The sequence below is a fragment of the Aegilops tauschii genome, chromosome 2 (genome assembly GCF_002575655.3).
Source record: "Aegilops tauschii subsp. strangulata cultivar AL8/78 chromosome 2, Aet v6.0, whole genome shotgun sequence".
NCBI classification, from domain to species: Eukaryota; Viridiplantae; Streptophyta; class Magnoliopsida; order Poales; family Poaceae; genus Aegilops; species Aegilops tauschii.
In genome coordinates this window covers 32,021,097-32,093,185 of record NC_053036.3, presented here as the reverse complement: position 1 = coordinate 32,093,185, position 72,089 = coordinate 32,021,097, and positions in this window count along the sequence as shown.

Genomic DNA, 72,089 nt, shown 5'->3' with positions numbered 1-72,089 from the left:
CAAAGCAGCACACAATAATTGGGTAGTTGCAAGTCCAAGGGTGAGTTGCAAGTGACATCGAGTAACCACCTAAAGTTGCAAGTCGATGATCCACTTGCAAGTGACATGAGGGCCCCACAGTTGCTTGTATTCCATCGACGTCGACAACCCTTCCCCCAACCCCTAGTTGCGGTTGCATTATATGTCCCGCAATTGCGCTAGGGTGTGCTGAGTTGCAAATTGCTCCGGGTTGGAGCGGTTGCAACTACAACAAAATGACCTAACAAAAAATTGGAACCGATTTCATCGGCGCCGACAACCATCCCCCGTCCTCCGGTTGTGGTCACATTATATGTTCCGTAGTTTCGGTTGGAGAAGTCGCAACTACAACAAAAAGACCTAACAAAAATAAAAAAACAGACCAATCGTGAGTCGATGGTCTACTTGCAAGTGGCATGCGGGCACCCACAAAATTATGGCTCCATTGTGGACTTGCAACTAGGGAAATTAGAAAAGTGAAAAAATAGACGAGTTGCGAGTCGAGGGTCTATTTGCAAGTGGCATGCGGGCTCCCACAATTGCGAGTCGATGGTTGACTTGCAACTAGGGCAATTGCAAACAACAACAAAAAAAGCCGAGTTGCAAGTTGATGGTCGAGTTGCAAGTGGCATCGAGTAAACAACCCTAGTTGCGAGTCGATGGTCTACTTGCAAGTGGCATGAGGGCACCTATAGTTGTGAGTCAATGTTGGACTTGCAACTAGGGCAATTACAAAACTACAAAAAAAACAGACCAGTTGCGAGTCGATGGTGGACTTGCAACTAGGGCAATTACAAAACTACAAAAAACAAACCAGTTGCGTCGAGGGTCTATTTGCAAGTGGCGTGCTGGCCCCCCCAGTTGCGAGTCGATGGTGGACTTGCAACTTGGGCAATTGCAAAAACTACATGCAAAAAATAGACAAGTTGCGAGTCGAGGGTCTATCTGCAGGTGGCATCGAGTAAAACAACCCTAGTTGCGAGTCGATGGTCTACTTGCAACTGGCATGCGGGCACCCACAGTTGCGATTCGATGGTGGACTTGCAAGTAGGACAATTACAAAAGAAAAAAACGGACCAGTTTCGAGTCGAGGGTCTATTTGCAAGTAGACCATTTGCTAGTAGACGGTCCAGTTGCAAGTGGCATCGAGTAAACACCCCAACAACCAACACAAAAACAATAACAACAACAACAAAAACAACAACAAATAACGACACAAAAGACCAGTTGTGAGTCGATGGTCTACTTGCAAGTGGCATGCGGGCCCTCGCAGTTGCGAGACGATTATGGACATGCTACTTGGGCAATTACGAAGCAGCACACAAAATTGGTTGGTTGCAAGTCCGGGGTTGAGTTGCAAGTGACATCGAGTAACCACCCAAAGTTGCAAGTCGATGACCCACTTGCAAGTGACATGCAGGCCCCACAGTTGCTTCTATTCCATCGACGTTGACAACCCTTCCCCCAACCCCTAGTTGCGGTTGTATTATATGTCTTGCAGTTGTGCTAGGGTGTGCTGAGTTGCAAATTGCTTCGGCTTGGAGTGGTTGCAACTGCAACAAAAAGACCTAACAAAAAAATTGGAACTGATTTCATTGGCGCTGACAACTACCCCCACCCCCTGACCTCCGGTTGCGGTCACATTATATGTTCCACAGTTGTGGTTGGAGCAGTCGCAACTACAACAAAAGACCTAACAAATAGAAGAAGAAAAATAGACCAGTTGCGAGTCGATGGTCTACTTGCAAGTGGCATGCGAGCACCCACAAATTGTGACTCGATGGTGGACTTGCAACTAGGGCAATTAGAAAAGAAAAAAAAGACTAGTTGCGAGTCGAGGGTCTATTTGCAAGTGGCATGCGGGCTCCCATAGTTGTGAGTTGATGGTTGACTTGCAACTAGGGGAATTGCAAACAACAACAACAAAAGCCGAGTTGCAAGTGGCATCGAGTAAACAGCCCTAGTTGCGAGTCGATGGTCTACTTGCAAGTGGTGTGCGGGCAGCCGCAGTTGCGAGTTGATGGTGGACTTGCAACTAGGGCAATTGCAAAAAGTACATACAAAAAACTGACCAGTTACGAGTCGATGGTCTACTTCCAAGTGGCATGCGGGCACCCGCAGTTGCGAGTTGATGGTGGACTTGCAAAAACTACATACAAAAACAGACCAGTTGCAAATCCATGGTCGAGTTGCAAGTGGCATCGAGTAAAACACCCCTACTTGCAAGTCGACGGTTTGCCTGCAAGTGAGAAGAGACCCTCGTAGTTGCGGTTCGATCTTGGACTTGCAACTGGGGCAATTACAGAAAACATGACACAAAAAACAGACCAGTCGCAAGTCGGGGGTCGACTTGCAAGTGGCATGAAGTAAAACACTCCCAATTGCAAGTTGATGGTCGAGTTGCAAAGAGGCATGTGTGCCCCACAGTTGCAAGTCGACGCTGGACTTGCAACTAGGACAATTACGAATAATAACACAACAAAAAACAGACCAAATGCAAGTCCAGGGTTGACTTGCAAGTGGCATTGAGTTAACCCTTGCCCCGACCCCATGGTTTGCGGTCACATCATATGTCATGGGTTGCACTTGGGTATGTTGAGTTGCAATTGCGTTCGGGTTGGGGCAGATGCAACTACAACAAAATACCGAACGGGAAAGAATGAAACATTTTTCATTGGCTCCGATGGTCCTCCCTATGAACACCCTGGTTGCAATCACATTATATGGCTTACGATTGCGCTTGGGTGTGCTGAGTTGCATGTTCGGGTCTGAGCCGTTGCAACTACAAACAAAAAACCTATTCTTTTTAAATGCAACCGAATTCATTGCTGCAGACAAACACTCCCCTCGACACCCGGGTGCGGTCATACTTAGGTGTTGCAAATGCGCTACGGTGTTGCTGAATTGTAGTTGCGCTCATGTGGAGCGGGTGCAACTACAATTACAAAGAAAGAGATAGAAAAACAACAACTTAAGGATAATAAACTTCTGCCAACACATGACATCCTGTAGAGTATAAACTCACATATAAAAAATATTCCACAATCAGTCTGCACTGGCCATTCACTACTGCAGTTCTATAGTAGCCGAGACAAACTTCTACTTGATTACAATGAAAAATCAACTAAAAAAACACTGCAGTTGTGTAGACAAACTTCTACTTGATTAGAATGTCACTTCGAAAATTGGTGTGTCCTAATGCATGGTGAAAATACTGTGTATATAACAACCTCGACAACCACGAGAGCAGGAAACATAGTCCAGTTCTAACAGCAAAAAAAGGATCACATTTTTACTATCAAAAAATCATCAACGCCTGAAGGATAAAGGCAGAGTGAATTGGTGCGGCTGCTGAAGACAAAACGAAAAATCTGTGTTGCAACATCATCCTTTACACATTCATCTACATACAAAGAAAAAACACGCAAAAAAACCTGTGTTGGATACATCACTGAACACATTCCACGCCCATTTCCAACACAGATCCTACTGTTAATCCACGCCCATTTCTCCTATTTGGCTGAACCCCCCAACACAGATCCGATGCAAAAAATCCACATCCATAAATACAGCCACCAACATCCTTGATTCGAAGCCGCCAAAAACATATACAGTTCCTACGGATCTGGCTAGAAAAGAACAGCTCTAAAAGAAAACACTAGAATAGGAATCTCTACAAATAACAAAGAAAAGGATTGGAGGACGGACGGATTCTTACTTCTAAATGCCGTCGCCGCCGAAATCCCACACAGGTAGACGCCATCGTCCATCTCTCGCAGCGGCCTCTCCCGAATCTCAGCCGCCACCAATAAGACACGAAGAGAAATGAATAGATGGACGATAAGACACGGGCTGGGCTTAGTCAGCGAAAAGAAAAAGAAAAACAAACATGCGACAAAAAAAGAAAACAGGCTGCGAGCGAGACAACAGATGGGCGATAAGACACGGCTGGGCTTAGTCAGCAAAAAGAAAAAAAACATGCGACAGAAAAAAGAAACCGGGTCGCGAGCGAGACAACAGATGGGCCGTGTGAAGCTCTCCACCTGGAGGAAGCACCAATCGTGGCGTGGCTCGATCCGATGGTTGAAAAAGTGAATGAGACCAATTAGTTTCTCATTCGAATGAGTTTTAGCAAATCCGATTTTTATATTAAAGAGAACAAATAAACATGTATTAAATTTCTAAGTGCTCACTTATGTGGATAGAAAGCGCTGGGATAATCGCTCGTTCATGGTAATAGTAGTTCTGTCCCCCACGCCGAAGGTAAACAGTAGCCCAGCGCTGCGCAAACTCTCATATGGACGAACATGAGCTTTTCCTTCCTTGCAAGTTGCAGCAAACCACGGCGACCGAGCACGTAGTCTTGAGGCCATCCAGTGGCGGAGCTAGCGAATTCCCAAAGCCTGGGCACGCTATAAACTAAAGTGTACTTTGGTCTATCAAACCACCAACACACTTGTGTCACTAAATAATATGCTCAATTATGTAGTGGAACAAACATAATTGGAGTCGGATAACTCACCTAGTTGTCGTTTGCCGCTGCCATTGGTGGCCCTCGCCGTTGGCTGTTTGCTGCCTCTTGACCATGGCCTTGCGCAGGTTGGGCATTTGCTGGTGCTGCACGCGTGACTAGTGCTCGCTGAAGTGCCGACGATGATGAGGACGAGCCACCATCCGTCGGAGGAGAATTCACACCACAGGGGATGCCGCTTTGACTCCTGCGCTTTCGCTTCAGATCCCGGCCGTTACTTGGTGGAATCGTAGCCTAATTGGAGGCCCGGTCTTGCACCATCTCTTGCGGTCTTGCCGGTCATTGGTGCTTCACCAGTCCACCTCGCCGGCCACCACCTCCAACGGCGCCGGAATTGCTAGGGCACAGTCTTGCGGCGCGGCGTAAAGGCAAACAGCGTGCGAGGCGAGCGATGCAGCCGCAGGCTCGACATCGATCTGAGTCTGACTAACCTAGCGTGGCCCATGTAAAGAAATTAATGAATGAGGCTTAGGCGTCCTCGTTTGGCGTGAGTAAGCCCAAAAGGCAAAAACAACGCCCAAACTAGCCCAATTCACTAAGCTGTTGTATTTTTCCGCGTAGATCGTACGTATTCATCGATTGTGTCTCCGGCTACTCGAAAAATCCGCAGCGCTCGAGCCCGGGCACGTGCCCAGGGTGCCCGGACGGTGAAATCGCCCCTGAGGCCATCCATCAACGCGCGCTAAGAAAACGAACGTGCAAGTGCAGCCCCTGGTGATACTCGTCACACAATGCACTACACACTTGGAGGCGCCGGCCGAAAGAGGAAGCCTGCGCACGCCCGGTCGGCGAGCCAGCCGTGCCACCCCATCCACACGCACCTTGATGTCGGAGTCTACGCGCTCAAGGCATGCATGGCCGGCCTCCGCCGCGGACGGGTATTCGGAGCCCTCGCACGCGGAGGCTACCCTAACCGAACGGTTTCTTACGCTCACCATCGTTTCTGGCTCGTTCGAACAGAGCGTCGCAGAGCTGCGGGCAGGGGCGTGCGGTTTGGGGACGGCACGATAGTCGCCGCGTCGTTTCAGGCACGCAGTCACTCAGAGAATGTCAGAAGGAGCAACACGGCCCTGCTGTGACGATGTGGCAGCCCCGAGCCACGCCATGCTGGACGCTGTGGTCACCGGCGCGATGGCGCAGGAGGCGGAGGCTCGCCGCACGAAAAAAAAGGAGTGGTGGCCACGGGCACCATAGGGCCTCCCGCTCCGGTAACCACTCGTGGCCGCCCACACCACCTACAATTACCATGGGTACACCACTGACGATGGCGCCGCACACACCCGCGGCCACTACGTCGATCTCGTGCCGCCTCACGGAGCCTGCATGTTGTCGTGGCGGGTTGGGTGGTGTCGACTTGCACCATCGTCAGTGCAAAAACGACGCGAAGCAATAGCGGAGACAAACCGTGCCGTCCATGCGAGTGGTGGAGCTCTAGTCGTTGCAGCCGAAGGTAGCTTCCGAAGTTGCGGCACGATTGTTCTTGCGTCGAATCAAGGCAGCCGCTTAAGCGAGCATGTGGTCATGGCTTTCTTCGTTGGAGGCATCCAGACGTTGAAACGGCGAGGAGCCATCGACGGACGCGATCCAGCACGACCGGTAGTTGACGTCCGAGACGACGACGATGACCGATGGGTACGGCCTCCTTCTTGACGGTAATGGCGGGGAGGTGCTGGATGGAAGGGAGTGGCCACGTCGGGTTCGGGCTGCCTCGGCAAAGCCCGATGAAAGCCGCCACCAGCATGTACGTACGTACATCCCAGCGAGGAGGTTGGCGCGCACGACCGTCGCTGCAGGCTGTACCCGGCGTCGCTCCCATGGTGTGTATGGGCGCCTCGCTGAAAGGATATGCGGTCGCAAGCCACTGGCTGGAGATGCCGGTCCCGACCAGGGAACCTTCCTATTTATATAGGAGGCTAGGAACACTAGAAACACCAGTTAAAGAAACGGAAGACGAACCGACTAATCAAAACTTAAGCGGCATCGGGCCTAAACACTACATGCGGCAGCACACGTGGCCATGCGACACGAACCGAATTCCAGAACATGCATCGGTATTGCATGCAGGTATGTAATCATATCAACCATGCAAAGCACGCATGCACATCCAAGCGGAAGGCGCCAAACATAACGTGGTCAAATCAATAGGCTCATCCACCATGCACATGCAGCCCAATGGGAACAACCGATCGAACACGCATGCAGACCAATGGAAAACTCTATCACGAATCTTAGGGAAAACCTGCTAGAGCCACCCGAAGAAGTTCACACAGCCGTATCCCCCAGTAAATAACTTGTCGTCTCTCGACTGGCCTATTTTTCACTGCGGAAAAAAATATATCAAAAACCCTGTGAAAAGAAACCTAGCTAGGTTTAGTATATTTAGAATAGGATTAACGTGGCAGGCACTCATTGGCCTGATTTAGGTTGTGAAAAAAAATTCAAAAACATCTCAAAAATTGCAACGCACACCCATAATTGTACATGCCGATGGAGAGGACGTTGAGAAAATTTGCATCTAAATGCTATGTCCACACACCAGATCCTACCCCGCCACGTCCCAAACAAATAGACGTGTCGCCCAAATATAGGTCCTGAAGTCACTTTCACCCAAGTGGTGAAACATGGTGAAGAATTCTTTCCCGGATATAGGGGTTTGGGTATTGGTTGAAATGCCTAATCTCATGGTCTTCTAAAACTTTTTGTTATATAGAAAAATGTTGCTGGTGCACATGATAAGCAGTCTTGGTGAGATTAGTGGCTGAAGCTGGCTGGCAAATATCTGAATGTATGTGCTCCTTTTGCCAGATTTTACACATTGTGTTATTCATGAGATGTAGTTAGATTGAACTGGTAGCATAGCTGCATAACAGATACTCCCTTACTCCCTCTGTCTCGAAATGTAAGACATTTTTATAGTGTTTAAAAACGTCTTACAATTTGAGACCGATGGAGTATAAAAGAAAAGATGACAGTGTATAAGTTGTATTATTGGAGGACCGAGTGGCCCTATGAAGATGAAGTAATTGTTGTGTTTGCTCCCCAAGAATACAACAGACCTTCAGACCTGTGTAGTGAAAATGACAAGTATGGGCATGGAAAAAAGATGGATCACCCTGAGGTCAGCTTGCCAATGTTGTCATGTTATTCGTGCTTAACCATCTACACTAGTAGAAAAAGGGCCTATTGTCCCGGTTCGTGAGGGCCTTCTGTCCCGGTTTGTGAACCGTGACTAAAAGGTCGTTACTAATACCCTTGGCCTTTAGTTCTGGTTCTTACATGAACCGGGACAGAAGGTCCTCCACGTGGCCGCTGCGGCCAGCCCAGGCAGGGGGGCCTTTGGTCCCGGTTGGCGACACCAACCGGGACCAATAGGCATCCACGCGTCAGCATCTGGCTGGAGCTGAGGTTTTTGTTTTTTTGAAAGGGGCTGATTTAGGGATTTTGGGGGTTAATTTAGGTTGTTATTAGGTAGCTATTAGAGAGAAGTGTCCTCTCTTATATCTCCGTGCTTGGTTTACCAACGCTATGTACTGCTATGCCTAAACATGGCTTAGATTGAAGTGAAGGCAACATGTGGTGCATGTCGAAAGTAATACCAATCCTAACTTGATCAAGTTTGGATTGTACTACTTTCGACATGCACCACATGCATGTTGCCTTCACTTCAATCCAATCCATGTTCATTTCACCCGCTGATATATAATAACTCTTCATGCGCGCATCATGCATCATCATATATAATAACAAGTCCTACTAATCATCATCATACAACTTCTACTCGTTATTAATAACAAGTCATACGATCATCATCCTCATAGTCATCGAACCAACCCTACTTAATTGTTCTTAGCACATGATCATCAGTATTAGGTAGGACCGAAATACCCTCTTTAAGGTAAAATAGCATAAAACAATATAGACCCTGACTCTCCATTATGGAGAATGTAGATCATCCTGTCTCCAATTCTTGCGCTTCGCTTCCTTTTGCTTCCAAGAACCTCCTTGCGACTGTCCATACATTTTTTCCATTCTTTGATTTGCATGTCTCCACTTCTTTTAGAAATCCGGTATGGACAGTTGAGATTCGTAGGATGACCTGGTTGTATGTTCAAAACATCAAGCCTACCATTCTGATACATCAAATGAGGCACAAAATCCTCTGGGATTATCTGTTGAAAAACATAGTAATAACTTCATAGTTAGCAATGATGTACTAGTTTTAGAAGTATGCAAAAGATGCACGGATGTCGTAATAGTAAGAAATCTTACCAGGGTATCTCCATAGTAGTTACCGTAGTTCAGCACGTGCACTAGTGGCACGTATTGACCATAATGTGGAGGAGTTTTACAATAGATATTGTAATTCTCAAGATCAGTACAAAATCCGACCAGATGAGTTTTCTCCTTATAAGTTAACTCAGAGCCATCGGTGTAGTAGGTTCTGTCTACCATGTTCCGCACATTGTTTGAACAATCAAAATAAGCTGTCAATGAAAATAAGCTGTCAACTATTTTAAAATGAACAATATAAATTAGCTAATAACTATGTTTGAGAAACTCACATAGCGGTAGAATTGGAGGCGTATCAACAAGGACCCAAATGTCCATATTGTCTTGCTCGATGTCAGGATCACCAAGATCCATGGTGACAAGCATACCCTCATCAAAACCATACATCTTGCAAAATGCTTCCCAATTTTTGCAACCAAAATGGGTTACGCTCTCAGAATTATACAGATTTACTTCAAAATCTATATCATGATGGGTCCTTAGGTGAATTTTCTTTGTTTCCATACTTTCATGGTCTTCAAAACCCATCCTCTCCAAGACGTAGCGTCTTGCATGGCATGGAATAAGCTAGCCGAATTGTAAAAGATGAAAAGTACACGTTGAAATAGTTGAAGTCGTGCTTAATTACGAAAAAATAACACTTGTCGTCGTTGCGTACCGTTTCAACATCGAAGGTCTCCTCCAGCTTAATATTGAAGCGCCGATCTTCGTCCAGGTGAGGCCTGTCGCACTGACCTCGGTCGTCGTGGCACCAGTCGCACTCCCCCGGGAGACTTTCGTCGTCCGAGTACGACATTTCCTATGTTCATAATTCAAATATTAAACGTCTACAATTAAATATATGTACTAAAAAACCTAAGTTAGATCATCATTATTCATCACGGGTTGACTATCGGTTTGTCGATTCTTTTCTTGAAAACTCTCAGCTCACGTGGTGTATACATTCGACCGTTGGTGATGGTCGCTCCTCCATTTGTCCCCGAGTGCATTACACCAAAATGTCTAGCACACGGGAACAAAGGAGAAGCGACCCCCACGACAACAGTCGGGATTCTTCGTCCTCTCATATATATATGGTGGAACTCTCCCTCACTGATTCCTATCTGACATTTGCGACCGTCGGTGATGGTAGATCCTCCTTTCATTCTCGAGTGCATTACACCAAATTGTCTAGCACACGGGAACGAAGGAGAAGCTACTCCCACGACAACAGTCGGGATTCTTCGTCCTCTCATATATGGTGGAGACTCGACAGACTTACAGTCAACCCGAAATATCGTTTAATTATCTTTCTAAATGAGGATTTGGCTGGTCTCACCTCGATGTTGGAGGGGGCGGTGACGGGGACGACGGCGAGGATGATGGAAGGGCCGGGGGCTCCTAGATTTCTGCGAAAACAAAAACCCTATAAGCTATCAACTAATCATAGTGCTCTCCAATTTTAGCATTCAAAGTAGGAGTAGTTTTCCACTTTGAGCATTCAATAAGCAAAATCAAATCACAAAATAAAGTAGTATTCAAATTAGGATGCATTCAATTATAAGCAAAACTACATCATCTCCATGCGTCCGTACATCGTCGAATATTATCACTAATACACCTCGAATAGTATCATACTGTTGGGAATCGTAGCATAATTTTAAAATTTTCCTACGCTCACCAAGATGCATCTATGGAGTCTACTAGCAACGAGGGGAAAGGAGTGCATCTACATACCCTTGTAGATCGCGAGCGGAAGCGTTCCAATGAACGTGGATGACGGAGTCGTACTCGCCGTGATCCAAATCACCGATGACCGAGTGCCGAACGGACGGCACCTCCGCGTTCAACACACGTACGGTGCAGCGACGTCTCCTCCTTCTTGATCCAGCAAGGGGGAAGGAGAGGTTGATGGAGATCCAGCAGCACGACGGCGTGGTGGTGGATGTAGCGGGTCTCGGCAGGGCTTCGCCGAGCTTCTGCGAGACGGAGAGGTGTAGCCGGGGAGGAGGGAGGCGCCCAAGGCTGTGTCCTACTTGCCTCCCTCCCCCCTTTATATAGGCCCCCTGGGAGGGGGGGGGGCGCCGGCCAGGGATCCCATCTAGGGTGGGGCGGCGGCCAAGGGGGGGTGCCTTGCCCCCCAAGGCAAGTGGGAAGCCCCCCCACCCTAGGGTTTCCAACCCTAGGCGCAGGGGGAAGGCCCATGGGGGGGGGGGCGCCCAGCCCACTAGGGGTGGTTCCCTTCCCACTTCAGCCCACGGGGCCCTCCGGGATAGGTGGCCCCACCCGGTGGACCCCCGGGACCCTTCCGGTGGTCCCGGTACAATACCGGTAACCCTCGAAACTTTCCCGGTGGCCGAAACTTGACTTCCTATATATAATTCTTCACCTCCGGACCATTCCGGAACCTCTCGTGACGTCCGGGATCTCATCCGGGACTCCGAACAACTTTCGGGTTTCCGCATACACATATCTCTACAACCCTAGTGTCACCGAACCTTAAGTGTGTAGACCCTACGGGTTCGGGAGACATGCAGACATGACCGAGACGCCTCTCCGGTCAATAACCAACAGCGGGATCTGGATACCCATGTTAGCTCCCACATGTTCCACGATGATCTCATCGGATGAACCACGGTGTCGAGGATCCAATCAATCCCGTATGCAATTCCCTTTGTTAATCGGTATGTTACTTGCCCGAGATTCGATCGTCGGTATCCCAATACCTTGTTCAATCTCGTTACCGGCAAGTCTCTTTACTCGTACCGCAATGCATGATCCCGTGACTAACGCCTTAGTCACATACAGCTCATTATGATGATGCATTACCGAGTGGGCCCAGAGATACCTCTCCGTCACACGGAGTGACAAATCCCAGTCTCGATCCGTGCCAACCCAACAGACACTTTTGGAGATACCCGTAGTGCACCTTTATAGTCACCCAGTTACGTTGTGACGTTTGGCACACCCAAAGCACTCCTACGGTATCCGGGAGTTGCACGATCTCATGGTCTAAGGAAAAGATACTTGACATTGGAAAAGCTCTAGCAAACAAAACTACACGATCTTTTATGCTATGCTTAGGATTGGGTCCTGTCCATCACATCATTCTCCTAATGATGTGATCCCGTTATCAATGGCATCCAATGTCCATAGTCAGGAAACCTTGACTATCTGTTGATCAACGAGCTAGTCAACTAGAGGCTTACTAGGGACACGTTGTGGTCTATGCATTCACACATGTATTACGATTTCCGGACAATACAATTATAGCATGAATAATAGACAATTACCATGAACAAAGAAATATAATAGTAACCATTTATTATTGCCTCTAGGGCATATTTTCTATATCTTCTGCCGTGGTCGGGCATTGAGCCGTGCTCAATTGCACACCTTGCAATACAGGCAAGAACCCCTTCTTGGACTGATCCATATTGAACTTCTTCAATATCTTGTCAAGGTATGTACTCTGTGAAAGACCAATGAGGCGTCTCGATCTATCTCTATAGATCTTGATGCCTAATATATAAGCAGCTTCTCCAAGGTCCTTCATTGAAAAACACTCATTCAAATAGGCCTTTATACTTTCCAAGAATTCTATATCATTTCCCATCAATAGTATGTCATCCACATATAATATGAGAAATGCTACAGAGCTCCCACTCACTTTCTTGTAAACACAGGCTTCTCCATAAGTCTGTGTAAACCCAAACGCTTTGATCATCTCATCAAAGCGAATGTTCCAACTCCGAGATGCTTGCACCAGCCCATAGATTGAGCGCTGGAGCTTGCATACTTTGTTAGCATTCTTAGGATCGACAAAACCTTCCGGCTGTATCATATACAACTCTTCCTTAAGGAAGCTGTTAAGGAATGTCGTTTTGACGTCCATCTGCCATATCTCATAATCATAGTATGCGGCAATTGCTAACATGATTCGGACGGACTTCAGCTTCGCTACGGGTGAGAAAGTCTCATCGTAGTCAACCCCTTGAACTTGTCGATAACCCTTAGCGACAAGTCGAGCTTTGTAGATGGTCACATTACCATCCGCGTCCGTCTTCTTCTTAAAGATCCATTTATTTTCTATGGCTCGCCGATCATCGGGCAAGTCAGTCAAATTCCATACTTCGTTTTCATACATGGATCCTATCTCGGATTTCATGGCTTCTAGCCATTTGTCGGAATCCGGGCCCGCCATCGCTTCTTCATAGTTCGAAGGTTCACCTTTTCTAACAACATGATTTCCAGGACAGGGTTGCCGTACCACTCTGGCGCGGAACGTGTCCTTGTGGACCTATGAAGTTCAGTAACTTGATCCGAAGCTTCATGATCATCATCATTAACTTCCTCCCCAGTCGGTGTAGGCACCACAGGAACATTTTCCCGCGCTGCGCTACTTTCTGGTTCGGAAGGGGTGACTATCACCTCATCAAGTTCCACTTTCCTCCCACTCAATTCTTTCGAGAGAAACTCCTTCTCCAGAAAGGACCCGTTCTTGGCAACGAAGATCTTGCCTTCGGATCTGAGGTAGAAGGTATACCCAATAGTTTCCTTAGGGTATCCTATGAAGACGCATTTTTCCGACTTGGGTTCGAGCTTTTCAGGTTGAAGTTTCTTGACATAAGCATCGCATCCCCAAACTTTTAGAAACGACAGCTTAGGTTTCTTCCCAAACCATAATTCATACGGTGTCGTCTCAACGGATTTCGACGGAGCCCTATTTAAAGTGAATGCGGCAGTCTCTAAAGCATAGCCCCAAAATGAGAGCGGTAAATCGGTAAGAGACATCATAGATCGCACCATATCCAATAGAGTGCGATTACGACGTTCGGACACACCATTTCTCTGAGGTGTTCCAGGCGGCGTGAGTTGTGAAACTATTCCACATTTCCTTAAGTGTGTACCAAATTCGTGACTTAAATATTCTCCTCCACGATCTGATCGTAAGAATTTTATTTTCCTGTCACGTTGATTCTCAACTTCACTTTGAAATTCCTTGAACTTTTCAAAGGTTTCAGACTTGTGTTTCATTAGGTAGACATACCCATATCTACTTAAATCATCAGTGAGAGTGAGAACATAACGATATCCTCCGCGAGCCTCAACACTCATTGGACCGCACACATCGGTATGTATGATTTCCAACAAGTTGGTTGCTCGCTCCATTGTTCCGGAGAACGGAGTCTTGGTCATCTTACCCATGAGGCATGGTTCGTACGTGTCAAATGATTCGTAATCAAGATACTCCAAAAGTCCATCTGCATGGAGCTTCTTCATGCGCTTTGCACCAATGTGACCAAGGCGGCAGTGCCACAAGTATGTGGGACTATCGTTATCAACTTTACATCTTTTGGTATTCACACTATGAACATGTGTAACATCACGTTCGAGATTCACCAAGAATAAACCATTGACCAGCGGGGCATGACCATAAAACATATCTCTCAAATAAATAGAACAACCATTATTCTCGGATTTAAATGAGTAGCCATCTCGAATTAAACGAGATCCAGATACAATGTTCATGCTCAAAGCTGGCACTAAATAACAATTATTGAGGTTCAAAACTAATCCCGTGGGTAGATGCAGAGGTAGCGTGCCGACGGCGATCACATCGACCTTGGAACCATTCCCGACGCGCATCGTCACCTCGTCCTTTGCCAGTCTCCGTTTATTCCGTAGTTCCTGTTTTGAGTTACAAATATGAGCAACCGCACCGGTATCAAATACCCAGGAGCTACTACGAGTACTGGTAAGGTACACATCAATTACATGTATATCACATATACCTTTGGTGTTGCCGGCCTTCTTCTTGTCCGCTAAGTGTTTGGGGAAGTTCCTCTTCTAGTGACCACTTCCCTTGCAATAAAAGCACTCAGTCTCGGGCTTGGGTCCATTCTTTGACTTCTTCCCAGTAACTGGTTTACCGGGCGCGGCAACTCCCTTGCCGTCCTTCTTGAAGTTCTTCTTACCCTTGCCCTTCTTGAACTTAGTGGTTTTATTCACCATCAACCCTTGATGTTCTTTTCTGATCTCTACCTCCGCTGATTTCAGCATTGAATATACCTCAGGAATGGTCTTTTCCATCCCCTGCATATTGTAGTTCATCACAAAGCTCTTGAAGCTTGGTGGAAGCGACTGAAGGATTCTGTCAATGACTGCGTCATCCGGGAGATTGACTCCCAGCTGAGACAAGCGGTTATGCAACCCAGACATTCTGAGTATGTGCTCACTAACAGAACTGTTCTCCTCCATTTTACAGCTGAAGAACTTGTCGGAGACATCATATCTCTCGACCCGGGCATGAGCTTGGAAAACCAATTTCAGCTCCTCGAACATCTCATATGCTCCATGTTTCTCAAAACGCTTTTGGAGACCCGGTTCTAGGCTGTAAAGCATGCCGCACTGAACGAGGGAGTAATCATCAGCACGCTGCTGCCAAGCGTTCATAACGTCTTGGTTTTGTGGGATTGGTGCTTCACCTAGCGGTGCTTCTAGGACATAATCTTTCTTGGCTACTATGAGGATGATCCTCAGGTTCCGGACCCAGTCCGTATAGTTGCTGCCATCATCTTTCAGCTTGGTTTTCTCTAGGAACGCGTTGAAATTGAGGACAACGTTGGCCATTTGATCTACAAGACATAGTGTAAAGATTTTAGACTAAGTTCATGATAATTAAGTTCATCTAATCAAATTAATTAATGAACTCCCACTCAGATAGACATCCCTCTAGTCATCTAAGTGAAAAACATGATCCGAGTTTAACTAGGCCGTGTCCGATCATCACGTGAGACGGACTAGTCAAGATCGGTGAACATCTCCATGTTGATCGTATCTTCTATACGACTCATGCTCGACCTTTCGGTCCTCCGTGTTCCGAGGCCATGTCTGAACATGCTAGGCTCGTCAAGTCAACCTAAGTGTATTGCGTGTGTTCCGAGGCCATGTCTGTACATGCTAGGCTCGTCAACACCCGTTGTATTCGAACGTTAGAATCTATCACACCCGATCATCACATGGTGCTTCGAAACAACGAACCTTCGCAACGGTGCACAGTTAGGGTGAAAACTTTCTTGAAATTATTATAAGGGATCATCTTACTTACTACCGTCGTTCTAAGCAAATAAGATGCAAAAACATGATAAACATCACATGCAATCAAATAGTGACATGATATGGCCAATATCATTATGCTCCTTTGATCTCCATCTTCGGGGCACCATGATCATCTCCGTCACCGGCATGACACCATGATCTCCATCATTGTGTCTTCATGAAGTTGTCACGCCAACGATTACTTCTACTTCTATGGCTAACGCGTTTAGCAACAAAGTAAAGTAATTTACATGGCGTTATTCAATGACACGCAGGTCATGCAAAATAATAAAGACAACTCCTATGGCTCCTGCCGGTTGTCATACTCATCGACATGCAAGTCGTGATTCCTATTACAAGAATATGATCAATCTCATACATCACATATATCATTCATCACATCTTCTGGCCATATCACATCACATAGCACTTGCTGCAAAAACAAGTTAGACGTCCTCTAATTGTTGTTGCAAGTTTTACGTGGTTTGTAGGTTTCTAGCAAGAACGTTTTCTTACCTACGTATGACCACAACGCGATTTGCCAATTTCTATTTACCCTTCATAAGGACCCTTTTCATCGAATCCGTTCCGACTAAAGTAGGAGAGACAGACACCCGCTAGCCACCTTATGCAACTAGTGCATGTCAATCGGTGGAACCTGTCTCACATAAGCGTACGTGTAAGGTCGGTCCGGGCCGCTTCATCCTACAATGCGGCCGAAACAAGAAAAGACTAGTAGCGGCAAGAAGAATTGGCAAACTCAACGCCCACAACTGCTTTGTGTTCTACTCGTGCATAGTAACTACGCATAGGCCTGGCTCATGATGCCACTGTTGGGAATCGTAGCATAATTTTAAAATTTTCCTACGCTCACCAAGATGCATCTATGGAGTCTACTAGCAACGAGGGGAAAGGAGTGCATCTACATACCCTTGTAGATCGCGAGCGGAAGCGTTCCAATGAACGTGGATGACGGAGTCGTACTCGCCGTGATCCAAATCACCGATGACCGAGTGCCGAACGGACGGCACCTCCGCGTTCAACACACGTATGGTGCAGCGACGTCTCCTCCTTCTTGATCCAGCAAGGGGGAAGGAGAGGTTGATGGAGATCCAGCAGCACGACGGCGTGGTGGTGGATGTAGCGGGTCTCGGCAGGGCTTCGCCGAGCTTCTGCGAGACGGAGAGGTGTAGCAGGGGAGGAGGGAGGCGCCCAAGGCTGTGTCCTACTGCCCTCCCTCCCCCCTTTATATAGGCCCCCTGGGAGGGGGGGGGGCGCCGGCCAGGGATCCCATCTAGGGTGGGGCGGCGGCCAAGGGGGGTTGCCTTGCCCCCCAAGGCAAGTGGGAAGCCCCCCCACCCTAGGGTTTCCAACCCTAGGCACAGGGGGAAGGCCCATGGGGGGGCGCCCAGACCACTAGGGGCTGGTTCCCTTCCCACTTCAGCCCACGGGGCCCTCCGGGATAGGTGGCCCCACCCGGTGGACCCCCGGGACCCTTCCGGTGGTCCCGGTACAATACCGGTAACCCCCGAAACTTTCCCGGTGGCCGAAACTTGACTTCCTTTATATAATTCTTCACCTCCGGACCATTCCGGAACCTCTCGTGACGTCCGGGATCTCATCCAGGACTCTGAACAACTTTTGGGTTTCCGCATACACATATCTCTACAACCCTAGTGTCACCGAACCTTAACTGTGTAGACCCTACGGGTTCGGGAGACATGCAGACATGACCGAGACGCCTCTCCGGTCAATAACCAACAGCGGGATCTGGATACCCATGTTAGCTCCCACATGTTCCACGATGATCTCATCGGATGAACCACGGTGTCGAGGATTCAATCAATCCCGTATGCAATTCCCTTTGTTAATCGGTATGTTACTTGCCCGAGATTCGATCGTCGGTATCCCAATACCTTGTTCAATCTCGTTACCGGCAAGTCTCTTTACTCGTACCGCAATGCATGATCCCGTGACTAACGCCTTAGTCACATACAGCTCATTATGATGATGCATTACCGAGTGGGCCTAGAGATACCTCTCCGTCACACGGAGTGACAAATCCCAGTCTCGATCCGTGCCAACCCAACAGACACTTTTGGAGATACCCGTAGTGCACCTTTATAGTCACCCAGTTACGTTGTGACGTTTGGCACACCCAAAGCACTCCTACGGTATCCGGGAGTTGCACGATCTCATGGTCTAAGGAAAAGATACTTGACATTGGAAAAGCTCTAGAACTACACGATCTTTTATGCTATGCTTAGGATTGGGTCCTGTCCATCACATCATTCTCCTAATGATGTGATCCCGTTATCAATGACATCCAATGTCCATAGTCAGGAAACCTTGACTATCTGTTGATCAACGAGCTAGTCAACTAGAGGCTTACTAGGGACACGTTGTGGTCTATGCATTCACACATGTATTACGATTTCCGGGCAATACAATTATAGCATGAATAATAGACAATTACCATGAAGAAAGAAATATAATAATAACCATTTATTATTGCCTCTAGGGCATATTTCCAACACATACATATAGCATCGCTAGTACAGCTAGAACAGTAGCGCCCGACTGGTATCGGCGCGGGCGGTGGACACCCAAAGGGACAGAACCATCACAGGATCATAGCTCCAGTGAGATCCCTGAAGAACCTGCCAGGTATTGTCGAACCTGCCCTCCAACGCAACCATGTAGCGACGGACGTGCTGGTCCTCCTCGCTGACACGGTGACGTACCACCTCCGCGGTGTCCGAAAGCCTCGGCACCGTCACTGGCCCACGCGACCGCCACCAAACAAGGATCGGGTCAACGACGGGCTGGCTCCTCACCAACCTACGCCCACCGGAAGGTAGCACCTCCCAAAACCAGCCCGGCGGAGCCTAGTCCCGGACATGGCCCCTCTGATCAAACCGGCCTCCTCCGCCGAGTCGACGACGAGGATGCGGGATAGGCATCGTCGACGTCGATGCGGGAATAATTGCTTTAACTAAAAAAACAAACTTGTTCTATTAATTTCCTTGCTAAAAATAAACTACTTCTATAGTAAAATAAACTAGTTTTGTTAAATCAACTAGTTCAATTACTAATTAAGCACTTACTATAAATAAAATAAAGTAGTTTTATTAATTAATCAACTAGTTCAACTACTAAGCACTTACTATAAATAAATAAAATAAAGTAGTTCTTACTAAAAATAAACTACTTCTATATATAGTAAAATTTAATAAAATAGTTTTATTAATTAATCAACTAGTTCAACTACTAAGCACTTACTATAAATATATAAAATAAAGTAGTTCTTACTAAAAATAAACTACTTCTATATATAGTAAAATTTAATAAAATAGTTTTATTAAATCAACTAGTTCAACTATTAAGCACTAACCTAAAATTGATATCTACTAATAATTAACCTCAATAAAAAATTAATACATATATGAAAAAAGTATACAAAAAAAAAATTCTATGAACATTATATTCATACATACATAGCCACATCCATTCATCATATAGCTACCACATACATATATATATATACATTATATATATATATATATATGAAAAAATGCAATGAACAAAAAAATAATACAAATTATATGAAAAAAAATAAACAGAGCCGTGGCGTGGCGGCGGCTCACATCGGGCGACGGAGGGCAACGGCGTGGGTGGCGGAGGGCGACGGCGACCGCGGCGGGCCGGGGGCGCGCGGAGGGCGACGGCGACGGTGACGGGCGACACGGCTTGGGGGCGCGCGGCGGAGGGCAACAGCGGCGGCGGCGGGGGGCGGAGGACGACGGCGACGGGCGACGGCGTGGGCTCGGGGGCACGGGCGATGGCGACGGCGGCGGGGCAGCCTGGCGGCGTAGATTGAGCTCGCGGCGTCGTCGGGCGGGGGGAAACTGGCGATGGAAATCTAAAAATTTCCTAAGTGCTGGCTTATATAGCAAAGGCTTTGGTCCCGGTTCGACGCACAAACCGGGACCAATGCCACCTTTAGTCCCTGTTGGTGGCACCAACCGGGACCAAAGGCCTCTTTTCACCAGCCCAAAGGGCGGGAAGCAGAGGGCTTTGGTCCCGGTTGGTGGCACCAACCGGAACCAATGCCCACCCTTTAGTCCCGGTTTGTGCGTCGTAGGGGACCAAAGGGGAGCATTGGTTTCGGTTGGAGCCACCAACCGGGACTAAAGGCCCTGTGCTGGCGCGGTGCGGTGGGAAGTTTAGTCCCACCTCGCTAGCTAAGAGAGCTCAGCGCCTGTTTATAAGCTGCGTTGCAGCTCAGGTGCTGAGCTCCTCTCTAATATGCAGGCATTACATGCCTACCCTTGTCACTGCCATGTTGGGCCTATTGGGCCTGCGGGCCTGCATCCTCGCCCATGTGCAGATGGGTTTCTAGTCGTATGCAGGCCGTGTGGCCCATTAGGCGGCATTTTTTTTATTTTTTTCCAGTATTTTTTTGTTTTTTGAATTATTTATTTTCTTTTGATTTTTGCTTTATTTTTTTTATTCTTTCTGCTTTTAGCTCAGAATAATTATAAACTTTCTGTTACTCCATTAGTTTCCAAATTTGAATAGTTTAAATTTTAATTCTTTACGAAAATTCTTTTTGCTACTAAAGTTTCTAACAATTTTCTTTATGATAATTCTTTCTGCTTTTCATGTTTTGGACAGAAAATACTTTGATAATTTTAGTTGCATAAATTTTATATAATTTTAGTTTAAAAAATACTAGAGGTTTATAAAAGCTTTTTAGTTGATTCCTTTTGCTATTAGAGTTTATAAAAGCATTTCAAATGAACTCTGAAAAGGTTGAAAGTTGGCATGGTATCATCATTTCATCCACATAGCATGTTCAAGAAAGTTGAGAGGGTTACGGCAAAAACTAGATGCACTTCGTGTACAAAACAGACAATCTCTTTCAAAGTATCAGGATTTCATACGGAAACTCGTCTGTTACAAAGGGATTTCATTTTTTAAAACTTATTTGAACTCCTGACTTTTTGTGTGTTCAAAATGCAGCATTCAAAGCCACATCATCATTTTTCAATCCTTTCTGACTTCATTTGTTATTTTTCATGCATTTACTAATTATTTTGAGCTATAAGACCCTAAAATTGAAAAGCATTTCAAATGAACTCTGAAAAGGTTGAAAGTTGGCATGGTATCATCATTTCATCCACATAGCATGTGCAAGAAAGTTGAAAGGGTTACGGCAAAAACTGGATGCACTTCGTGTACAAAACGGACAATCTCTTCCAAAGTATCAGGATTTCATACGGAAACTCGTCCGTTACAAAGGGATTTCATTTTTTAAAACTTATTTGAACTCCTGACTTTTTGTGTGTTCAAAATGCACCATTCAAAGCCACATCATCATTTTTCAATCCTTTCTGACTTCATTTGTTATTTTTCATGCATTTACTAATTATTTTGAGCTATAAGACCCTAAAATTGAAAAGCATTTAAAATGAACTCTGAAAAGGTTGAAAGTTGGCATGGTATCATCATTTCATCCACATAGCATGTGCAAAAAATTTGAGAGGGTTACGGCAAAAACTGGATGCATTTCGTGTACAAAACGGACAATCTCTTTCAAAGTATCAGGATTTCATACGGAAACTCGTCTGTTACAAAGGGATTTCATTTTTTAAAACTTATTTGAACTCCTGACTTTTTGTGTGTTCAAAAATGCACCATTCAAAGCCACATCATCATTTTTCAATCCTTTCTGACTTCATTTGTTATTTTTCATGCATTTACTAATTATTTTGTGCTATAAGACCATAAAATTAAAAAGCATTTCAAATGAACTCTGAAAAGGTTGAAAGTTGGCATGGTATCATCATTTCATCCACATAGCATGTGCAGGAAAGTTGAGAGGGTTACGGCAAAAACTGGATGCACTTCGTGTACAAAACGGACAATCTCTTTCAAAGTATCAAGATTTCATACAGAAACTCGTCTGTTACAAAGGGATTTCATTTTTTTAAACTTATTTGAACTCCTGACTTTTTGTGTGTTCAAAATGCACCATTCAAAGCCACATCATCATTTTTCAATCCTTTGTGACTTCATTTGTTATTTTTCATGCATTTACTAATTATTTTGAGCTATAAGACCATAAAATTGAAAAGCATTTCAAATGAACTCTAAAAAGGTTGAAAGTTGGCATGGTATCATCATTTCATCCGCATAGCATGTGCAAGAAAGTTGAGAGGGTTACGGCAAAAACTGGATGCACTTCGAGTACAAAACGGAAAATCTCTTTCAAAGTATCAGGATTTCATACGAAAACTCGTCTGTTACAAAGGGATTTCATTTTTAAAAACTTATTTGAACTCCTGACTTTTTGTGTGTTCAAAATGCGCCATTCAAAGCCACATCATCATTTTTCAATCTTTTCTGACTTCATTAGTTATTTTTCATGCATTTACTAATTATTTTGAGCTATAAGACCATAAAATTAAAAAGCATTTCAAATGAACTCTGAAAAGGTTGAAAGTTGGCATGGTATCATCATTTCATCCACATAGCATGTGCAAGAAAGTTGAGAGGGTTACGGCAAAAACTGGATGCACTTCGTGTACAAAACGGACAATCTCTTTCAAAGCATGCCAATATATTGTATACTATTACATGTAACAATAATTCAAACCGCAAGATGGGCAGTCTTAGAAAAATCAACAAAATTGAGTTACTGTTGAGCATGACACAACAAGTCACTTGTTTGTGATGTTCAACCAGTGCATGAAATTAAAGCTCGATGGGTTGGTCGCTCATATACTAATAAACGTGCACGTGCAATTCACGTACTGACTAATACTCCATATATGTTTAGTCAGACATATTTCGAACACCAAAATTTAAATTGTTGCATTTTGTGAAACAACATAGCTCCGTGTCAAAATGCAAAAAAAAAAACTAATTTCAAACTTCAAACTCCAATAGTGGGAACAATCCAGACTGCCAATTGAATGGTGTCCATCTCTTGATCAAAGATAGTGTCACCTTCCTTAAGATTTATATTGCAAACCTGGTAGACAAATAAAATAAATCAATATCACAAGGGACCAATCTTCAGAAACATTTAAATCTTCATCGTAAAAGAAAAACACTTAAATCTTGTTCGGCTCTATGGGCCACTGTAGTGAAGCGGAAAATTACAAACAATACAACAACCGTATCATTTTTTCTGACGGAAAAAGAGCAACCTATTTGTCATCATCCAAAGAGTTTGCAACGTTAGCACTAGTAGAAAACAGGGCTTTCGTTCGGGCCTGGCCAGCCCATTAGTCCCGGTTCCGCACGAACCGGGACCCATGGGGTGCATTAGTCCCGGTTCGTGAGCCCAGGGGGCCGGCCGGGCCACGTGGGCCACTGGTCCCGGTTCGTCTGGACCTTTTGGTCCCGGTTCCACGCACGAACCGGGACCAATGCGCCTCGCCCCTGGCCCATGACCATTAGTCCCGGTTTATGCCACAAACCGGGACTAAAGGGTTGGTCCTCGTTGCGGTCAGAGTTTCGTCCCACCTCGCCAGCCGAAGGGCGCTCACACCGGTTTATAAGCTCGTCCCTCTCTGCCTTGTTGAGCTCCTCTCAAAATGAAAATAGATGCCCTTATACAGGGAATTTGACCTAAATTCAGAGTGAGTTTCTCTGAAATTCATAGAAATTTATTATGAATTTAGGTTGAATTCTCTCTATAGGCGCATCTATGCTCATTTTTTTTATGTTGGGGTTGGCGATCTTTACAGACTTTTTGTGTGTTGAATATGCACCATTCAAAATCAGTCTCTGCTTTGAATGGTTCATTTTGAACACACAAAAAGTCTGGAGTTCAAATAAGTTCAAGAAAATGAAATCCCTTTGTAACAGATGAGTTTTCGTCCGAAACCCTGATACTACGAAAGAGATTGTCCATTTTGTTCACGAAGTGCATCCACCTTTTGCCGGGACCCTCTCAACTTTTTAGCACGTGCTATGTGGGTGAAATGATGATACCATGCCAACTTTCAACCTTTTCAGAGCTCATTTGTAGGGCTTTTCAATTTCAGGGTCATTTAGCTCAAAACAATCCGTCACTGCATGAAAAATAACAAATGAAGTCAGAAAGGGTTGAAAATTGATGATGTGGCTTTGAATGGTGCATTTTGAACACACAAAAAGTCTGGAGTTCAAATAAGTTCAAGAAAATGAAATCCCTTTGTAAGAGATGAGTTTTCCTCCGAAACCCTGATACTTCGAAAGAGATTGTCCATTTTGTTCACGAAGTGCATCCAGCTTTTGTCGGGACCCTCTCAACTTTTTAGCACATGCTATGTGGGTGAAATGATGATACCATGCCAAGTTTCAACCTTTTCAGAGTTCATTTGTAGGGTTTTTCAATTTCAGGTTCATTTGAAATGCTTTTCAATTTTAGGGTCTTATAGCTCAAAATAATTAGTAAATGCATGAAAAATAACAAATGAAGTCAGAAAGGATTGAAAAACGATGATGTGGCTTTGAATGGTGCATTTTGAACACACAAAAAGTCAGGAGTTCAAATAAGTTTAAAAAAATGAAACCCCTTTGTAACAGAGGAGTTTCCGTATGAAATCCTGATACTTTGAAAGAGATTGTCCGTTTTGTACACGAAGTGCATCCAGTTTTTGCCGTAACCCTCTCAACTTTCTTGCACATGCTATGTGGATGAAATGATGATACCATGCCAACTTTCAACCTTTTGAGAGTTCATTTGAAATGCTTTTCAATTTTAGGGTCTTCTAGCTCAAAATAATCAGTAAATGCATGAAAAATGGTGCATGAAAAATAACAAATAAAATAAATAAGTAATTAGAAACAAAATAATATAAACTTTATTAAAATATATAAGTAGAAACAAAATAAAATAAACTTTAATAGAAACTAAAATTAACAATGTATTTTCTGTTCAAAACATTAAAAGAAACCTCTAGTATTATTGAAACTAAAATTATATAAAATTGATGCAACTAAAATTATCGAAGTATTTTCTGTTCAAAATAATTAAAAGCAAAAAGAATTTTCATAAAGAACTTTTTTGTTAGAAACTTTAATAGCAAAAAGAATTATCATAAAGTAAAATAAATAAGTAATTAGAAACAAAATAAAATAAAATAAAGAAGTTTTTTGTTGTAAGTAGAAACAAAACAAAATAAATAATGCAAAAAAGAAAACAAAAAATAGGCAAAAAATAAAAAACATGCCACCTACTGGGCCAGCACAGCCTGAATACGACTAGAAACCCATCGATGGGCCAGGATTCAGGCCCGCAGAAGGCCCAGTAAGCCCATCAGGCATAGCAGTGACAATTAGGCCCGTAAGCCTGCAATGGAGAGGAGCTCGAGAGGGGTGTGGCAGTGGGGCTTATAAACCACTGCGCGCCCCTCTCAACTAGCGAGGTGGGACTAAACTTTCGACGCGGGCGCAGCAGCACAAGGCCTTTGGTCCCGTTTGGTGGCACCAACCGAGACTAAAGGTGTGCATTGGTACCGGTTCGTGGCACTAACCGGTACCAATGCCCCCCTTTAGTCCCGGTTGGTGACACTAACCGGGACTAAAGGTCGCATTCGTCCCGGTTGCTGTCACGAACCGGGACCAATGCTTCGTCTATATAACTAGCACTTGTGAAAATTTTCATTCAGTTCGTCTTCCCCGCCCCGACGACGCCGCCAGGCTGCCCCTCTGCGCCTCGCCGTCGCCGTCGTCGCCCTGCCTCCGAGGCCGTCCCGCGCCGCCCAGACGCCGTCGCCGCCCCGCGCCCCCTGCCTCCTCGTCGCCCGTCGCCGCGCCCCTCACCTCCGCCCCCTGCCTCCTCGTCGCCCGTCGCCGTGCCCCTCACCGTCGCCGTCGCCGCCCCCTGCCTCCTCGTCGCCCGTGGCCGCGCCCCTCACCGTCGCCCCCGTGCCCTGCCTCCTCGTCGATCGCCGCCCCCTTAGTGAGCTCATATGAATTTTCCTAATTTAGATGTGTAGTTTACATGTGTAGTTAATTGAGTTGTAATTTGTTCATAAATGAATATGCAAAAGTTAGAATTTTTTTCTGTTCATAGATTTTTTTGTGATATTGTTGTTGAATATGCAAATGTTTGTGTGTTCATATATATGCAAAGAATATGTCAATTTTTTCATAGAATTTTTATAATTTTTTTCTGTTGTAATTTTGTTCTTTGAATTTTTATCTTGTTCATAGAATTTTTATGATTTTTTTCTGTTGTAATTTTGTTCATAGAATTAGTTCGAAAAATAATAGAACTAGTTAAAATAGTTTATTTTTAGTAAGTACTACTTTATTCTATTTATAGTAAGTGCTTAGTAGTTGAACTAGTTGATTTAATAAAACTAGTTTATTTTACTATAGAAGTAGTTTATTTTTAGCAAGAAAATTAATAGAAATAGTTTATTTTTTTAGTTAAAGCAATTATTCCCGCATCGACGTCGACGATGCCAATCCCGCATCCTCGTCGTCGACTCGGCGGAGGAGGCCGGCTTGATCAGAGGGGCCATGTCCGGGACTGGGCTCCGCCGGGCTGGTTTTGGGAGGTGCTACCTTCCGGGGGGCGTAGGTTGGTGAGGAGCCAGCCCGTCATTGACCCGATCCTTGTTTGGGGGCGGTCGCGTGGGCCAGTGATGGTGCCGAGGCTTCCGGACACCGCGGAGGTGGTACGTCACCGTGTCAGTGAGGAGGACGAGCACGTCCGTCGCTACATGGTTGCGTTGGAGTGCAGGTTCGACAATACCTGGCAGGTTCTTCAGGATCTCACTGGAGCTATGATCCTGTGATGGTTCCTTCTCTTTGGGTATCCACCGCCCGCGCCGATACCCGTCGGGCGCTACGGTTCTAGCTGTACTAGCGATGCTATATGTATGATAGTATTCGAGGTGTATTAGTGATAATATTCGACGATGTACGGACGCATGGAGATGATGTAGTTTTGCTTATAATTGAATGCATCCTAATTTGAATACTACTTTATTTTGTGATTTGATTTTGCTTATTGAATGCTCAAATTGGAAAACTACTCCTACTTTTAATGCTAAAATTGGAGAGCACTATGCAAGGCGTATGCATATGATTAGTTGATAGCTTATAGGGTTTTTGTTTTCGCAGAAATCTAGGAGCCCCCCTCCATCATCCCCGCCGTCGTCCCCATCACCGACCCCCTCCGACCTCGAGGTGAGACCAGCCACGAACCGGTTTTAGAAAGATAATTAAACGATATTTCGGGTTGACTTTAAGTCTATTGAGTCTCCACCATATATGAGAGGACGAAGAATCCCGACTGTTGTCGTGGGGGTAGCTTCTCCTTCGTTCCCGTGTGCTAGACAATTTGGTGTAATGCACTCACTACAAAAAAAAGACACATCCGTGACATTTTGGGCCGAACGAATTTTTTTTCTGTCATACATATGACACTTCTATGACGATAATTGTGACAAAACCCGGTATCATCATAGATGTGGTGGGCTCCTACTTCTATGACAAAAAATCATGACAGAAAATGGGCTTTTCGTCCTGGGCGGGCCGGAGACGCAGCTGCATGACATTCTTTGGGCCGTCCATGACGGAAAAAACCGTGGTAGAAGCGAGGGCGAGGAAAATTTCGGGGAGTTCCCGGTTACGGTGGGAGGTCGGGGCCGAGCGATGCGCGTTTCTCTCGTACACGTATGCGCGTGTGTGCGAGGCGTTGGCTCTAACTGAACTCAAGCGAGGCGTTGGGCTCTAACTGAACCCGAGTGATTGCACTGCAGGCTACGCGTTACTAAACCCGAGCGATCGATCGATGGCTGTTAACTGAACCCGATCGAGCGATTCCTTCGCTACTGCTGCTAACTGAAGCCGATCGATGCTGCCTCTGGATGAACAGTGAGCGTTGCTGGGGGGTTTGGATGAACAGTTCCCGGTGGGGGTGGATGAACAGGACCCCGTGGTGTTGCCTCTGGATGAATAGGACCCCGATCGATCGAGCCGGTTGGGGCTGGATGAACAGGACCCCGTGGAGGGCAGGATGAACAGGACCACCCCGTGGAGGGCAGAATGAACAGTAGACGGTGGAGGGCTGGATGAACAGTAGTCCGTGGAGGGGTGGTTGAACAGGAGCCCGTGGAGAGGGCTGGTTGAACAGTAGTTGGTGGAGTAGCGCGTGGTGGAGGCTGGATGAACATGAGCCCGTGGATGAACATTCGCAGGTGGAGGCTGGAGGAGGTCGATGGTGGATGAACAGTAGCCCATGGAGGCTGGAGGGGGTCGACGATGGAGATGAACAGTGTCCCGTGGAGTCCCGTTTAGCGGTACGCCACACCCCTCCCGATGAACAGGACCCCCGTTTCGACCGTAGCGCTCCAACACAAGTCTGTTTCCTCCGTTTTGCGGTACGCCACACCCCTCCCGATCAACAGGACCCTCGTTTCGACCGTAGGAGGTCCGTTTCCTCCGTTTTGCGGTACGCCAGACCCCTCCCGATGAACAGGATCCCGTTTCAAACGTGGTCGGTCGAACACAAGGCCGTTTCCTCCGTTCTGCGGTACACCAGGCCTCGTTTCCATCGGTTGTTCCGTCCAAGCCCTCCCGATGAACACGACGACGCATTCCGTTCCGACCCAGCCGGTTGGCTCCCCATGAACACGACGACGACGCTGTTTCTCCGTTCCGACCCAGCCATGTACACGAGCCCTGGCCATACGTATGCGCGAGTAGGCGTTCGAGACCCTGCCCGTATGTACGTACGTGGCCGTATTTTCTTTCTTGCACACTGGCCGCTGTACGTACGTGTACATGCTACGTGCGCGCCTCTACTACGACACGTGCGCGCCTCTACATCGACCAGTATGTACGTACACGTTCGCGACCAGAATGACAATGCTACGTATGCTTCGACCAGGTGGGTCCCGACTGTCAGGCACTTCCTTGCCTGCGAAGATGTAGCTGGTGGGTCCCAGCAGTCAGGGGGGCGAATCATTTTTTTTGCCCGGACGCACTTCCTTGCGTGCGAAGATGTAGCTGGTGGGTCCCCGCAGTCAGGGGGAAACGTTTTTTTCACAAAATACGGTGGCCTGTCCGGTGGGTCCCCGCTGTCAGGTGGAGGAATAATTATTTTCCGCATAATAAGGAGGCACTTCCTTGCTGCGGCTGTGGACCCAGCTGACAGCCTCTCCATGTACAGTCCACGTCCGATGGAAGCCGTTTCTTGACCACGTTGACCACATCACGCCGAGAGCACCAGGGCGGTGGACGACGGCGAGGCCTAAGAAGGGGATGACGCGGAGCCGGGGAAGACGCAGGAGTGGAAGCCCGCGCGGAGAGGAGTACGAGGGTTCACTGGTTCGGCTGCGGTGTGAGGCTGCCGTCGCCGCAGGGCCTGGCCAGCGGTGGGAATAGTAGGGGGCGGTGAGTTCTCCGCGGCAGCACAGCCGGCCACGGGAGGCAGGAGCATGCGGCACGACCGGCGCTGCTTTGGGCGGCTGGAGCAACAAGACTAGAGGTTGAAGAAGCACTACGGCCGTTGGATGGACATCATACGGTCACTGGAGCTAGAATCGTGCATATTGACTAAGTTGACAAAGCCCTCCGTCCCCGTCAACTTAGTAGGCCCACAAGTTAGCCTGCCACTATACTGGGTCCCAGCTAGCAGGGGGAGTATTCATTTTTTTGTGCGTAATAAAGATGCACTTCCTTGCGTGCGAAGATATAGCTGGTGGGTCCGAGCTGTCAGCGGCGGTAACATTTTTTTCGCGAAATACAGAGGCCCTTTCGGTGGGTCCCAGATGTCAGGTGGAGGAATCATTATTTTGCGCGTAATAAGGAGGCATTTCCTTGCGTGCGGCCGTGGACCCAGCTGTCAGCCTCTCCACGTACAGTCCACTTCAAATGCATGTCGGTCATTGACCACGTTGACCAGGCCGCGCCGGGAGCACCAGGGCGGTGGACGACGGCGAGGCCTAGGAAGGGAACGACACGGAGGCAGGGAAGACTCGGCAGTTGTTTCCCACGCGGAGGGGAGTATGACTATACGAGGGTTTACTGGTTCGTCTGCCATCGCCGGAGAATAACAACAGGTGTGGGTGAGTAGAGGGATGGCTAGGCCAGCGATGGGAGTACGGTGGAGCGGTGAAGCCTGCGCGGCAGCACAGCCGGCCGTGGGGAGGAGGGAGCAGGCAGTCCCGCCGGCGCTTGTTTGAGCGGCTGGAGTAGGAAGAGCAGAGATTGAAGAAGCACGACGGCCGTTGGATGGACATCCAACAGTCACTGCTTGTGCGTCAACCTTTTTTTTTAGGAAAGCCTCAAATCTGTGGAAAACAGCATACAACCCATCTGCCATTATTTCTAATAATTTACAGCCCATTTGCTAATTCTGAAGGTTTTTTTGGAGCCCATATTCTTTTTGTTAGCATTACAGCCCATATTGTGGCCACGGTTAAAAAATTATACGAAATGTTGCATATTTCGGTGCGGTCCGAACTGTTTTTAATCCCGAAATTTCGAGTCACATTCAAACAGATTTTAAAAATAAATGTATATCAATATAAAATCCAACAAATTGTCCACGCATAAAAATTAATGCAATTTAAAATCTTGAAATGAAAAAAAGAAATTTGAAAGTAATTGCCGGTTTGATGTGTTTTAAAAATGTACAACCCATTTCTCATTACTGATAGGCCTTTTTCTCGTCCAGCCGAATGAAGCTCTCCTCGTCTTGAAAGATTTGCAGCCCAATAGGCCTGACAAAGCGACTTACTTGGCAAATCACAAAAAAACTGGGCTAGCCATTTTCAGAAAGAAAAAAAAACTACTGGGCTGGTTTGTGGTAAACATAAAAGAGAAGGCTGTCTAGACATGCCAGAGTGCCCCGCACAACCCAGTTGACACCCTACTTCCGTCTCAAAAACAAATTAGATAAATGCCACAGCAAATATGGCGATTCATAAAAATGCCACTGCAATTTCCAAACTTTGAAAAATGCCACTGCAATTTTTGCAAACTTTGGAAAACGCCACTGCAATTTGCAAACTTTGAAAAACGCCACTCCAGACTTCGAAAAATGCCACTGGGGATGGCATGAAATGGCATTTTTCAAAGTTTGGAAATTGCAATGGCATTTCTTAGAAACACTAGATTTGGAGTGGCATTTATCAAATTAACCCAAAACAAAAATAACTGGGCGAGCTGCTGGGTCCCTGATGTCAGCCGCTCGTTGTGCAACTCTCTCGTTTATTGACTACGTTGACAATGGCATGGGACCCAGATGTCAGAAATCCATTACGAGGAGCCATTTTTTATTGGATTGAAATAAGGAGGCACTTTGCTTGCGTACTGCCATGACCTTGGCGGGTCCCTGCTGTCATCCTCTCCACGTACAATCATCTCCTGGTTGTGTACGCGTCAACTTGGTAGGCCCACAAGTCAGCCTCTAAACCCGTGGAGGATAAATACAACCCATTTAAAAAAATAACAACCCATTTCATATGTTCAAACGGAAAGTTCAACATTCAGAGCAAAGTAACAGGTTTGATCCACATATAGAGTACTGAACTTCCACGTTGACAACCATCATAGCCAAGTTAACTATCTACTTCCACTAACACTCTAGTAGCGTAAAAGTACTAACTTACTCTTAGCTAACTAGACGATGCCGGCCGCCATCTGTGGTACACGCTAAACGCCGGCACCGGCGTCCTCCGCCTCGCCTCGGACTTGCCAGAGGTGCGATAGGGCGCATTGCTCGCGCGCGTTGGCCCTTTCCATGCCGGCGTGGTCCACCGAAGCTTCGGCTTCTAAGCGGGAAACCCACTTGACGAGCTGGTTGTAAAAATCGGCGTCGCGAACGCGTGCGTGCCCGACAGCCTCCAGGGCTATTTGCCGGGCGCCGGCCTCCACGTAGTCGGCCCACATGCGGGCGCTCTGCTCGCGACTCAGAGCGTCGGTGCGCTGCTGCTCCATGTCCCGCTGGCGGCGCAAATCGGCGATACGCTGCTCATCCGCCAAGCGCGCTCCAACAACTCCTGCTCCTCCGCCAGGCGGTCGCGCTCCAACAACTCCTGCTCCTCCGCCAGGCGGTCGCGCTCCAAAAAGTCCTCGATCTCCGCATTGCCATCTAAAGACCGATAGAATGCCTCCTCCCTCCGTCTGCCTTCCGGTGAAAAACCGAACACTAGTTCCGGCGGTGACCGCCTCCGGCCACGCCTATCGCGGACGGGCGGGGGCATGGCGGACGTGGCGAGAGCGAGGATAAGTGGCGAGCAACGTCGGGCCGGTGGGGGCTTATGAGGATAGGGCGAGTTGGGTCACGGTGCCACCATAGAAGGCCGAGAAACAGTACTTATAAGCGGAAGGTAGTGCGACGGTCATCGGAATTCAATGCATAATGAAGCAGGCATGGCTTAGCGCGCCAGCTTGCCGTGGAAAACTAAAGAAACTGAAATTCTGACTGTGCCGTCCCGTCCCGTCCGTGCTGGGTCGCACGCCGGCCTTACGGTCAAACGAGTGCACTCGAATCATCTCCCTCCTTGTCAATAATGATTCCACGGATTTAAAAGGCCTGCAACAATTAAAGCGCATCTTTTTTCGCATCAGTTAGCTGCCTTAATTACGGCTGGCTGCATGCGGGCACTCAAAATCACTCGCAGCCAGTACGCGGAGCAGCATGCAACGAGTCGCAGCCGAGGGCATTAATTGATGAACTTTAGCTGGGAGATAAGGCATTTGCGAACATTTTTGCTAGCAGTTTCTTCAGATTCGCATGGCATTTTCTTCAGAGCAGCTTGTCAGTTTCTTCAGAGGTAGGCATTTCTACTGAAGATAGCAATTTGTCGAGTTCCCAACCTCTCTTGGAATTACAAGAACTATCAAGTTGTTGCTATCTTCGACAAGCTTGTTGCCGTCCTTCGTGGTTCGACTGGATGGATATTGCTCAAAAATCAGTTTCTATACATGGATGTGCACTGTGATGCAATTGAATACGAGGATCTTGTGTTTGCTGCCACCACTCGTGGCACTGTTTTTGCATGGGATCCTCGTAGTTTCGGTACGTTTGTCTTCCACCGTAATTATAATTGTTTCATCCACATGCATGCGGGTTAGCAAGTTTCCCTTTACTAATTAACCTTCTTCTTGTGTTTCCAAGGTCCTGTGAACATTCCACCACCTATACTTGAAAAAAATTATAAGCAAGGGGGAGATGACGATGGTGATGATCACGAGCATGAGGAGGAGCAGAACTTATATACTCAGTGGCGCCTGACAACTAATTCCGATGGATCACCTCTTCTTGTCTGTATACAGTGCACTTAGACTGTTACTACTGAGGAAGCAGGTGTTGTCTCCCATGGTCGCCCCTCTCCTGACCTATTCCAACACCCGTTGCATGGTAGTATTCAGGATGGATACTAGTGTGCTAGCGCAAACACCTTCTCCCTAGTTCAGTATTGATAGTCTTGGAACAAACTCGCTCTTCCTTGGACCAAACTATCCAATGATGGTGAAAGGCGATCCAGCTGCTGTTGACACAACGTTACTACCATTTATGAGAAGCAACTGTATCTATACCTCGGACATTTCGGTGGTTCCCTACCCTGGTCCTGATATATGTCGCTTCAGCCTGGATGATCAGTCCTGCGTTGCTCTCGATATTGACAATAGCTGGCCCTTCCCAGAGCACCTATGGTTCAAAGCAAGCGTTTCCAACGCCGAGGATTGGTTGAGTTGAAGTTCATTTCATTGCTTGTTATTTGTTGTGTGATGAAAACTTTAGTATTTGCTAGAATGTTTTGTTGGAAATAATCTATAATCCAACATGTATCCTCGTTGTTGTTGTGTGTTGATGACTTGTTGTATTTAATGAATGGTACATTTCAGTTGCGAATGCATGTCATAGACTCAATTTATGAATGGTTTTCGAGTCACTTCTTGGAGTGTGAGTACCGTAGTAGTATAGCCAGCATCCGGTTAGTATATGAAGTTGCCACATCACAGAGAGCCAACCTAATATTGGAGTATGCTACCCCTCCACCAGCGCGCCGCTTCAAATGGCAGAGGAAGTGAGAGGTCGCGTCACCTTGTGTCCAGATCTGAGATGCCACGTGTACCAGGTGAATGACTCCAAGTTCGACTACCGTGATGTTAGGTGCGAGCCCAGGAACACTGTTGGAGAGACCCCCCCTCATAATTTTCCTGTTTGATTCATAGGATAGAATGCTATATGCTTTTTTCCTATGTAATCATCTTTTAATTGGCAATCTAGCATCCACTCCAACTTTTGTTTCACTCCCTTTGTTCCTACGAAGAGAGTACTTGCTCTAAATGATGTGCCGCTGCAAGAGCCGCCTATATTTATTAACCATGCTCTAAAAAGGTGGACCAGGTTTGGCTATAGTAGTACTGTACTAGGTTAGTAGGTGACCTTGCGCTTGGCTCTTCTCCTCTTCCGGTAGTCGAACAATAATGATGGTACTACAGTAGTACTTCTGGCAATCTGACACCAAATGAACTGCTGCACGTCCACCGCTTGTAAGCAAAAGTTTCTCCTCGTGCTGCGAGCCACCGCGCACGCGTTGGCGAGGGAGAAGGCGTAGTAAGCAAGCTTCTCGTCGTTCTGCGAGTTGACGGGACACATCAAAGTTATTTATTAGTACTCTTGGAGTAAACTTGCTCTTGGAGTAAACTCGCTCTTCCTTGGACAAAACTATCCAATGATGGTGAAAGCCGATCCAGCTGCTGTTGACACAACGTTACTACCATTTATGAGAAGCAACTGTATCTATACGTCGGACATTTCGGTGGTTACCTACCCTGGTCGTGATATAGTAGGCCGCTTCAGCCTAGATGATCAGTCCTGCGTTGGCCTCGAGATTTACAATAGCTGGCCCTTCCCAGAGAATCACTTGTGGTTCAAAGCAAGCGTTTCCAACGCCGAGGATTGGTTGAGTTGAAGTTCATTTCATTGCTTGTTATTTGTTGTGTGATGAAAACTTTAGTATTTATAATCTATCCTCGTTGTTGTTGTGGGTTGATGACCTGTTCTATGTAATAAATTTGTTCTACGTACTCGATATAGTGGAGTAACCAGCACCTTGATACAGTGGGGTGGCATGGGCCATAACTAGCATTCATGTCTAGCAGTACGGCACACGCCACCCACACGAGTCCCATCCGACACCAATTTTCTTGGAGTCCGTGCTAGCTACAGCCATCTCTTCTCCCTCCTGTTTTCTCAGCCATCGCGCGGTGGGCGGGGTGGGGGTTTGCCGATAGTCGGTTTGCTCAACTGCAGTCCCACTTGTAAGTGAAAATGCAACACAGCACGCATTCCCCCTTGAGCGGCGTGCCGGACAAACCGTGTGGGGGTGCGACGCGAACACGGCAGGCTTTTCCTTTTGAACTTGTAACTTGTAAAATTTGGTTCTGCTCCATGGGGCGACCGATAGATAGAAATAACGATTTTCCCTAGAGTAATGAGAAGTTTGGTTCTGGCACGGTTCATGCATGGAGTACGTAGGAAAATTATGAAGTTGATGCAAAAGGTAAGATAATTACTAGTAGTACCATATACTACTACATGGATTTGACGAAAAGATAAAGATACATACGGATCCATCAACGACATCCTCACGCCCTAGTGCACCGGGTCACCAACCGACGTGTGAGGAGCAGCGGCGTTGGCGGCAAGCTCAACGTGCTTCTAAACAATGCCGTCCAAGGTTGCCCTGCGGTCCAAGAAGGCCAGCGTCCTATCGTCCTCCTCTTGCATGTAGTAGTCCTTGTGGACGATTTGCGCGTAGACGTGAGTGATTATGTCGATGGTGTCTTGCTGCGCCAGGCGCTGCGCGGCGAGCGCGACCTCGAGGTGGACATTCTCCGGCGCGACGGCGGGCAGTCGCAGGGCCACCAGTGCGTCCAAGAGGTTGTCACCATAGAGGCTGTTGAGGGTGGCAGGCATCGCAGAGCCTGGGCGCGTGGGCTGGAGGCGTACGTCAAGGTCGTCCGCGAGCTTCTTGACGACGGTGAACTTGTCGAGGAAGCCGACGAGGACCTCGTCGAACAAGGAGACGGAGCTGTCGTCCAAGCGGCCCCTCGCCCTGGCGGCCTCAAGCACTACCTGGAGACATTCCTCGGTGCCAGGATGCAGGCCGGCGTCGTGGACCATCTGGCACAGCCGGCTGATGCTCGCGCTCATCGCCTCCATGGGTCTAGCTTCTAGTCAACTCATCTTGCGATTGGAGTGATCACTCTTGCCCTTAGGTGCGTAGGTGCGTAGGATTTCGTAGATTGGACTGGCGGGAGCCTTTATATGAGAAGTGCAGACTGCGTTGAATTCACGTGCGTGTTGGCCATCTACTCCTCGCCCCTCTACTGCACCTGCCTTTGGCTGTATGACAGGTTGGCCAGCTACCCATTGGACCCACGTGTCATACACCCAAAGGCAGGTGCAGTAAATCAATGAAGCTGCGTCCCCCTCCGTGCCCGTGCATGCTTTCAATGACTTGAGACTACCAAACATCACATGCGGTGGTTAGTTCATTGCATGTAACCCTATTAAGTAGCAAAAAGACATTAAGTTACCTCGCCGATAGGAATAAAACAATACACCATGTATTTATTTACAGAGGGAGTATAGCCAGTATCCGGTTAGTATATGAAGTTGCCACATCACATGGAGCCAACCTAATATTGGAGTATGCTAGCCCTCCACCGGCGCGCCGCTTCAAATGGCGGAGGAAGTGAGAGGTCGCGTCACCTTGTGTCCAGATCTGAGATGCCACGTGTACCAGATGAATGACTCCAAGTTCGACCACCGTGATGCTAGGTGCGAGCCAAGGAACACCGTTGGAGAGACCCCCCTCATAATTTTCCTACATTGTCGACGACGAGGTGCCTATGGTGACTTCGTAAATTTCAAGATGATAGTGCCGTGCGTGTGTGTGTTCATAGGGGTGAGTGTATGCGCGTGTATATGAGCGCTTGCGTCTGTACTGTGTAAAAAAAACGTAAATGCGTGTCAAAAAGAGACTAGTCAGTATACTCAATATTGTGCATCTCGGAGAGGAAAACGATAGAACTAGTACGTATTTATTTACGGTGCAGATTCACTCATTTTGCTCCATATGTACTCCGTCTCGGTGTAGTCTAGTCACTTGTTGAAATCTCTAGAAGGGAAAATACTCCTTTCTGGTTTACAGGGCTATACTAGCAAGTAGTTGTACGTACTAGTACAATAGTGGGCTCACATAGCAATTTTGTCTCATGCAAGAGCCTGGCTATATGCGTGATCCAATGTTCGCAACTGCAACGTTCGGTTTGCGCTTGGCTCTTCGCCTCTTCGAGAAGACGAACAATGATGTTACTACTACTGCTTCTACAGTGTCGAATCCACTGTTGCATGTCCGTCCACCGCGAGCGGGACGGATAGCTTGTTGTAGAAGTACTACTAAGCAAAAGCCTGTCCTCGTTTGCGAGCAACCACGCGCATGGGTGAGGGAGAAGGCGTGTAGTAAAATCAAGCTTCTCCTCGTTGTACGAGTTGACGCGACACATCATAGCACTGGCCCCACATGCTTGCCTCTAAACTTGGCTGAAAGACCCGCAGTGTACAATATATTTGCTGCAACCTCTAAGATTTACCCACCACAAATTAAAATATATGTGACTGTATGCATCGTTCTGATGCAGAGGCCGGGAAGTCCCCCCTTTTCGAAAAAACAAATTAAAATATATATTCCTGTCTTGACCAGATGAGCGTGCAAACTACAATCACCAGGGTGTCAGGTAGGGCCAGAAGACTATTTTAATTTTTTTTAAAAACTTCGAGACGGCCACATAGCATGGAGCCGACCCCAACGATTTTAAGCTTACAGGCATGGTACACGCTATCCTAGACTACTCTACACTTGAAACTGCCACACGAGCGTCCGGGCTGCGCTTGGCTCTTCGCCTCTTCGGGAAGTCGAACAATGATGGAGTACTACTACACTGGAGGAGTACTACAGTACGCTTCTGGCCATCTGACACCGATTGAACTGCTGCATGTCCACCGCGTGCGGGAGGGAGAGCGTGTAGCAAAAGCTTCTCCTAGTCTTGCCAGCCACCACGCTCATGGGCGAGGGAGGGACGCTCCTGCCTTTGCGTGTATGATAGGTGGGCCCGACAGGTGTGTGGCCAACCTGTCATACAGCCAAAGGCAGGTGTAGTTAAGTCCGCGAGGGAGAGGATAATCAAACTTCTCGTTGATGTACGAGTTGACGCGACACATCAAAGCACTGCACTCGATATATTTCAATAATTTGCATTTACCGATGCATTAATTACAATGCATGCATGCATGCCGTGACTCTCCTTTTGATACTTGCATGTGTTGATTTAATGCACCTTGAAGTAGTATAAAGTATGTGACGGTAAAGCTTTGTAATACCCCGGCCCAAGTCGAGAGATGGTTGTGCACGAGGAGGGCGAGATCATGCAGACCGAACAGGACCCGACGATGGAGCTCTCTAAGGTCTCGATGGACCTCACCGTGCTCCACTGCCCCTTGTGCCTCCGCCCCTTGAATTGTGGTTTCTCAACGAGTTGTGCTGAACTTCTTGTGAATTGTGGTGGTTTTTAGTAATGAAAATCGGAAGGGGCAAGCCCTTCTTTGATAAAAAAATAATTAATCATCCTTATATATTCATCAGTCTTGCTATAAGTCGCAGTAGACGCTATATAGGTCCGTCGGATCTTACATCAAGATCCGTGCTTTCAGATTTTCTTTTTTCTCTCTTAAATCTCAGTCGAGTGATACATAGCCACGCCATTAAACAGAGGCTCGGGCACCATTAATGGAGACCTTGGGAGAAGGTGGACGGCAGATGGAGGTCAAAGGGCTCTCCTCCCGATAAGCACGCGCAGGGCTTTGATCGCACGCCTCTCGTACTCAAATAGCTACCCTGCACGGCGCCTCCTAGCTAATAAAAAATGGGGACACGTGGCGGCATGTAAATGGTACTAGTAAGTAGAACGCCCACGGTTTCAATAATACTTGTGTTTCCGATTGTAACGTGACAGCACTTGTTCCAAAATGACTTTGTTGATTGTTAATGTGTGCGCCTTCGCAAATCGGACTGCAAATTTACCACAGCATGTTGGTGCCATGTCATGGCACCAAGCCAAGTTTCATTATTTTCATGCGTGTTTTGGATTTACAGGAATTAAAAAACTAAGTTTCTCAATGTTTCCAACCCAGCCACGACGCCCAGAATTTTGAATTTCATTCCCATTTCTTGCATGGAACCTAGAAATTTACCCGAGCACACACATGTGATTTTTCAACCAAATTTGGTGCACTGGAACATGTGCTTGTATTTGAAATTTGAATTATGCACACAAAGGTGACATGTTCCCTCCCAGAACCACGAGCCTTCTTGAGAGAAGCTCCGATTTGCAAGAAGCTTATACCAAAATTTGTTCCTATTCGGCCAATTTTTTTTACCACGGCATGGTACTACCATGACATGACACCATGCCAAGTTTCATGATTTTAAAACCAAGTTTCTCAATGTTCTCGACCGAGCCACGATGCCCAGATGTTTGAATTTTATTCTCATTTTTTGCATGGGACCTACTCTCTCCTTCCATCTATATAGGGCCTAATGTGTTTTTCAAGACAGCCTTTGACTATTGACAAGATTAATAGCACATGAGATGTATACTATGAAAATTATATTATTGGAAGCTCCTTTGACATACAAATTTGAAGGTATGCTTCGTGTAAGTTGCATGTCATATATTATTGCTCTAACGTTTGGTCAAAGTTAGCCTCGAAAAACGCATTAGGACCTAGATGGAAGGAGGGAGTAGAAATTCACCCGAGGACACAAATGTGATTTTTCAACCAACTTTGGTGCACGGGAGCATGTGCTTGTAGTTCAAATTTTAATTATGCACATTAAATGACCAAAAACTCAATTAATGTGTAAATAAGGCCAAACGAAGCCGGAATAATTCCAAAATTTAATAGGGCACTCATGTAGTTCTATGTTGCCTTTGTAAATAAACTCAAGGGGGACAACGTATATTGTTTCGCACTCAAAGGTGGCACGTTCCCTCTCAGAACCACGAGCCTTCTTGAGAGAAGCTTCGGTTTGCAAGAAGCTTATACCAAAATCTGTTCCTATTCGGCCAAATTTTTTACCACAACATGGTAGTACCATGACATGACATCCATGCCAAGTTTCATGATTTTCAGACGTGTTTTGGATTTACAAGAATTTTAAAACCAAGTTTCTCAATGTTCTCGGCCGAGCCACGATGCCCAGATGTTTTAATTTTATTCTCATTTCTTGCATGGGACCTAGAAATTCACCCGAGGACACAAATGTGAATTTTGAACCAACTTTGGTGCACGAGAGCATGTGCTTGTAGTTCAAATTTGAATTATGCACATTAAATGACCAGAAACTCAATTAATGTATAAAAAACGACAAACGAACCCGGAATAATTCCAAAATTTAACAGAGCACTAATGTAGTTCTATGTTGCCTTTGTTAAGAAACTCAGGGGGGGCAGCGTATATCGTTTCACACTCAAAGGTGGCACGTTCCCTCTTAGAACCACGAGCTTCCAAATCGGCCCAATTTTTTACCACAACATGTTAGTGCCATGACATGACACCATGCCAAGTTTCATGATTTCCAGGCAAGTTTTGGATTTACATGAATTTAAAATAAAAGTTTCTCGATGTTCTCGGCCGAGTCATGACGCCCAGATGTTTGAATTTCATTCTCATTTCTTCCATGGGACCTAGAAATTCAACCAAGGACACACATGCGATTTTTCAACCCACTTTGGTGCACCGGAGCATGTGCATGCAATTCATATTTAGATTATGCACATTAAAAGTCCAGAAACTCAATTAATGTATAAAAAGGCCAAATGAACCCGAAATAATTCCAAAATTTAACAGGGCACTCATATAGTTCTATGTTGCCTCTGTAAATAAAATCAGGGGAAGGCAGCGTATATCATTTCGCACACAAAAGTGACACGTTCCCTCTCGGAACCACGAGGCTTGTTGAGAGAATCTCCGGTTTTGCAAGAGGCTTATACCAAAACTTGTCCCAATTCAGCCAAAAATTATATGTATGAAAACAGGGTTTAGATTATCCCAAACATCTCGCTACCTAGACCAATAATGTACTATGATTTGAATTCAACATAAAATGGATACAAATATTTGAATTGGAGAGTGTATGGTACATGTAGTTCATAGTGAAATATGATTACTGCTATATGTATGTTTTTTGTTATCAAGATAATATTTAAATTATTGTATAACTTGACAACAATCATATTCAAATAAGGAAAATTGATTCAAATTTAGTCCATATGGTCGACGACAATATATTTGTTCACATGGTGGAGTAAAATGTTCATATATGATGGAAGATCAAAATGTACGACTACATCAATTATAAACCGCAAGGTCACCTAACGATATATTTGAATTCAAAATAACATGGATTCAAAAATTGAAATTCGAGATCATGGCATCTGTAATCATATAAAAAGGGACATTACTCTTTCTTTGGTGGGAATTGATTTGTTTTTTGTTGTTGTTGAGGGAAGTGCGAATCGATTTGGTACTGTGCAGGGTAATCTTGTTCTCCCGATTTTTTTTACATTTTTCTTGTAGTTTTTTCAATGGCATCTATAGCAATATAGTAAAAGGGGACATGACTCTCTTGTGTCTTGTATGAATTGTTTTTTACACGTTAAGTTTGTTCTGCCGAACAAGGAATCCGCACCTTGTTATCCCGAAATTTTCAAGCTCGAGTATCTTTTGTCTCACCTACTTTGAAACTCCCGCTTCTTCAACCCGCGCCGCGCCTTGTTATCCCAAAATTTGGACGCGCGCGAGAACTCCTCCTCATCCGAAATCGCTCCCGCAGCCCAGACACGCGAAATCCCCCTTCTACCCCTCAGCCGGAAATGAAGCTCCATGTCGCGGTGTCAAAACCGGTGGGGGTACGCTGGTAACTTACCCTACATTTCAGATAAGCGCGTCCCTAAGCTTGGCTCCCCCCTCCCCTTCGCCCCCATTCGTACACCGAGGCCGCCAAAACCCGCGAAACCCCACGCTCCTCCGTCGGCCTCCCGACTGCCGCCCAGCCGGAGATTCTTCCCCGACTACGTCGTCCACCGCAATAGTTCGCCGTCCCTCATCCACCGCACCAGATGAGGATCCGTTTTCGATCCCGTCGTCCCGCCGGATCAGCCGCCGCGTCCTCCACCTCCAAGGAGCTGCCCCGACGTTCGCCTCGTCTATCGCGCCACCTCAATCCCCACAGCGCCATCTTGACCTGCCCCACCGGAACCGCAGCACCCTCACCAATTCCTCCGATGAAGCCGAGGCCAACTCGGCACCACCAAGGAGGTTCTGCACTCACCGCTGCATTTTATCTTTTATTCGATCTCACGGGGCAGCCAGTGCTCGATACCGAGCAGACATGGCGTGTCTCCATCGACGACGCCGTCGCCGGCCACATCATCCACGGCGTCTCTCCCCCATGTCGTTGCTTCCTCGGCGGCGACTTCCACAACGGCACTAGCTGCAGCTGCTCCGGCTCTCGCTCGCGCTGCAGCTCTGTTCTTGCTGTCGGTCGCGCTGCTGCACTGCTCCTGCTTTCGTTCGTGCTGCTACTCTGCTCTTGCTCTTGCTTGCGCTGCTGCTGCTGCTGCTGCACGACCTCCGGCAGCTACAAGAGTTGCTGCTTTAGCACTCGCTCGCGGTGCTACTGCACGACTTGCTCTCTGCTAGTGCGTTCCCTGCTCGAGCGTTTGCTGATTTAGATCACTGCTTCTCTGCTACTAGTGCTCGAACGCCCTAAACATCTATTGCAATGCTCTGTTACTAGTTCAATCAGTTTCGACAGTAAAATTCAGTTTCGACTGTGAAGTTCATTTTTTTTAGTTAAGTTCAGAGTGAACAGTACTTACAGCATCTGTCGGAGCGGCCGTGGCGCGGCTGATGCGTTTTACATCTAGCACTTTTTGGTGATGTATTTTACATCATCTATTGCAGATGATATTAGGGTCCCACTTCAGATGAACATTGTCTGTCTTGTCATGCTTCAGCCTCGTCGCCGTACACCTTAGCGGAGCTGCTCCAATGACAGAACCGTCCATCACAGCGGAGCAGTACCCTCGACGCTGTTTCCAGAGGCCTTGGATCTTCTTCCCCGCCTCCGACAGTCACACCAGCATCATCACCATCCTCCACGTCCAACCCAATGATGCTGAGGTCCACAAGGCTATGCCAAAGAGGTTGTACACTCGTCGCATCACTTTGTTTCTCCATTCCTCTGTTCTTCCAATTCATGTGAGCCAAACACCCAGGTTGAATGAAATCCTATGTTTCCAAATGCTCTGTTTTGCACGTGCATTCCTATCCTATTCCTGTGTTTTTCCTGTCCCTGCGTTTATAGAATCCTCCAATTCTAAGGAGCCCTTACAGATTTACTTCATTTTCAGATAGGCGTGAAAGAAAACTCTGTGTGTTATGTCCTGCTCCTGCTGTGCCGTCATCCACCCCACCTGAGGTGCACCATCGACAGAAGCGTTCACAGCAGTAGAGATCCCCCCTGCAGACTTCCTTTCGCCGCCTCAGATCATCTTCCCCGTTGCCGGCAGCCACGCCAACTGCATTACCATCATCGACTGAGCAGATGAACCTGAGGACTACACAGTTCCGGAAGAGAGGTCGCAGTCTTTCGTGTTTGCTTACATTATACATCGGTTATTATTACCTGCTACTTTATCGTTCAATCTTGAGTTTTGAATTGCCCATGGGTCTCATATCGAGCCAGCAACGAATAGTATCTGTCTACTATCTGGTTCATCTGGGGTCTTCTATGTGGTTCATGTTGGGTGGGCAACAAACAATAGATGATCCATTGTCTATCTTTTTAAACTGAAGCTATAATCTACCTGCTATCATTAGTTTTGGATCCATCCACTCGTTTGCTACCATCAGTCTTGATTTTTGCATGCACCACTTAGGCCTTACAAAATCTAACTTTTTTTTATTATGCATGTCAGATATTGTACACAATCGTACTGAACATGTAGAGAAAAAGAGAAGACCATTGCGTGCGAATATAATGTCATGCAGACGCCGCTCCATGGTGGGCGAAGTAGCCCCCCTCCTGCATTTCCAGATTGTATTCCAGAGGAAGATAACTGTTGAGATGGAGATTCAGAAGGAGCCGACCACGCCTGTTTACCACCTGAGGTGTTTGCTCTAACCTGGCATGCTGATGTTGGTCATATCATGCATATGGCGCCTTGCATCGCTTACATTATACATCTTATATGTCATCAGCTTAGTTTAGATTTGCTTTGTGTGAATGCCACCTGTTTGGTTTCTATATCATACTCCCACCATTCCTAAATATTTGTCTTTTTAGAGATTTCAACAAGTGACTTCATACGGAACAAAATGAGTGAATCTACACTCTAAAATATGTCTATATGCATCCGTATGTGGTAGTCCATTTGAAATCTCAAAAAAGACAAATATTTAGGAACGGAGGGAGTATATGGGAATTATGCAATGCCATCTTCTTTAGCCAGGCATCATATACGTGAATCATGCAATGCCATCCTGTTTAGCCAGTCATCGTATATGTGAATTGTATTGTGCCATATTTTTTTCCATAATGTATTCCATTTGTCAACAATGTTTATACATTCATCTACTCTTCCTGTGCATCAGCCATTTGAGTCGGTCATGGGAAAATCTAGAGTGAAAACAAGGTCTTCTGAGCAGTCAGTGCTACCTGTCGATGCAGATTTCTTGCTGGTTACAGATAGCTCCTCAGAGGAGGATTCAGAGAGAGATGACCAGTCGTATTCCCCCCCCCCCCCGAGGTGCATGCTCTAACTTGGCTGGGTTATATTGCTCATATCATGCATATGGTGTCTTGCATTGCCATGCCATCTGCTTAGATTAGACATGCTTTGTGTGAATGCCTCCTGTTTGCTTTCTATATCAGATATGTGAATTATGCAATGCCATGTTTTTCAGCCAGTTATCATATATGTGAATTATGCACCGCCATGGAGCCAGGCATCATATATGTGAATTATCTCATGCCATCTTTTTTTTCATTACGTATTCCATTTGTCGACAATCTGTGTATATTGAACTACTCTTCATGTGTATCAGCCATTTGAGCCGGTTATGGAAAAATCTGGAGTGAAAACAAGGTCTTCAGAGCAGACAATGGTACCTGTTGAAGCATATATCTCTATGGTTACAGGGAGCTCCTCAGAGGAGGATTCAGAGACAGATGACCAGTCCTATATCCCACCTGAGGTGTATGCTCTAAGTTGCAATGTTTATATTTCTCATATGATGCATATGGTGTCTTGCATTGCTTAGTTTAGACATCATATGCACAATATTGAATTCTATCTGCTTAGTTTAGAGATCATACATGCGAGTGCCAGCTGCTTAGTATATGAATCAATTATGTCAATTATATCATGCCATCCTGTATACTTAGACAACATGTATGTGAATTATTTCATCCCAACCTATTTTAGAAAGACATCATATAGTTTTGTCATGTCATCCTTTTTAGGTACTCATCATATGTTGAATTATGCCATTATATCCTGTTAAGTTATCCATCATATATTTGAAACTGTGTCATGCTATCCTGTTTAGTTAGGCATCATATATGTGAAATTGTGTCATGCTGTCCTGTTTGGTTAGACAACATATATGTGAATTACCACATCTGTCTATCATACAATGTCTGTACGTTCAATTTCTTTTCTTGTTTATCAGCCATTTGAATTGGAGGGGGTGATGGCAGTATCTAAGGGAGCAAAAACCCGTTCTTCACAAAAGACAGTGCTACCCGTCGATGCAGATAGAACCATGGTTGTACTAGCCCACAAACTAGCCCCACCACACATAATCGAGACTCTTCCAGATTGCACACTTACACCGTTGGGCAGAGAACCAGCTACAACCCATCTAACCGCAACCCCAGCGGATAGTAACCCACTTATAGTTGACAAAGCACCATGTCCACCACAGAGTACCCCCACACGAGCAGTTTGTAAAGCTACTGCAGTGCCCAAAGCACGAAGACCACCACAGCTAACCCAAACTCCACGTTTAAAGCAGAAGAGCAACTGTTCTCAGGTCAGATTCCGTAGCTATGGTCCATACTCCTTTGCTGTTGCATCACTGTATTTACTCATACCAACTACTTTCGAATTTGAAGGATCCAATTGAAACTCCAATGGCGCAACAGGTATGTTTTAAACCTATTTCTTTAACCGGATTGCTGTTCTAACTTGTTGCTCTATGTTGATTTCAGTTTAAGTTGTATAAACAGTTATGTTCTCATGTGATGCACATTACAAGTGCTGCCAATGCTGTGTAGTTTCTCACACTTATATTCTGTCTATGCTGCCGTGTCTTAAAAATATATGAGTTGAACCGTGTCTCTATCTTGATTAGGGAACATAAACTAGAATGATATGGACAATACAGTGACCATAGTACATAGATATATGTTTGTTTCATGCTGTTATCCTGTCCACCTTACTACTGAACCGGTTTACCAAAATGAGTTTCGTATACTACAAGCTAAACCTGTGATGTGTCTGCTTGTTTCTCTTGTAGTATGCAAACAGAATATTGGAGAAGAGCACCCCACTATGCAATGGTAGAGAAAGTAATGCAGATAAGGTTCAAGATCGTGAGACAACCCTGTTGGTCTCCAAGAAAGGTGATAAAAACGATCTTGTAGACAGTGAGAAAACCCCACAGTCCTGTGTTGATGTAGTGTTCGAGTTACTGGCCAGTACCGCTGGCACAAGCTCTTCGAACTCGCTGCCTGAATCACTTCAGCTTCTTCAGTCTCAGCTACAAGCTGAAAGGCATCAGTCAGTTGTGCAGTGGCAAGAAGCCGAAGGACTGAGGAAGTCCCTGCAGAATTCAAATGCGTACTTTCTTGTGCAACAGCAAGCGCTGGAGGATTTAAGCGCCAAACAAGAGAAAGTTAATAAGCTTGCTAAGCATCTTGCCAGCATTATGGGTACCCAGGATATTGTTTCTTGAACTCTTCTGAAGTGGTTTCAGTTCTGGACTTGTTTTGTTGCGGTGTTTATATGCTGCTTTGTTCCCTATATTTGCACTGGTGGCGAACTTTGATGCCCAGTGGATGTAATATGTGTAATAGCCGTGATAGCCTAGCATAAGTTGCTTGCTTATTTATTTCCTTGTTGTCTTGTTTATTTGTTTGCTTGTAGTCAGTGCAGTTCTTTTTCCGCGGTTTGCTAGTGGCTGCAATAACCTATTTTTTAAAACTAGGCCACAATAACCATGGGCTAATATTTACTGTAGTGACACTGGGCCTCCTACGGGCCGTAGAAACAGTGGGCCTTCTACGGGCCGTAGAAACAGTAGGCCTTCTATGGGCCGTAGAAACAATGGGCCTTCTACGGGCCGTAGAAACAATGGGCCTTCTATGGTCCGTATCATCAATGGGCCTTATACGGGCCGTATGATCGATTGGCCAAACATGGGCCAATAACAGGCCGCATTATGGCCGTAAACGGGCTAGAGTTGGAATCGTCCGTTCATGGGCCGACCATAACGGGCCATCGTTAATAGGCCGTATTTGATGACGCTATGAAAACGGCCCAACGTATTAACGGACCACAAACGGGCCGACTGTAACCATGGGCTGAATTTGGCCCACAAGCAGAAAATGACAGTAACGGGCCGTAAGTAAACGAATGCTGGAAATGAGCCCAAGAATAAATGAGCTCTGAGAAGGCCGAAAGATAACATGGGCTGGAAACGGCCCAACGGAATAACGGGCTGTTAATGGGTATAAAGTGATACACTATTCATTACGGGCCAGTTTCACCACGGGCCGTTAATGGGTGTAAAGTGATACACTGTTCATTACGGGCCAGTTTCACCACGGGTCGTTAATAGGCCAAGAGTTACATAGTGCCTCATATGGGCCGAAAGACGTCATGGGCCATACATGGGCCAGAAGTGAAAACGGGCTGGAATCATATTGGATGGCCCAGATGACGCTACTGGGCCTAATTCGGATAGGGCATAACGGGCCTTGGGTTAGCGGGCTGTAAGCGGGCTATATGCGAACAGGCCGTTAACAGGCTTTCCATGGGCCGGCCCGCCACCTTTTGACCAAGTCAAATGGGCCGGCCTTTTCACAGGAATGGGCCTCTGTTGGGCCGTGCCACGTGTCGACGTATCATAAGCGCCTTCTGTCCAATGAGTGGATGACATCTGTCCCAACGATGAGCCGACACGTGTTTCCTCCAGCCAATGATGATTTTACACGTGGAAAATCCCCATTGGTCGGGGCTGTTAACGGGTTATCGGATCCAAAACCCGACCCGATAGCTTAACGGTGTTCCGTTACGGTGGATGCCACGTGTCGGTCACCCTTGACGAAAGCACTTCTGTGACGCGCGATTTATCGTCATGGAAGTGGACACTTCCGTGATGATAATTTTCGTAATGTCATGGAACACTTCTACGACAGCACATGTATGACTATCTTGATTCTGTCATAAATTTGTCATGGATGTACATGCATGACAAAAAACGCGACCTACTGTGACAAACACGTATCATCACGAAAGTGTATTTTTTTGTAGTGACTCGGGAACGAAAGGAAGGAGCTACCATCACCGACGTGAAGGAAATATGCCCTAGAGGCAATAATAAAGTTATTATTTATTTCCTTATATCATGATAAATGTTTATTATTCATGCTAGAATTGTATTAACCGGAAACATAATACATGTGTGAATACATAGACAAACAGAGTGTCACTAGTATGCCTCTACTTGACTAGCTCGTTAATCAAAGATGGTTATGTTTCCTAGCCATAGACATGAGTTGTCATTTGATTAACGGGATCACCTCATTAGGAGAATGACGTGATTGACATGACCCATTCCGTTAGCTTAGCACTCGATCGTTTAGTATGTTGCTATTGCTTTCTTCATGACTTATACATGTTCCTATGACTATGAGATTATGCAACTCCCGTTTACTGAAGGAACACTTTGTGTGCTACCAAACGTCACAACGTAAATGGGTGATTATAAAGGTGCTCTACAGGTGTCTCCAAAGGTACTTGTTGGGTTGGCGTATTTCGAGATTAGGATTTGTCACTCCAATTGTCGGAGAGGTATCTCTGGGCCCACTCGGTAATGCACATCACTATAAGCCTTGCAAGCATTGTGACTAATGAGTTAGTTGCGGGATGATGTGTTACGGAACGAGTAAAGAGACTTGCCGGTAACGAGATTGAACTAGGTATCGAGATACCGACGATCAAATCTCGGGCAAGTAACATACCGGTGACAAAGGGAACAACGTATGTTGTTATGCGGTCTGACCGATAAAGATCTTCGTAGAATATGTGGGAGCCAATATGGGCATCCAGGTCCCGCTATTGGTTATTGACCGGAGACGTGTCTCGGTCATGTCTACATAGTTCTCGAACCCGTAGGGTCCGCACGCTTAACATTACGATGACAGTTTTATTGAGTTTTGATGTACCGAAGGAGTTCGGAGTCCCGGATGAGATCGGGGATATGAGGAGGAGTCTCGAAATGGTCGAGACGTAAAAATCAATATATTGGACGACTATATTCGGACTTCGGAAAGGTTCCGAGTGATTCGGGTATTTTTCGGAGTACCGGAGAGTTACGGGAATTCGTATTGGGCCTTAATGGGCCATACGGGAAAGGAGAGAAAGGCCTCAAAAGGTGGCCCCACCCCTCCCCATGGTCTGGTCCGAATTGGACTAGGGAAGGGGGGCGCACCCTTCCTTCTATCTCCTTCCCCTTCCCTTCTCCTACTCCCACAAGGAAAGGAGGAGTCCTACTCCCGGTGGGAGTAGGACTCCCCCCTATGGCGCGCCTCTCCCCTTGGCCGGCTGCCTCCCCCTTGCTCCTTTATATACGGGGGCAGGGGGGCACCCCAGAGACACAACAATTGATCCTTGAGATCTCTTAGCCGTGTGCGGTGCCCCCCTCCACCATATTACACCTCGATAATACCGTTGCGGAGCTTAGGCGAAGCCCTGCGTCGGTGGAACATCATCATCGTCACCATGCCGTCGTGCTGACGAAACTCTCCCTCAACACTCGGCTGGATCGGAGTTCGAGGGACGTCATCGAGCTGAACGTGTGTAGAACTCGGAGGTGCCGTACGTTCGGTACTTGATCGGTCGGATCGTGAAGACGTACGACTACATCAACCGCGTTGTGATAACGCTTCCGCTGTCGGTCTACGAGGGTACGTGGACAACACTCTCCCCTCTCGTTGCTATGCATCACCATGATCTTGCGTGTGCGTAGGAATTTTTTTGAAATTACTACGTTCCCCAACACGACGGTCGCAAATGTCTGAGAGGAATCAGTGAGGGAGAGTTCCACCATATATATATGAGAGGACGAAGAATCCCGACTGTTGTCGTGGGGGTCGCTTCTCCTTCATTTCCGTGTGCTAGACATTTTGGTGTAATGCACTTGGGGATGAAAGGAGGAGCGACCATCACCAACGGTCGAATGTATACACCACGTGAGCTGAGAGTTTTCAAGAAAAGACTCGACAAACCGATAGTCAACCCGTGATGAATAATAATGATCTAACTTAGGTTTTTAGTACATATATTCCCGAGCTCTTCGTGATGCTGAAATCGACGAAGGTAGAAATCAAGAAAAACATCAAGTGTTGATGGTTGACGAGACCACTAGTTTCAAGAAAAGGGCAAAGGGAAGAAGGGGAACTTCAAGAAGAACGACAAGCAAGTTGCTGCTCAATTGAAGAAGCCTAAGTCTGGTCCTAAGCCTGAGACTAAGTGCTTCTACTGCAAAGAGTCTGGTCACTGGAAGCGGAACTACCCCAACTATTTGGTGGATAAGAAGGATGGCAAAGTGAACAAAGGTATATTGGATATACAAGTTATTGATGTGTACTTTACTAGTGTTTATAGCAACCCCTCGGTATTTGATACTGGTTCAGTTGCTAAGAGTAGTAACTCGAAACGGGAGTTGCAGAATAAACAGAGACTAGTAAAAGGCGAGGTGACGATGTATGTTGGAAGTAGTTCCAAGATTGATATGATCATCATCGCACACTCCCTGTACTTTCGGGATTAGTGTTGAAACTAAATAAGTGTTATTTGGTGTTTGCGTTGAGCATGAATATGATTTGATCATGTTTTTTTGCAATTCGGTTATTCATTTAAGTTAGAGAACAATTGTTGTTCTGTTTACATGAATAAAAACCTTGTATGGTCATACACACCAACGAAAATGGTTTGTTGGATCTCGATCGTAGTGATACACATAATCATAATATTGAAGCCAAAAGATGCAAAGTTAATAATGATAGTGCAACTTATTTGTGGCACTGCCGTTTAGGTCATATTGGTGTAAAGCGCATGAAGAAACTCCATACTGATGGGATTTTGGAATCACTTGATTATGAATCACTTGATGCTTGCGATCCGTGCCTCATGGGCAAGATGACTAAAACGCCGTTCTCCGGAACTATGGAGAGAGCAACAGATTTGTTGGAAATCATACATACAGATGTATGTGGTCCGATGAATATTGAGGCTCGTACCAGGTATCATTATTTTCTGATCTTCACAGATGATTTGAGCAGATATGGGTATATCTACTTAATGAAACAGAAGTCTGAAACATTTGAAAAGTTCATATAATTTCAGAGTGAAGCGAAAATCATCGTAACAAGAAAATAAAGTTTCTACGATTTGATCGTGGAGAAGAGTATTTTAGTTACGAGTTTGGCCTTCAGTTAAAACAATGTGAAATAGTTTCACTACTCACGCCACCTGGAACACCACAGTGTAATGGTGTGTCCGAACGTCATAACCGTACTTTATTGGATATAGTGCAATCTATGATGTCTCTTACCAATTTACCACTATCGTTTTTGGGGTTATGCATTAAAGACAGCTACATTCACGTTAAATAGGGCACCATCAAAATCCGTTGAGACGACGCCTTATGAACTGTGGTTTGGCAAGAAACCAAAGTTGTCGTTTCTTAAAGTTTGGGGTTGCGATGCTCATGTGAAAAAGTTTCATCCTGATAAGCTCGAACCCAAATCGGAGAAATGTGTCTTCATAGGATACCCAAAGGAGACAGTTGGGTACACCTTCTATCACAGATCCGAAGGCAAGACATTCGTTGCTAGGAATGGATCCTTTCTAGAGAAGGAGTTTCTCTCTCGAAAGAAGTGATTGGGAGGAAAGTAGAACTTGATGAGGTAATTGTACCTGCTCCCTTATTGGAAAGTAGTTCATCGCAGAAACCAGTTTCTGTGATGCCTATACCAATTAGTGAGGAAGTTAATGAAGATGATCATGGAACTTCAGATCAAATTATTACTGAACCTCGTAGGTCAACCAGAGTAAGATCCGCACCAGAGTGGTACGGTAATCCTGTTCTGGAGGTTATGTTACTAGACCATAACGAACCTACGAACTATGAAGAAGCGATGGTGAGCCCAGATTCCGCAAAATGGCTTGAGGCCATGAAATCTGAGATGAGATCCATGTATGAGAACAAAGTGTGGACTTTGGTTGACTTGCCCGATGATCGGCAAGCAATTGAGAATAAATGGAACTTCAAGAGGAAGACGGACGCTGATAGTAGTGTTACTATCTACAAAGCTAGAATTGTCGCAAAAAGGTTTTCGACAAGTTCAAAGTGTTGACTACGATGAGAGTTTCTCACTCGTATCTATGCTTAAGTCTGTCCGAATCATGTTAGCAATTTCCGCATTTTATGAAATATGGCAAATGGATAAACAAAACTGCATTCCTTAATGGATTTATTAAAGAAGAGTTGTATATGATGCAACCAGAAGGTTTTGTCAATCCTAAAGGTGCTAACAAAATATGCAAGCTCCAGTGATCCATCTATGGAATGGTGCAAGCATCTCGGAGTTGGAATATACACTTTGATAAGTTGATCAAAGGATATAGTTTTATACAGACTTGCCGTGAAGCCTGTATTTACAAGAAAGTGAGTGGGAGCACTACAGCATTTCTGATAAGTATATGTGAATGACATATTGTTGATCGGAAATAATGTAGAATTATTCTGCAAAGCATAAAGGAGTGTTTGAAAGGAGTTTTTCAATGAAAGACCTCGGTGAAGCTGCTTACATATTGAGCATCAAGATCTATAGAGATAGATCAAGACGCTTGATAAGTTTTTTCAATGAGTACATACCTTAACAAGATTTTGAAGTAGTTCAAAATAGAACAGTCAAAGAAAAGATTTTCTTGCCTGTGTTACATGGTGTGAAATTGAGTAAGACTCAAAGCCCGACCACGGCAGAAGATAGAAAGAGAATGAAAGTCATTCCCTATGCCTTGGCCATAGGTTCTATAAAGTATGCCATGCTGTGTAGCAGATCTATTGTATACCCTACACTGATTTTGGCAAGGGAGTACAATATTGATCTAGGAGTAGATCACTGGACAGCGGTCAAAATTATCCTTAGTGGAATAAGGATATATTTCTCGATTATGGAAGTGACAAAAAGGTTCGTCGTAAAGGGTTACGTCGATACAAGTTTTGACACTAAATCTAGATGACTCTAAGTCTCGATCTAGATACATATTGAAAGTGGAAGCAATTAGCTAGAGTAGCGCCGTGCAGAGCATTGTAGACATAGAAATTTGTAAAATACTTACGGATCTGAATGTGGCAGACCCGTTGACTAAAATTATCTCACAATCAAAACATGATCACACCTTAGTACTCTTTCAGTGTTAATCGCATAGCGATGTGAACTAGATTATTGACTCTAGTAAACCCTTTGAGTGTTGGTCACATAGAGATGTGAACTATGGGTGTTAATCACATGGTGATGTGAATTATTGATGTTAAATCACATGGCAATGTGAACTAGATTATTGACTCTAGTGCAAGTGGGAGACTGAAGGAAATATGCCCTAGAGGCAATAATAAAGTTATTATTTATTTCCTTATATCATGATAAATGTTTATTATTCATGCTAGAATTGTATTAACCGGAAACATAATACATGTGTGAATACATAGACAAACAGAGTGTCACTAGTATGCCTCTACTTGACTAGCTCGTTAATCAAAGATGGTTATGTTTCCTAGCCATAGACATGAGTTGTCATTTGATTAACGGGATCACCTCATTAGGAGAATGACGTGATTGACATGACCCATTCCGTTAGCTTAGCACTCGATCGTTTAGTATGTTGCTATTGCTTTCTTCATGACTTATACATGTTCCTATGACTATGAGATTATGCAACTCCCGTTTACTGGAGGAACACTTTGTGTGCTACCAAACGTCACAACGTAAATGGGTGATTATAAAGGTGCTCTACAGGTGTCTCCAAAGGTACTTGTTGGGTTGGCGTATTTCGAGATTAGGATTTGTCACTCCAATTGTCGGAGAGGTATCTCTGGGCCCACTCGGTAATGCACATCACTATAAGCCTTGCAAGCATTGTGACTAATGAGTTAGTTGCGGGATGATGTGTTACGGAACGAGTAAAGAGACTTGCCGGTAACGAGATTGAACTAGGTATCGAGATACCGACGATCAAATCTCGGGCAAGTAACATACCGGTGACAAAGGGAACAACGTATGTTGTTATGCGGTCTGACCGATAAAGATCTTCGTAGAATATGTGGGAGCCAATATGGGCATCCAGGTCCCGTTATTGGTTATTGACCGGAGACGTGTCTCGGTCATGTCTACATAGTTCTCGAACCCGTAGGGTCCGCACGCTTAACGTTACGATGACAGTTTTATTGAGTTTTGATGTACCGAAGGAGTTCGGAGTCCCGGATGAGATCGGGGATATGAGGAGGAGTCTCGAAATGGTCGAGACGTAAAAATCGATATATTGGACGACTATATTCGGACTTCGGAATGGTTCCGAGTGATTCGGGTATTTTTCGGAGTACCGGAGAGTTACGGGAATTCGTATTGGGCCTTAATGGGCCATACGGGAAAGGAGAGAAAGGCCTCAAAAGGTGGCCCCACCCCTCCCCATGGTCTGGTCCGAATTGGACTAGGGAAGGGGGGCGCACCCTTCCTTCTATCTCCTTCCCCCTTCCCTTCTCCTACTCCCACAAGGAAAGGAGGAGTCCTACTCCCGGTGGGAGTAGGACTCCCCCCTATGGCGCGCCTCTCCCCTTGGCCGGCTGCCTCCCCCTTGCTCCTTTATATACGGGGGCAGGGGGGCACCCCAGAGACACAACAATTGATCCTTGAGATCTCTTAGCCGTGTGCGGTGCCCCCCTCCACCATATTACACCTCGATAATACCGTTGCGGAGCTTAGGCGAAGCCCTGCGTCGGTGGAACATCATCATCGTCACCACGCCGTCGTGCTGACGAAACTCTCCCTCAACACTCGGCTGGATCGGAGTTCGGGGGACGTCATCGAGCTGAACGTGTGTAGAACTCGGAGGTGCCATACATTCGGTACTTGATCGGTCGGATCGTGAAGACGTACGACTACATCAACCGCGTTGTGATAACGCTTCCGCTGTCGGTCTACGAGGGTACGTGGACAACACTCTCCCCTCTCGTTGCTATGCATCACCATGATCTTGCGTGTGCGTAGGAATTTTTTTGAAATTACTACGCTCCCCAACACGACGGTCGCAAATGTCTGAGAGGAATCAGTGAGGGAGAGTTCCACCATATATATATGAGAGGATGAAGAATCCCGACTGTTGTCGTGGGGGTCGCTTCTCCTTCATTCCCGTGTGCTAGACATTTTGGTGTAATGCACTCGGGGATGAAAGGAGGAGCGACCATCACCAACGGTCGAATGTATACACCACGTGAGCTGAGAGTTTTCAAGAAAAGACTCGACAAACCGATAGTCAACCTGTGATGAATAATAATGATCTAACTTAGGTTTTTAGTACATATATTTAATTGTAGACGTTTAATATTTGAATTATGAACATTGGAAATGCCGTACTCGGACGACGAAAGTCTCCCGGGGGAGTGCGGCTGGTGCCACGACGACCGAGGTCTGTGCGACAGGCCTCACCTGGACGAAGATCGGCGCTTCAGTATTAAGCTGGAGGAGACCTTCGATGTTGAAACGGTACGCAACGACGACAAGTGTTATTTTTTCGTAATTAAGCACGACTTCAACTATTTCAATGTGTACTTTTCATCTTTTACAATTCGACTAGCTTATCCCATGCCATGCAATACGCTACGTCTTAGAGAGGATGGGTTTTGAAGACCATGAAAGTATGGAAACAAAGAAAATTCACCTAAGGACCCATGATGATATAGATTTTGAAGTAAATCTGTATAATTCTGAGAGCGTAACCCATTTTGGTTGCAAAAATTGGGAAGCATTTTGCAAGATGTATGGTTTTGATGAGGGTATGCTTGTCACCATGGATCTTGGTGATCCTGACATCGAGCAAGACAATATGGACATTTGGGTCCTTGTTGATACGCCTCCAATTCTACCGCTATGTGAGTTTCTCAAACATAGTTATTAGCTAATTTATATTGTTCATTTCAAAATAGTTGACAGCTTATTTTCATTGACAACTTATTTTGATTGTTCAAACAATGTGCGAAACATGGTAGACAGAACCTACTACACCGATGGCTCTGAGTTAACTTATAAGGAGAAAACTCATCTGGTCGGTTTTTGTACTGATCTTGAGAATTACAATATCTATTGTAAAACTCCTCCACATTATGGTCAATACGTGCCACTAGTGCACGTGTTGAACTACGGTAACTACTATGGAGATACCCTGGTAAGATTTCTTACTATTACGACATCCGTGCATCTTTTGCATACTTCTAAAACTAGTACATCATTGCTAACTATGAAGTTATTACTATGTTTTTCAACAGATAATCCCAGAGGATTGTGTGCCTCATTTGATGTATCAGAATGGTAACCTTGATGTTTTGAACATACAACCAGGTCATCCTACGAATCTCAACTGTCCATACCGGATTTCTAAAAGAAGTGGAGACATGAAAGTCAAAGAATGGAAAAAATGTATGGACAGTCGCAAGGAGGTTCTTGGAAGCAAAAGGAAGCGAAGCACAAAAATTGGAGACAAGATGATCTCCATTCTCCATAATGGAGAGTCGGGGTCTATATTGTTTTATGCTATTTTACCTTAAAGAGGGTATTTAGGTCCTACCTAATACTGATGATCATGTGCTAAGAACAATTAAGTAGGGTTGGTTCGATGACTATGAGGATGATGATCGTATGACTTGTTATTAATAACGAGTAGAGGTTGTATGATGATGATTAGTAGGACTTGTTATTATGATGATGCATGATGCGGACATGAAGAGTTATTATATATCAGTGGGTGAAATGAACATGGATTGGAATGAAGTGAAGGCAACAAGCATGTGGTGCATGTCGAAAGTAGTACTAATCCAAACTTGATCAAGTTAGGATTAATATTACTTTCGACATGCACCACATGCTTGTTGCCTTCACTTTAATCTAAGCCATGTTTAGGCATAGCAGTAGATTTGGTAAATCAAGCACAGAAATAAGAGAGGACAGTTCTCTCTGTTAGCTAGCTTACACACCCTAAATTACACCCTAAACCCTCCCCCCTTTAAAAAAACAAAACCCCAGCCGCTGAAATGTTGACGCGTGGATGCCTTTTGGTCCCGGTTGGTGTCACCAACCGGGACCAAAGGCCCTCCTGCCTGGGCTGGCCGCAGCGGCCACGTGGAGGCTCATCTGTCCCGGTTCGTGTAAGAACCGGGACTAAAGGGCTAGGGCATTAGTAACGACCCTTTAGTCCCGGTTCAACAACCGGTACAAAAGGCCCTTACCAACCGGGACAGATGACCCTTTTTCTACTAGTGTCTCCTGCCTAAGTACCATGCAAATTACCGACTTACAAATGAAGTAGAGCATTGTCTCCTAATCCATTTTAAAAGCTCAGTGTTAAGGCACCATTATTTGACGAAGACACAATGTTTTAGCAGCCCTGAAAACACTATGTGTAGCTACCTTCCTAGTCTTCTGGATAGTGAGAGTTGTGTCCTGCTTTACTGTACAGGTCGTTTAGCAAGAGTTGGTGATCTTCACAAGGGATCATGTTATTATTGCACAAGCATGGCAAGCAAAAGGATCTTAAGGATGACTCAAATATCTTTCTACATTGTGGTTCCAAAATGGTAGAAGGATATATATTCTGCACATGACTCAAGATAATCGCTAAGTAGCTTGAGCTCTAGAACCAATTCACAAGAAAACAAAAGATGGTGGACTGTTGTACAACACAAATCATCCAAAGAAACCAATCGTCACACATCAAGTCCTTGAAAAATGGTATCTAGTGCACAACTGAATCCTCAATAGAATTTGGTCCTCAAGATCACAAATTTTTGACTAAAAGATGGCACTGAGTACAAAACATAACCTTGAATAGAAAATAACCTCAAAGTTCATTTTTACTTTTATTTTTGACTAAACAAGTAAATCAAAGCACTATAATCAGTTCAGCACAACACGGTCCCGCCTATCTTTGTTTTTCATCCACGCTCCTTCGTTTTTTTACATTTGCACGCTCCTTCGGCTTTCTTCTGCATAGTCGTGTTGTCCTCTTCCTCACTTCATGCTAACTCTGCTCCCCATCGATTCTCTGCACCATCATCTTGGAATGAGCATGAGATCCCATGCTTCACGCTCACCTTTGGGAAATGGATCAATGTACCGCCATCTTATACAAAACCAAGGGATCCCATCCCATGTTCCACCCTGGCCTTCAAAAGAATGAACCAATGAGTCTAGAAAATTCAGCTACCAACATATCTCAATGTACGATAATATAAATGTTAACAGTACTTGTCATGCACATTAAGTAGAATACAAATTTTGATGTAAATCAACTAAGCATTTGCTGATTTGTCTTTTCTTTAGATTCATCTATGGAATTATGCAAGATGCTCGTGCATCTACACCATTGTTTCATGAATAGAAGTGCATCAAGGCCACATAATAAATACAAATGGAAAGCATAAAAATAACCATGCTAACACAACAAAATAAAAAAATGAAAGTAAAAGGCAAAAAATTGTCTGCCTTATTCATTCAAAACGAGCTAGAGCTCGGACGGCCAGAGGTAAATTACATGGGTTTGTTGGAAAAAAAAGGCTTCCAAACTATTCTAGTGAACAGAGTTCCATGGAAGAAGAGAAAAAGAGGAGGAGGAGATAATTATACAACCAAAGCAATCAAGCCTGGAATCTTGTGGCCCACATGTCATTAGCTCAGCTTTGTCTAGTGGACTTTGTGCCCTGTGACTCCACAAAATAAGCAAATCCGCCGTGTTGATCAGGAAGAACCTGGGGGGCCAGAAGTTGTTATTGAACGTACGGTCATTCCTAGCCTGTGAGGCTGAGACGGCACAAGAAGCCAACAACATACACAACAACTGTCTGAGAGCAGATGTTGGACTTACTGAAGGAAATATGCCCTAGAGGCAATAATAAAGTTATTATTTATTTCCTTATATCATGATAAATGTTTATTATTCATGCTAGAATTGTATTAACCGGAAACATAATACATGTGTGAATACATAGACAAACAGAGTGTCACTAGTATGCCTCTACTTGACTAGCTCGTTGATCAAAGATGGTTATGTTTCCTAGCCATAGACATGAGTTGTCATTTAATTAACGGGATCACATCATTAGGAGAATGATGTGATTGACTTGACCCATTCCGTTAGCTTAGCACTCGATCGTTTAGTATGTTGCTATTGCTTTCTTCATGACTTATACATGTTCCTATGACTATGAGATTATGCAACTTTGTGTGCTACCAAAAGTCATAACATAACTGGGTGATTATAAACGTGCTCTACAGGTGTCTCCGAAGGTACTTGTTGGGTTGGCGTATTTCGAGATTAGGATTTGTCACTCCGATTGTCGAAGAGGTATGTCTGGGCCCTCTCGGTAATGCACATCACTTAAGCCTTGCAAGCATTGCAACTAATGAGTTTGTTACGGGATGATGTATTACAGAACGAGTAAAGAGACTTGCCGGTAATGAGATTGAACTAGGTATTGAGATACCGACGATCGAATCTCGGGCAAGTAACATACCGATGACAAAGGGAACAACGTATGTTGTTATGCGGTCTGACCGATAAAGATCTTCGTAGAATATGTGGGAGCCAATATGAGCATCCAGGTTTCGCTATTGGTTATTGACCGGAGACGTGTCTCGGTCATGTCTACATAGTTCTCGAACCCGTAGGGTCCGCACGCTAAAAGTTTCGATGACAGTTATATTATGAGTTTATATGTTTTGATGTACCGAAGGTTGTTCGGAGTCCCGGATGAGATCACGGACATGACGAGGAGTCTCGAAATGGTCGAGACATGACGATTGATATATTGGAAGCCTACGTTTGGATATCGAAAGTGTTCCGAGTGAAATCGGAATTTTACCGGAGTACCGGGAGGTTACCGGAACCCCCCGGGGGCTTAATGGGCCATAGTGGGCCTTAGTGGAAGAGAGGAGAGGCGGCCAGGGCAGGGCCGCGCGCCCCTCCCACCTAGTCCGAATAGGACAAGGAGAGGGGGGCGGTGCCCCCCTTTCCTTCCTCTCTCCCTCTTCTTTCCCCCTCCACTCCTAGTCCAACAAGGAAAAGGGAGGGAGTCCTCCTCCCGGTGGGAGTAGGACTCCTCCTGGCGCGCCTCTCCTGGCCAGCCGCACCTCTCCCCTTGCTCCTTTATATACGGGGGCAGGGGGCACCCTAGAGACACAACAATTGATCGTTTGATCTTTTAGCCGTGTGCGGTGCCCCCCTCCACCATAGTCCACCTCGATAATACTGTAGCGGTGCTTAGGCGAAGCCCTGCGTCGGTAGAACATCATCATCGTAACCACGCCGTCGTGTTGACGAAACTCTCCCTCAACACTCGGCTGGATCGGAGTTCGAGGCACGTCATCGGGCTGAACGTGTGCTGAACTCGGAGGTGCCGTGCGTTCGGTACTTGATCGGTCGGATCGTGAAGACGCACGACTACATCAACTGCGTTGTGCTAACGCTTCCGCTTTCGGTCTACGAGGGTACGTGGACAACACTCTCCCCTCTCGTTGCTATGCATCACCATGATCTTGCGTGTGCGTAGGATTTTTTTTTGAAATTACTACGTTCCCCAACAGTGGCATCCGAGCCTGGTTTTATGCGTTGATGTTATATGCATGAGTAGAACACAAGTGAGTTGTGGGCGATATAAGTCATACTGCTTACCAGCATGTCATACTTTGGTTTGGCGGTATTGTTGGATGAAGCGGCCCGGACCGACATTACGCGTACGCTTACGCGAGACTGGTTCTTCCGACGTGCTTTGCACAGAGGTGGCTGGCGGGTGTCAGTTTCTCCAACTTTAGTTGAACCGAGTGTGGCTACGCCCGGTCCTTACGAAGGTTAAAACAGCACCAACTTGACAAACTATCGTTGTGGTTTTGATGCGTAGGTCAGAACGGTTCTTGCTAAGCCCGTAGCAGCCACGTAAAACTTGCAACAACAAAGTAGAGGACGTCTAACTTGTTTTTGCAGGGCATGTTGTGATGTGATATGGTCAAGACATGATGCTAAATTTTATTGTATGAGATGATCATGTTTTGTAACCGAGTTATCGGCAACCGGCAGGAGCCATATGGTTGTCGCTTTATTGTATGCAATCCAATTGCTCTGTAATGCTTTACTTTATCACTAAGCGGTAGCGATAGTCGTAGAAGCATAAGATTGGCGAGACGACAACGATGCTACGATGGAGATCAAGGTGTCGCGCCGGTGACGATGGTGATCATGACGGTGCTTTGGAGATGGAGATCACAAGCACAAGATGATAATGGCCATATCATATCACTTACATTGATTGCATGTGATGTTTATCTTTTATGCATCTTATGTTGCATTGATTGACGGTAGCATTATAAGATGATCCATCACTAAATTATCAAAGTATAAGTGTTCTCCCTGAGTATGCACCGTTGCGAAAGTTCTTCGTGCTGAGACACCACATGATGATCGGGTGTGATAGGCTCTACGTTCAAATACAACGGGTGCAAAACAGTTGCACACGCGGAATACTCAGGTTGAGCTTGACGAGCCTAGCATATAACAGATATGGCCTCGGAACACGGAGACCGAAAGGTCGAGCGTGAATCATATAGTGGATATGATCAACATAGTGATGTTCACCGTTGAAACTACTCCATCTCACGTGATGATCGGACATGGTTTAGTTGATATGGATCACGTGATCACTTAGAGGATTAGAGGGATGTCTATCTAAGTGGGAGTTCTTAAGTAATATGATTAATTGAACTTAAATTTATCATGAACTTAGTACCTGATAGTATCTTGCTTGTCTATGTTGATTGTAGATAGATGGCCTGTGGTGTTGTTCCGTTGAATTTTAATGCGTTCCTTGAGAAAGCAAAGTTGAAAGATGATGGTAGCAATTACACGGACTGGGTCCGTAACTTGAGGATTGTCCTCATTGCTGCACAGAAGAATTACGTCCTGGAAGCACCGCCGCGTGCCAGACCTGCTGGAGGAGCAACACCAGATGTTATGAACGTCTGGTAGAGCAAAGCTGATGACTACTCGATAGTTCAGTGTGCCATGCTTTACGGCTTAGAACTGGGTCTTCAACGACGTTTTGAACGTCATGGAGCATATGAGATGTTCCAGGAGTTGAAGTTAATATTTCAAGCAAATGCCCGGATTGAGAGATATGAAGTCTCCAATAAGTTCTATAGCTGCAAGATGGAAGAGAATAGTTCTGTCAGTGAGCATATACTCAAAATGTCTGGGTATAACAATCACTTGATTCAACTGGGAGTTAATCTTCTGGATGATAGCGTCATTGACATAATTCTTCAATCACTGCCACCAAGCTACAAGAGCTTCGTGATGAACTATAACATGCAAGGGATGGATAAGACGATTCCCGAGCTCTTCGCAATGCTAAAGGCTGCGGAGGTAGAAATAAAAAAGGAGCATCAAGTGTTGATGGTCAATAAGACCACCAGTTTCAAGAAAAAGGGCAAAGGGAAGAAGAAGGGGAACTTCAAGAAGAACAGCAAGCAAGCTGCTGTTCAGGAGAAGAAATCCAAGTCTGGACCTAAGCCTGAGACTGAGTGCTTCTACTGCAAGCAGACTGGTCACTGGAAGCGGAACTGCCCCAAGTATTTGGCGGATAAGAAGGATGGCAAGGTGAACAAAGGTATATGTGATATACATGTTATTGATGTGTACCTTACTAATGCTCGCAGTAGCACCTGGGTATTTGATACTGGTTCTGTTGCTAATATTTGCAACTCGAAGCAGGGGCTACGGATTAAGCGAAGATTGGCTAAGGACGAGGTGACGATGCGCGTGGGAAATGGTTCCAAAGTCGATGTGATCGCGGTCGGCACGCTACCTCTACATCTACCTTTGGGATTAGTTTTAGACCTAAATAATTGTTATTTGGTGTCAGCGTTAAGCATGAACATTATATCTGGATCTTTTTTGATGCGAGACGGTTATTCATTTAAATCAGAGAATAATGGTTGTTCTATTTATATGAGTAATATCTTTTATGGTCATGCACCCTTGAAGAGTGGTCTATTTTTGTTGAATCTCGATAGTGGTGATACACATATTCATAGTATTGAAGCCAAAAGATGCAGAGTTGATAATGATAGTGCAACTTATTTGTGGCACTGCCGTTTAGGACATATCGGTGTAAACCGCATGAAGAAACTCCATACTGATGGACTTTTGGAACCACTTGATTATGAATCACTTGGTACTTGCGAACCGTGCCTCATGGGCAAGATGACTAAAACGCCGTTCTCGGAACTATGGAGAGAGCAACAGATTTGTTGGAAATCATACATACAGATGTATGTGATCCGATGAATGTTGAGGCTCGTGGCGGATATCGTTATTTTCTCACCTTCACAGATGATTTAAGCAGATATGGGTATATCTACTTAATGAAACATAAGTCTGAAACATTTGAAAAGTTCAAAGAATTTCAGAGTGAAGTTGAAAATCATCGTAACAAGAAAATAAAGTTTCTACGATCTGATCGTGGAGGAGAATATTTGAGTTATGAGTTTGGTCTTCATTTGAAACAATGCGGAATAGTTTCGCAACTCACGCCACCCGGAACACCACAGCGTAATGGTGTGTCCGAACGTCGTAATCGTACTTTACTAGATATGGTGCGATATATGATGTCTCTTACTGATTTACCGCTATCATTTTGGGGTTATGCTTTAGGGACGGCCGCATTCACGTTAAATAGGGCACCATCAAAATCCGTTGAGACGACGCCTTATGAACTGTGCTTTGGCAAGAAACCAAAGTTGTCGTTTCTTAAAGTTTGGGGCTGCGATGCTTATGTGAAAAAGATTCAACCTGATAAGCTCGAACCCAAATCGGAGAAATGTGTCTTCATAGGATACCCAAAGGAGACTGTTGGGTACACCTTCTATCACAGATCCGAAGGCAAGACTTTTGTTGCTAAATTCAGAATTTTTCTGGAGAAGGAGTTTCTCTCGAAAGAAGTGAGTGGGAGGAAAGTAGAACTTGATGAGGTAATTGTACCTGCTCCCTTATTGGAAAGTAGTTCATCGCAGAAACCAGTTTCTGCGACGCCTATACCAATTAGTGAGGAAGTTAATGATGATGATCATGGAACTTCAGATCAAGTTATTACTGAACCTCGTAGGTCAACCAGAGTAAGATCCGCGCCAGAGTGGTACGGTAATCCTGTTCTGGAGGTTATGTTACTAGACCATGACGAACCTACGAACTATGAAGAAGCGATGGTGAGCCCAGATTCCGCAAAATGGCTTGAAGCCATGAAATCTGAGATGGGGTCCATGTATGAGAACAAAGTGTGGACTTTGGTTGACTTGCCCGATGATCGGCAAGCAATTGAGAATAAATGGATCTTCAAGAAGAAGACTGACGCTGACGGTAATGTTACTGTCTATAAAGCTCGACTTGTTGCAAAAGGTTTTCGACAAGTTCAAGGGATTGACTACGATGAGACCTTCTCACCCGTAGCGATGCTTAAGTCTGTCCGAATCATGTTAGCAATTGCCGCATTTTATGATTATGAAATTTGGCAAATGGATGTCAAAACTGCATTCCTGAATGGATTTCTGGAAGAAGAGTTGTATATGATGCAACCGGAAGGTTTTGTCGATCCAAAGGGAGCTAACAAAGTGTGCAAGCTCCAGCAATCCATTTGTGGACTGGTGCAAGCCTCTCGGAGTTGGAATAAACGCTTTGATAGTGTGATTAAAGCATTTGGTTTTGTACAGACTTTTGGAGAAGCCTGTATTTACAAGAAAGTGAGTGGGAGCTCTGTAGCATTTCTGATATTATATGTGGATGACATATTGCTGATTGGAAATGATATAGAATTTCTGGATAGCATAAAGGGACACTTGAATAAGAGTTTTTCAATGAAAGACCTCGGTGAAGCTGCGTATATATTGGGCATCAAGATCTATAGAGATAGATCAAGACGCTTAATTGGACTTTCACAAAGCACATACCTTGACAAAGTTTTGAAGAAGTTCAAAATGGATCAAGCAAAGAAAGGGTTCTTGCCTGTGTTACAAGGTGTGAGGTTGAGTAAGACTCAATGCCCGACCACTGCAGTAGATAGAGAGAAGATGAAAGATGTTCCCTATGCTTCCGCCATAGGCTCTATCATGTATGCAATGCTGTGTACCAGACCTGATGTGTGCCTTGCTATAAGTCTAGCAGGGAGGTACCAAAGTAATCCAGGAGTGGATCATTGGACAGCGGTCAAGAACATCCTGAAATACCTGAAAAGGACTAAGGATATGTTTCTCGTCTATGGAGGTGACAAAGAGCTCATCATAAATGGTTACGATGATGCAAGCTTTGACACTGATCCAGACAATTCTGAATCGCAAACCGGATACGTGTTTACATTGAACGGTGGAGCTGTCAGTTGGTGCAGTTCTAAACAAAGCGTCGTGGCGGGATCTACGTGTGAAGCAAAATACATAGCTGCTTCGAAAGCAGCAAATGAAGGAGTCTGGATGAAGGAGTTCATATTTGATCTAGGTGTCATACCTAGTGCATCGGGTCCAATGAAAATCTTTTGTGACAATACTGGTGCAACTGCCTTGGCGAAGGAATCTAGATTTCACAAGAGAACCAAGCACATCAAGAGACGCTTCAATTCCATCTGGGATTTAGTCCAGGTGGGAGACATAGAAATTTGCAAGATACATACGGATCTGAATGTTGCAGACCCGTTGACTAAGCCTCTTCCACGAGCAAAACATGATCAGCACCGAGGCTCCATGGGTGTTAGAATCATTACTGTGTAATCTAGATTATTGACTCTAGTGCAAGTGGGAGACTGAAGGAAATATGCCCTAGAGGCAATAATAAAATTATTATTTATTTCCTTATATCATGATAAATGTTTATTATTCATGCTAGAATTGTATTAACCGGAAACACAATACATGTGTGAATACATAGACAAACAGAGTGTCACTAGTATGCCTCTACTTGATTAACTCGTTGATCAAAGATGGTTATGTTTCCTAGCCATAGACATGAGTTGTCATTTAATTAACGGGATCACATCATTAGGAGAATGATGTGATTGACTTGACCCATTCTGTTAGCTTAGCACTCGATCGTTTAGTATGTTGCTATTGCTTTCTTCATGACTTATACATGTTCCTATGACTATGAGATTATGCAACTCCCGTTTACCGGAGGAACACTTTGTGTGCTACCAAACGTCACAACGTAACTGGGTGATTATAAAGGTGCTCTACAGGTGTCTCCGAAGGTACTTGTTAGGTTGGCGTATTTCGAGATTAGGATTTGTCACTCCGATTGTCGGAGAGGTATCTCTGGGCCCTCTCGGTAATGCACATCACTTAAGCCTTGCAAGCATTGCAACTAATGAGTTTGTTGCGGGATGATGGATTACGGAACGAGTAAAGAAACTTGCCAGTAACGACACTGAACTAGGTATTGAGATACCGACGATCGAATCTCGGGCAAGTAACATACCGATGACAAAGGGAACAACGTATGTTGTTATGCGGTCTGACCGATAAAGATCTTTGTAGAATATGTGGGAGCCAATATGCGCATCCAGGTTCCGCTATTGGTTATTGACCGGAGACGTGTCTCGGTCATGTCTACATAGTTCTCGAACCCGTAGGGTCCGCACGCTTAAAGTTTCGATGACAGTTATATTATGAGTTTATATGTTTTGATGTACCGAAGGTTGTTCGGAGTCCCAGATGTGATCACGGACATGACGAGGAGTCTCGAAATGGTCGATACATGAAGATTGATATATTGGAAGCCTATGTTTGGATATCGGAAGTGTTCCGGGTGAAATCGAAATTTTACCGGAGTACCGGGAGGTTACCGGAACCCCCCGGGGGCTTAATGGGCCATAGTGGGCCTTAGTGGAAGAGAGGAGAGGCGGCCAGAGCAGGGCCCCGCGCCCCTCCCCCCTAGTCCGAATAGGTGAAGGAGAGGGGGGCGGCGCCCCTCTTTCCTTCCTCTCTCCCTCCTCTTTCCCCCTCCACTCCTAGTCCAACAAGGAAAAGGGAGGGAGTCCTACTCCCGGTGGGAGTAGGACTCCTCCTGGCGCGCCTCTCCTGGCCGGCCGCACCTCTCCCCCTTGCTCCTTATATACGGGGGCAGGGGGGCACCCTAGAGACACAACAATTGATCGTTTGATCTTTTAGCCGTGTGCGGTGCCCCCCTCCACCATAGTCCACCTCGATAATACTGTAGCGGTGCTTAGGCGAAGCCCTGCGTCGGTAGAACATCATCATCGTCACCACGCCGTCGTGTTGACGAAACTCTCCCTCAACACTCGGCTGGATTGGAGTTCGAGGGGCGTCATCGGGCTGAACGTGTGCTGAACTCGGAGGTGTCGTGCGTTCGGTACTTGATCGGTCGGATCGTGAAGACGTACGACTACATCAACTGCGTTGTGCTAACGCTTCCGCTTTCAGTCTACGAGGGTACGTGGACAACACTCTCCCCTCTCATTGCTATGCATCACCATGATCTTGTGTGTGCGTAGGAAATTTTTTGAAATTACTACGTTCCCCAACACTTGCAACAGTTACAAAGTCGGCGATATCAGTCGTGCTTGTTGCCAAGGGTGGAACACCAAGCTTATCCCAAAGATGATGACTATGCCGACAGCGCAGGATGATGTGGGTGATTGTTTCAGTAGCTGGCAGAAATCACCGTCTGAAACCGGAGAGACAGTGTTCCAATGTTTACGTACCATGTTATCACTAGTGTTTAGACGTCCTCTGATAGCAAGCTACAAAAAAATCCTATGCTTCAAAGGGATTATATCCTTCCAAACATATGCAACATACTCCCCATGAAACCCCTCCGAAGGTTAGAAGGGTTTAAAAATGGTGAGTGGTTAAAGTTTGTTGGGTGATGGCAAATACACATTTATCCTGCAGACCGTTGTTTGGTCGACAGGCATCTAGGCAGGGCAGCAACTCATCAAGTTCTCCGGTGGCTTGCACAGACAGATTCAGATGTAGCTTGAGTTCGCACTGCCCTTGAACATACTGGGAGGAGATGGTACATCCAGTGTCTCTAGCGAAGGAGTAAAGTGTGAGAAAAGCCAGGTATAACCTCCCCAAGAGGGACCATTTGTCATGCCAGAAGGAAATTGTTGATCCATTGCCAAGCAAGTAGGAGGAAGATTGTGAAACCAATGAGATGCATGACTTTATAGTTCTCCAAACAACAGTATAGCTGTTTGATGTGAGGCTAGTGATTCTTCGCTGGCAATGTCGCTGCGCAAACCACTGCTAACATGGTAGGTTACTCGCTTGTAGCTAGAATGCATGCCCCAAATTTGCATATCGAAGCAATGTTGTGGGCTTTGAGATCCCTAATGCCAAGACCTCCCTCCTCTCTGGACGTGATTACTTGCTCCCAAGCAACAATGCGCAGTGGCTACCTGATGAGTGATACTTTTACACTCATTTCAACCTTGTTTAAACCGAGATATTTCAATAAAAGAGAGGTATTCGTTCCGATATTGGTACTAATAACTAATGAATGCAAAGCATTTCACAAATCCTCTCTTTGATGTGTTTCCACATGAAATGGGCTAAAAAGGGAAGAAATCACGTGTGGAAATGGAATGGAAGAAGAATGGAGGAGGAAGGAATTATCTGGAGACGTCTGCGAAGAAACAATACAAAAGACGAAGTTCCATACTGGCGCAAGCCCGTATGGCATGGATTCCGAGGCAGGTCGTCCAGCCCAACAACTTCCGTTGAAGGGACCCCATCGAAATGTGAACGAGGGGAGGAGCACGGAGCACAGAAGCCACAACCCATTCATCATCTTCATCCCGCAGACCTAGCCACCACCATCTCCATAGCCATCTCCACCACCATAGCATCTCCACCACCATAGCCCTCTCTCATCTAGTTGATACTTGTAATCATGCATTGCATAAGGCATCTATTGTAAGACATATTGCAATCAATTAATCTCAAGATGTGTTCTTCAATGATTTCTTCTCGCGATCTGATCTCCATGTGTGAGTAGTCCGGTGAGGTATGGGGTGAGGCATGAGCCTTGCATCCCCAGGTATCTGGTGAAGGGATCAATGGAAGCCTTTGACACAACGTCTTGTATGTGTAAAATAAAGTTGCATCTTGAAGATTCTCTTGTCTTGTCCACGATCTTCATCCCTGGAGGTACCCAAGATCATGGAGATCGAGCACCGGTGAGGCTAGGAGCAAGGGGACCGTGAAGTGTTATACCGAACACGGGTGACAGTAAGGTTCGGTAGGGTAACATGGATCATATCCTTGGGGATACATGAGGTGTAGTCATTGAACACCCAAAGCTTTTGTCTGATATTATTATCTTAATTATCGGGGCAACCTCGAGAGATGGATAGGGCAACTGATTCTTGATGCATGACTCGTGCAAGTCAGGATGTTATTTGGACACATCCCCCATTCCAAACGAAGCAAGCACCTCTTGATGGGTTGCTTCCCGAGCACAAACTAATATCATTTTTTATCCCAACACCAATACATGGTTGTAAGCATTACGACCTCATCCTCGTACCTTCTTTTTATTATAAGTGTTTGAATGACTATTTTCTTGCTGATCCGATCAAAAGCTGGATTTGACACTTTAGCAAAAGCTTGCTAGAGACCATTGCTTCAAGGGAATCTTCCTCTCGTGGGTTCGATAACACAGGGTCACCTCTGGGGAAATAGGTGCGGGATACTCTTTTTAGTTCCAATACCGGGTCAACAAAAAGGAGATATCACTACCATGTACATAACTCTTGCCCTGCCAGAGGAAAGCTCTCAACTAGTTCTCTAATTTCTCTAGGGACTCCTTTGGCCACAAAAAACATGCCATGTAGTAGTTTGGAATAGCAGACAAAACTGAATTGATCATGATTAGATGACCTCCCCAAGAGAGAAAAGTGGCTAAGCACCCAGATAGCCTCCTGTCAACTCGTTAAATGACTGGGATTAAGAGACCACGAGAGATCTTTTAAATAGTACATAGACAAGGGCAGGCCCAGGTATGTGCAAGGGAAAGCTGCCAAGAATAGTGCTAACATAATTGAATCATATAACAATCCCTCAACATGCGACAAAGAATCACTCCAAAGTTCTTATCAAGCAGAGAACATAAGAAGAAATTGTTGTAGGGTATGAAACCACCTCAAAGTTATCTTTTCCGATCAATCTATTGAGCCATAAGTTTCACAAACAGCCCTAGAGTTTGTACTAAAATAACACCATATGATACACATCAACCAACTCTAATGTCACCTAGATACTCCAATGTCACCACAAGTATTCGTGAGTTGATTATTCGAGATGCATCAAACAACTTCAGATTCATAATATTCAATCCAACACAAAGAACTTCAAAGAGTGCACCAATATTTCTATCGGAGAAAGTAGGACGAAAACGTGCATCAACCCCTATGCATAGATTACCCAATGTCACCTCGGGAATCCACGAGTTGACTGCCAAAACATACATCAAGTGAATCAATATATTACACCATTGCCACCATGGGTATTCATATGAAAGACATACATCAAGTGTTCTCAAATCCATAAAAGTATTCAATCCGATAATAGTGGAACCTCGAAGATAAAAACTCAATTCATCACAACAAGATAGAGTGGGAGAAACACCTTATGATCCAACCATATTAACAAAGCTCGCAGTACATCAAGATCGTGCCAAATCAAGAAGACGAGAGAGAGAGAGATCAAACACATAGCTACCGGTGCATACCATCAGCCCCAAGGGTGAACTACTCCCTCCTTGTCATGGTGGCCGCCGGGTTGATGAAGATGGCCTCCGGTGATGATTTCCCCCTCTGACAGGGTGCCAGAGAAGGTCTCCAGATGAGAACGCTTCCGTACAGAGGCTTGCGGCGGCGGAGTGGAAGTTCTTGGTTTCTTTCTAAGGTTTTTGGTATTTATAGGAATTTTTTTATCTTGGTTTCACGTGCCCGACGTGCCCTGGGGGGAGGGCACGCCCCCAGTCTTGTCGTTTCCTCGTGAGGCTTCTGGTCCTTCCTGGAAGCTTTGGGAGTCTCTTTTGGTCCACAAAAATCACCATAAATTTTCATCCCATTCCGAAAACTTTTATTTCTGCATAAAAAACAACACCAAGGTAGTTTTGCTGAAAACAACGTCAGTCCGGGTTAGTTCCATTCAAATCACACCAAAACCATATAAAATTGTTATAAATATGACATGAATACTTCATAAATTATAGATACGTTGGAGATATATCAGGCGGTGGTGAGACAGATAGAGCTATGGAAGAGGAGACGGTAGAAGACACAGATAGAGAGATGGGTCAAGATATAGTGTGGAGGTAGATAAATATGGGCTTTGGAGGTCTAAGCAGTGGGTAGGTGAGTGGGATGAATGAATGTTGA